Source organism: Coregonus clupeaformis, chromosome 1, assembly GCF_020615455.1.
Source record: "Coregonus clupeaformis isolate EN_2021a chromosome 1, ASM2061545v1, whole genome shotgun sequence".
In the NCBI taxonomy this organism is placed as follows: domain Eukaryota; kingdom Metazoa; phylum Chordata; class Actinopteri; order Salmoniformes; family Salmonidae; genus Coregonus; species Coregonus clupeaformis.
This window is the reverse complement of record NC_059192.1, coordinates 66,093,987-66,166,075: the sequence shown is the minus strand read 5'-3', so window position 1 is coordinate 66,166,075 and position 72,089 is coordinate 66,093,987. Positions and strand designations below refer to the sequence as shown.

The 72,089-nt window shown below is 42.6% G+C and overlaps 2 protein-coding genes across 6 annotated transcripts; both read left to right on the top strand.

Annotated features, from left to right (window-relative positions):
- Positions 1-28,550: 28,550 nt before the first annotated feature.
- On the top strand, positions 28,551-31,992 carry LOC121572125 (zinc finger protein with KRAB and SCAN domains 1). 2 transcript variants are annotated; one of them, XM_041884055.2, is made up of 3 exons: positions 28,551-28,869; positions 30,327-30,517; positions 30,633-31,992. In XM_041884055.2, the coding sequence occupies exons 2-3, from the start codon at positions 30,328-30,330 to the stop codon at positions 31,574-31,576; spliced, it is 1,134 nt and encodes a 377-aa protein (XP_041739989.1). In that variant the 5' UTR covers positions 28,551-28,869; position 30,327; the 3' UTR covers positions 31,577-31,992. The 2 variants fall into 2 exon arrangements, with proteins under 2 accessions (XP_041739989.1, XP_041739995.1); XM_041884061.2 differs by lacking the exon at positions 28,551-28,869 and having other exon boundaries at positions 28,881-30,517.
- Positions 31,993-32,561: 569 nt separating this feature from the next.
- LOC121572141 (sesquipedalian-1) lies at positions 32,562-59,795 on the top strand. Of its 4 annotated transcripts, none has more exons than XM_041884076.2 (4): positions 32,562-32,724; positions 39,461-39,582; positions 58,292-58,598; positions 59,058-59,795. In XM_041884076.2, the coding sequence occupies exons 2-4, from the start codon at positions 39,502-39,504 to the stop codon at positions 59,486-59,488; spliced, it is 819 nt and encodes a 272-aa protein (XP_041740010.1). In that variant the 5' UTR covers positions 32,562-32,724; positions 39,461-39,501; the 3' UTR covers positions 59,489-59,795. The 4 variants fall into 4 exon arrangements, with proteins under 4 accessions (XP_041740010.1, XP_041740025.1, XP_041740003.1 ...); XM_041884069.2 differs by lacking the exon at positions 32,562-32,724 and adding an exon at positions 38,709-38,958; XM_041884084.2 differs by lacking the exon at positions 32,562-32,724 and adding an exon at positions 39,168-39,313.
- The last annotated feature ends 12,294 nt before the right edge of the window (positions 59,796-72,089 follow it).

Below are 72,089 nucleotides of genomic sequence, written 5' to 3'. Positions count from 1 at the left end.
CTGGTTCATCCTTGGGAGCAATTTCCAAACACCTGAAGGTACCGCGTTCATCTGTACAAACAATAGTATGAAAGTATAAACACCATGGGACCACACAGCCGTCATACCGCCTGGTTCATCCTTGGGAGCAATTTCCAAATGCCTGAAGGTACCACGTTCATCTGTACAAACAATAGTACGCAAGTATAAACACCATGGGATCAAGCAGCAAATCGATCCCAGAACAACAGCAAAGGACCTTGTGAAGATGCTGGAGGAAACAGGTACAAAAGTATCTATATCCACAGTAAAACGAGTCCTATATCGACATAACCTGAAAGGCAACTCAGCAAGGAAGAAGCCACTGCTCCAAAACCGCCATAACAAAATGTCAGACTACGGTTTGCAACTGCACATGGGGACAAAGATCATACTTTTTGGAGAAATGTCCTCTGGTCTGATTACACAAAAATAGAACTGTTTGGCCATAATGACCATCGTTATGTTTGGAGGAAAAGGGGGGTGGCTTGCAAGCCGAAGAACACCATCCCAACCGTGAAGCACGGGGGTGGCAGCATCATGCTGTGGGGGTGCTTTGCTGCAGGAGGGACTGGTGCACTTCACAAAATAGATGGCATCATGAGGAAGGAAAATGATGTGGATATATTGAAGCAACATCTCAAGACATCAGTCAGGAAGTTAAAGCTTGGTCGCAAATGGGTCTTCCAAATGGACAATGACTCCAAGCATACTTCCAAAGTTGTGGCAAAATGGCTTAAGGACAACAAAGTCAAGGTATTGGAGTGGCCATCACAAAGCCCTGACCTCAATCCTATAGAAAATGTGTGGTCAGAACTGAAAAAGCATGTGCAAGCAAGGAGGCCTACAAACCTGACTCAGTTACACCAGCTCTGTCAGGAGGAATGGGCCAAAATTCACCCAACCTATTGTGGGAAGCTTGTGGAAGGTTACCCAAAACGTTTGACCCAAGTTAAACAATTGAAAGGCAATGCTACCAAATACTAATTGAGTGTATGTAAACTTCTGACCCACTGGGAATGTGATGAATGAAATAAAAGCTAAAATAAATCATTCTCTCTACTATTATTCTGACATTTCACATTCTTAAAATAAAGTGGTGATCCTAACTGACCTAAGAAAGGGAATGTTTACTAGGATTAAATGTCAGGAATTGTGAAAAACTGAGTTTAAATGTATTTGGCTAAGGCGTATGTAAACTTCCGACTTCAACTGTACATGTTATTCCCAGATTCTGTGTGGTTTTTTAGTAAGGTTAGTTTGAACAGGATGTGTAACCCGACTCCCCCCTCGCATGCTATTGATTTCAACGTGATATCAATATGAGTGATTGACAAACAAGTGTTGCGTTTCTCTTCCGTTTTGACGAACCCCAAATCAAAATGCATCACTCCAAAATGTAGCTGGTTGTCTTCAGCAGGTTGTCCTCCAGTTTCCATGTGGTTTTTGAGTTGTGTTAGTTTCAACAGCGCATACAACCTGATTTCCCCCCTAATCAATGAGTGATTTTGTACTTGTCAAAACAACAGAGTTTTTTGTGCATTTGCAGTTTATAAGGTGCTCGTTAAAAAAAATACAAGTAAAATGATTACTATTGTGGCACATGTATGTGTAGGTACAGTGCCTTGCTAAAGTATTCATCCCCCTTGGCGTTTTTCCAATTTTGTTGCATTACAACCTGTAATTTAAATGGCTTTTTATTTGGATTTCATGTAATGGACATACACAAATTAGTCAAAATTGGTGAAGTGAAAAAACGTGAACTTGTTTAAAAAATAAATAACGGAAAAGTGGTGCGTGCATACAGTGAGGGAAAAAAGTATTTGATCCCCTGCTGATTTTGTATGTTTGCCCACTGACAAAGACATGATCAGTGTATAATTTTAATGGTAGGTTTATTTGAACAGTGAGAGACAGAATAACAACAAAAGGATCCAGAAAAACGCATGTCAAAAATGTTATAAATTGATTTGCATTTTAATGAGGGAAATAAGTATTTGACCCCTCTGCAAAACATGACTTAGTACTTGGTGGCAAAACCCTTGTTGGCAATCACAAAGGTCAGACGTTTCTTGTAGTTGGCCACCAGGTTTGCACACATCTCAGGAGGGATTTTGTCCCACTCCTCTTTGCAGATCTTCTCCAAGTCATTAAGGTTACGAGGCTGACATTTGGCAACTCGAACCTTCAGCTCCCTCCACAGATTTTCTATGGGATTAAGGTCTGGAGACTGGCTAAGCCACTCCAGGACCTTAATGTGCTTCTTCTAGAGCCACTCCTTTGTTTTGTTTTTTGTTTTTTTAATTTATTTTAATTTATTTTATTTTATTTTAGGGGGGATGGATCAGCTTAATATTGCAGATAGATTGTATCTTCTATCAATGTAATTGTCTGCATCACTTCCAATCCCCCATGTTTTATTTTATTTTTTATATATATATTCCCCTTTATTACTTTTCAACCCCACCATCCTTTCCCTACTTGGAGTAAATTAGTGAACAACAACGCCCAGGCCTCTACTTCCGGTCTATACTTACTATCTACACCTTATGGACAGAGTTAATTTTACAATAATTCTATATATATATATATATATATATATTTATTTTTTTTGCTCCTGAACTTCTTCTACTCTCAACCTCTCCGATCATTTTCATGATGTCCATCCGGTTTGCTTCTAAATTCCATATCTTTCTAACTGTGCTCTTTCCCAAAAGCTCCCAACATACAACCTATATACTTATTATGGACACAGTATGCTTACATTATTAGCTATCTTTGTTATTATTTGTTGTTATTTGTTATTAGTCCCATCCTTCAACTCTATTCAATACCTCCCATCTATCTCTTAACACCATCCATATAGGATTTCTATTTGCCATATATATTTCAACCGTACTGTGATGTTTTACAAAAGTTCTGAACCTTTCTATTCTCATTGCTTCTACAGATTGTGAATTAAAAATAAACATTTTTGCTAAAAGTATTATTATATTATTGATTGATTGACTATGACTTTTCAGATCACCCAGTAATGCTATCTGCAAGGTTAGTTCCAGGTAAATATTGCAATCCTTTAGCCATTCCTGGACCTGTGTCCAAAAACAAGCTACAAATGGACAGAACCAAAACAAATGATCTAATGATTCTATCTCTTCACAGCAAAATCTGCAGAGCTGGGAAGATTGTATCCCCCATATAAATAACATTCTATTGGTAGCAAGAATTTTATATAATAATTTAAATTGAAAGATTCTAGGCCACTCCAGGACCTTAATGTGCTTCTTCTTGAGCCACTCCTTTGTTGCCTTGGCCGTGTGTTTTGGGTCATTGTCATGCTGGAATACCCATCCACGACCCATTTTCAATGCCCTGGCTGAGGAAAGGAGGTTCTCTCCCAAGATTTGACGGTACATGGCGCCGTCCATCGTCCCTTTGATGCGGTGAAGTTGTCCTGTCCCCTTAGCAGAAAAACACCCCCAAAGCATAATGTTTCCACCTCCATGTTTGACGGTGGGGATGGTGTTCTTGTGGTCATAGGCAGCATTCCTCCTCCTCCAAACACGGGCGAGTTGAGTTGATGCCAAAGAGCTCGAATTTGGTCTCATCTGACCACAACACTTTCACCCAGTTCTCCTCTGAATCATTCAGATGTTCATTGGCAAACTTCAGACGGGCCTGTATATGTGCTTTCTTGAGCAGGGGGTCCTTGCGGGCGCTGCAGAATTTCATTCCTTCACGGCGTAGTATGTTACCAATTGTTTTCTTGGTGACTATGGTCCCAGCTGCCTTGAGATCATTGACAAGATCCTCCCGTGTAGTTCTGGGCTGATTCCTCACCGTTCTCATGATCATTGCAACTCCACGAGGTGAGATCTTGCATGGAGCCCCAGGCCGAGGGAGATTGACAGGTCTTTTGTGTTTCTTCCATTTGCGAATAATCACACCAACTGTTGTCACCTTCTCACCAAGCTGCTTGGTGATGGTCTTGTAGCCCATTCCAGCCTTGTGTAGGTCTACAATCTTGTCCCTGACATCCTTGGAGAGCTCTTTGGTCTTGGCCATGGTGAAGAGTTTGGAATCTGATTGATTGATTGCTTCTGTGGACAGGTGTCTTTTATACAGGTAACAAGCTGAGATTAGGAGCACTCCCTTTAAGAGTGTGCTCCCCTTTCTCAGCTCGTTACCTGTATAAAAGACACCTGGGAGCCAGAAATCTTTCTGATTGAGAGGGGGTCAAATACTTATTTCCCTCATTAAAATGCAAATCAATTTATAACATTTTTGACATGCGTTTTTCTGGATTTTTTTGTTGTTATTCTGTCTCTCACTGTTCAAATACACCTACCATTAAAATTATAGACTGATCATTTCTTTGTCAGTGGGCAAACGTACAAAATCAGCAGGGGATCAAATACTTTTTTCCCTCACTGTATGTATTCACCCCCTTTGCTATGAAGCCCCTAAATAATATCTGGTGCAACCAATTACCTTCAGAAGTCACATAATTGGTTAAATAAAGTCCACCTGTATGCAATCTAAGTGTCACATGATCTCAGTATATATACACCTGTTCTGAAAGGCCCCATAGTCTGCAACACCACTAAGCAAGGGGCACCACCAAGCAAGCGGCACCATGAAGATCAAGGAGCTCTCCAAACAGGTCAGGGATGAAGTTGTGGAGAAGTACAGATCAGGGTTGGGTTATAAAAAAAATCAGAAACTTTGAACATCCCACGGAGCACCATTAAATCCATTATTAAAAAATGGAAAGAATATGGCACCACAACAAACCTGCCAAGAGAGTGCTGCCCACCATAACTCACTGACCAGGCAAGGAGGGCATTAATTAGAGAGGCAACAAATATAACCCTGAAGGAGCTGCAAAGCTCCACAGTGGAGATTAGAGTATCTGTCCATAGGACCACTTTAAGCCCTACACTACACAGAGCTGGGCTTTACGGAAGAGTGGCCAGAAAAAAGCCATTGCTTAAAGACAAAAATAAGCAAACACGTTTGGTGTTCGCCAAAAGGCATGTGGGAGACTCCCCAAACATATGGAAGAAGGTACTCTGGTCAGATGAGACTAAAATTGAGCTTTTTGGCCATCGAGGAAAACGCTATATCTGGCGCAAACCCAACACCTCTCATCACCCCGAGAACACCAAGCATGGTGGTGGCAGCATCATGAGCAGCAACTGAGTGTAGGGCGGCAGGTAGCTTAGTGGGTAAGAGCGTTGTGCCAGTAACCGAAAGGTCGCTGGTTCTAATCCCCGAGCTGACTAGGTGAAAAATCTGTCGATGTGCCCTTAAGCAAGGCACTTAACCCTAATTGCTCATGTAAGTCGCTCGGGATAAGAGCGTCTGCTAAATGACAAAAAAATGTTTTTAAAAAATGCTGTGGGGATGTTTGTCATTGGCAGGGACTGGGAAACTCTCTTCAACAATATAACAACACATGCTCCACTGTTTCAGCGACCGTACACTCCAGACACAAACCATTCACATGCTTGCCAACCAGATGTAGTGACGAGTTCAATGTACAATGTCCTAAGCGCAATCGAGCAAACACCACCTCTTCCTTCCTAATCTGACCTTTGAATCTTGGTCCACCGAGCTTTCTTTGGAGGGCATATAAATGCCGGCCCTTGGGCTCAGAGTCCCATCTCTTCTGCCACACATCTATCAAAATGGCTCTGATCTTACATTTGGCCTCACCAAGTCTACAATTTCATCCCCTTCCACACGTGAATGTGCTGGGACCCAGCAGAATCTTAGGAATACACACATTCTCTCAATTCTCCATAATAATATTAATACCTCCAATAGTAGGTCACTCCTATTAGATTTACCAGATGATAAACTATTCAATACAGACAGAGAATCTGAGCATACCTCACCTCTACCCAGTGGAACATTAATATCAACTGTCGTGGAAATTCTTACACAGGGTCAGTCGAAGTCAATCTTAAATGAATCATTGTTTATTGTCATCGCGCTGGAGAGGTTCCAACCAACTCAATGCACCATAGTACACATGTCAATCAGGAGCTCCCAGCAGTTGTCTAAATATACGGCTATACACAGACAAGTTATATTTGCAAGATTTAGCATAATAAATTCATCATTACCATTTTGTTTCATTCATGTGACCGACCAAAACTTGTTCATAGCATGTGACAGACCAATACCTCACAAGGCTTCTTCTCTCTAAGCTGAGACCTTGAAACTGAGATATTTTTCATTCTCAAAACAAGGTCTGTGTGTACTGCCAAATTGCAGATAGTGATAAGTGAGGATTTGTCCGATCAGTCATTTGCATGAACACAGAAATGGTTTATTAGAACAGCACATGAATAGAACATAGAAATGTATAGAATAGAAAAGCACCAACATTAACATTTCCATCACACAATTATATCTAGTTTCAAAGCTCTTTTGGCTAACTGGTCTACAATTTCATCCCCTTCCACACGTGAATGTGCTGGGACCCAGCAGAATCTTAGTAATACACACATTCTCTCAATTCTCCATAATAACATTAATACCTCCAATAGTAGGTCACTCCTATTAGATTTACCAGATGATAAACTATTCAATACAGACAGAGAATCTGAGCATACTATAATTCTAACAGGTTGTACGTCCTCCACCCACTGGAGGGCAACTACTATCGCCAACAGTTCAACTGAATATACTGACAGTTCATCTGTTAGTCTTCTACATATCTGCACATCAAATTCAGGAATGTAAACGCCTGCTCCTGTGCGCCCACTATCTGGGTCCTTGGATCCATCTGTGAAAAGCGGTAAAAAAGCATAAAAACTTCTACCAATGTAACTGTCAACCAGTTTCCCTATATCACTGACTTCTGACCAATCTTTCCTTTCCTTTACCAAGGTTAGATCAACAACAGGATCTGGGAGTAATCATGGAGGAACATTCCCTATCACCACAGAAGGGCCAACCTCCAACTCCCTCAATCCACTCTCATCAGCAAGCTTTCCAACTGTCCAACCAAACCCACTACCTTGTCTACTAGTATATTCCCAACAGTCATCTAGAACAGTAGCAGTGGGATGCTCAACCTCACAGCCTTTCAACATAACCCAATAAGCTAATGACTATACACCCATAATCAATTGTCGTCCTGATCAGAGCTCTATAAATATCCATCAACGATTGTCTGTCAGTATCCCATTCATAACCAGAGACCGAGCGCATAAGATTCACCACCTTCTTACACTTTGTTTCAACATTTATGACATGATCTTTCCATGTATATCGCTCATTGAACCATAGACCCAAATATGTGTACTTAGAAACCCTCCCCATAGGCTGTCCATACAGAAACAACTGTATATTATCAGCAACTTTCTTCTTTGAGAAGAACATACAGTTGAAGTCGGAAGTTTACATACACCATAGCCAAATACATTTAAACTCAGTTTTTCACAATTCCTGACATTTAATCTTGGTAAAAGTTCCCTGTCTTAGGTCAGTTACGATCACCACTTTATTTTAAGAATGTGAAATGTCAGAATAATAGTAGAGATAATTATTTATTTTAGCTTTTATTTCTTTCATCACATTCCCAGTGGGTCAGAAGTTTACATACACTCAATTCGTATTTGGTAGCATTGACATTAAATTGTTTAACTTGGGTCAAACGTTTCGGGTAGCCTTCCACAAGCTTCCCACAATAAGTTGGGTGAATTTTGGCCCATTCCTCCTAACAGAGCTGGTGTAACTGAATCAGGTTTGTTGGCCTCCTTGCTCGCACACGCTTTTTCAGCTCTGCCCACACATTTTCTATAGGATTGAGGTCAGGGCTTTGTGATGGCCACTCCAATACCTTGACTTTGTTGTCCTTAAGCCATTTTGCCACAACTTTGGAAGTATGCTTGGGGTCATTGTCCATTTGGAAGACCCATTTGCAACCAAGCTTTAACTTCCTGACTGATGTCTTGAGATGTTGCTTCAATATATCCACATAATTTTCCTTCCTCATGATGCCATCTATTTTGTGAAGTGAACCAATCCCTCCTGCAGCAAAGCACTCCCACAGCATGATGCTGCCACCCCCGTGCTTCACAGTTGGGATGGTGTTCTTCGGCTTGCAAGCTTTGCCCTTTTTCCTCCAAACATAACAATGGTCATTATGGCCAAACAGTTCTATTTTTGTGTCATCAGACCAGAGGACATTTCTCCAAAAAGTACGATCTTTGTCCCCATGTGCAGTTACAAACCGTAATCTGGCCATTTTCCAAGCTGTTTAAAGGCACAGTCAACTTAGTGTATATAAACCTCTGACCCACTGGAATTGTGATACAGTGAATTATAAGGGAAATAATCTGTCTGTAAACAATTGTTGGAAAAATTACTTGTGTCATGCACAAAGTAGATGTCCTAACCGACTTGCCAAAACTATAGTTTGTTAACAAGAAATGTGTGGAGTGGTTGAAAAACAAGATTTAATGACTACAACCTAAGTGTATGTAAACTTTCGACTTCAACTCTACAACAAGACTTTGCCACTGACAATTGAAAACCCCAGTCAATCGACCATCTTTCAAAATCCACTATAGCTTCTTGAATAGATTTGATCACGAGAGACACTCCTTCCCCTCTTCCAAATAGCTCCATCATGTCACGATCGTCGAACAGAGATGAGGACCAAGGCGCAGCGTTGCAGGCAAACATACTCTTTATTAGAGACACGATCAAAAACAACAAAACGAAACGTGACAGTTCACGGTCTAACACAACAGACTAGAAACAAGATCCCACAAACTCTGTGGGGAAACAGGCTGCTAAAGTATGGTTCTCAATCAGAGACAACAAGCAACAGCTGAATCACGTTGCCTCTGATTGAGAACCACACTGGCCAACATAGAACAACAATACTAGAATGTGAAACCTAGAACAACACACATAGACTTTACACACCCTGGCTCAACATATTAGAGTCCCCAGAGCCAGGGCGTGACAGTACCCCCCCCTAAAGGCGCGGACTCCGACCGCGCCCACCAAATACCACAGGGGAGGGACCGGGTGGGCACTCCGCTTAGGCGGCGGATCCGGCTCGGGCCTGATCCCCGCTCCCCTCCAACCCCCCAAAGTACCCCTGGTCCGGTCCGGCCCCGCTGGCCGGAGCTGGACTGCACACTGGTGGAGCGGATTGCTCTAGCTCCGGCGTGAAGCATCTGACCGGTGCGGACCAGCCACCGGTGGAACAGGCACGGAGCCGTGCCGACTGACGACGCACACCACTGGCTTGGTGTGGGGAGCAGGAGCGGGCCGAGCCGGCTGACTGAAACGCACCACTGACTTGGTGCGGGGAGCAGGAGCGGGCCGGACCGGGCTGACGGGCGCACCACCGACTTGGTGCGGGGAGCAGGAAACGGGCCGTGCCCGGCTGACGAGCGCACCACTGACTTGGTGCGGGGAGCAGGAACGGGCCGAGCTGGGCTGACGAAACGCACCACTGACTTGGTGCGGGGAGCAGGAATGGGCCGGACCGGGCTGGCGACGCGCACCACAGACTTGGTGCGGGGAGCAGGAACAGGCCGGCCAGGGCTGACGAAACGCACCACTGACTTGGTGCGGGGAGCAGGAATGGGCCGGACTGGGCTGGCGACGCGCACCACAGACTTGGTGCGGGGAGCAGGAACAGGCCGGGCCGAGCTGGCGACGCGCACCGTAGACTTAGTGCGAGTGGCAGGAACAGGCCGGACCGTACTGGGAACACACACCACTGGCCCTACGTGGGGATCAGGAACAGGCCGGACCGGACTGGCAACACACGCCAGTACCTCTCGCCGTGCCTCTACATCCTCCTTCCCCCTGGTGACCAGTGACTCCCGTAACCTGGCGGCCTCCTGCTGCCCCGTCGTCCACGGCGTTAGCCCCCCTAAAAATGTATGGGCTTCACTCCTACCCGTAGACCAGGTCTCCATGCTTCTCGCCAGCCTTTCGCCCTTCTGCCTCCACGTCAAGCCCCTCTCTTCCTCACCCGGCTTGACCCAGTCGAGGAGGCGCTGGATATCCGCTAGGGATTTCCCTGGCGATGGCTCCTCGACCCGCTGCTTGGTCCAGTTCAGGTGGGATCTTCTGTCACGATCGTCGAACAGAGATGAGGACCAAGGCGCAGCGTTGCAGGCAAACATACTCTTTATTAGAGACACGATCAAAAACAACAAAACGAAATGTGACAGTTCACGGTCTAACACAACAGACTAGAAACAAGATCCCACAAACTCTGTGGGGAAACAGGCTGCTAAAGTATGGTTCTCAATCAGAGACAACAAGCAACAGCTGAATCACGTTGCCTCTGATTGAGAACCACACTGGCCAACATAGAACAACAATACTAGAATGTGAAACCTAGAACAACACACATAGACTTTACACACCCTGGCTCAACATATTAGAGTCCCCAGAGCCAGGGCGTGACACATCATCAGCATATAGGGAAGTCCCAATACCCCTAGCAACATTCGAAAACACATCATTAATCATAATGTTGAACAAAATAGGACTGATAGCACTGCCTTGAGGAATACCATTGTCAACTCCATAGGCATCAGATAAAATGGATCCTATTTTAACTAGAAAATAGCGATTAAATAAGAACATAGTGTCATAAGCCTTTTCATTGTCAAAAAAGACAGTAGCCATTACTTCTTTCATGACCAGAGTTTTTTCAACTTCAACTAATGCATCCAAAGTAGATCTACCTTTACGGAATCCACTTTGACAGTGGCTCAATAAACCTCTATGTTCCAGGAAATATGACAATCTATTGACTATCATCTTTTCCATCAGTTAGAGGTCAGTGCTATTGGTCTATAAATATCAGCACATGAAGGGTCCTTATCAGGCTTTACAAAAGGTAATATTACTGCACGTTTCCAACCAGAAGGTATAACCCCCTCACTCCAAATTGTATTAAATAATCCCAGGAGAACATGTATGTCCTCATCAGGTAGATGCTTAAACATTACATAGCACAACTGATCATGACCTAGGGCTGTATATCCACAGCCTATTAAGGCTGAACGCATCTCATGTATGGTAAAAACAGCATCCAATGATGGAATCAACAGTATCCCTTTTCTTATACACATTAACGTGAGCATTTAAAATCTCATACATGCGTTGCTTATATACTTCATCCAAAGGAACCCCACTATGTATCCTAGCAAACGTCTTCCCCAACAAGTCAGCTTTTTCTTTATCAGTTACGGACATTTTTTGACCCACAACCAAAACTGGAATTTGGGTGGACTTGCTTCTTCCAGTCATCTTTTTCAACATAGACCAGGGGCGGTGTGTTCAATAGGGCGATATGGGCGACGCACTGCCAAACGGGAAAAGGAAGGGATTTTTTTTCTAATCAATTATATCACGGCAACAGTAGTTATCAGTGTTGTAATCTAGACGTGTCTGGTCTGATCTGCCACTAAATGTCCAATCAGGCTAAAGTCGTGCTTCAAATGGCCACCCCCCCTTTTTGGGCGATTTCAGTCAGGTTGAAAATCGCCCAGAAGTCTGTCATAGACTCCCATGTAAAATCTATTTTTTTCAAATTTCAGAGCTTTCAATACAATCTCTATGGGTGTCTGAGGGCTTGCACTTACGCGCTTCGTCATACGTAACGTAACCATGAACGTAACTAAGAAAAGACCGGGTAGCAGCCTCAATCAATTCACTACTACTGTAAAAATGGCTAGCCTTCAGTGCAACTCGATTGTGTCTTTGAAAGAAGTTCCTTTTTGTCGTCGAACAAATCAAGATAAATTGGCAACGAAACAATTAGGACCTCCCAGACCAAATTTAATAATTCAACAGGTTTCTACTAAAGGCGGAAAGTCCTACACCCGAGGATTTTCCAAAAATTGGTACTAACGAAAAAAGAACATTGCCACTCAACTGGATGAGGGATACAGGCTAGCTGTCCGCCGCCACAACGATGAGGTTAGTGTTGATAATCACAAGTTTACTGGAGAACTGAGACCAAGTAGAGACTTTGGACAGGGTGGATATGGTATAATAAAGGCAGTTTATTCAGAGGTAAAGATATCTGGAATCGCGTGCACGGACCCGTTCGTCAAACTCTTAGGGAGCTATACATTAAGCCCCCATTACTTACCATATCAGATAAGAGAAATTGCTGCAGCTACATATATTTTACATCCTGGCCCTACATAGTTCACTATTTGCATCACTTACCAAAATATTACATGTGGTCATATATGCTTGGAAAGTGGAGATGCCATAGAACGTCAAAAAAGTAAACATTGCTGGAGACACATTGCCGTTTTGGAGAAGACATCGCGTTTGCTAGCGAAGAGATTTGTTGTGGCAAATGAACTTGGGCTGGGAATTGCCAGGAACCTCACGATAAGATATATGCATTGCGAGTCTCATGATTCTATACGTATGCGATTCGATACTGTGATTTTATTGCGCACCATATGTCTGTTGCAGAGGGATCAGAAAGCCATGAGAACGAGTTTTGATCAGTCATGGAAATAAAAGTGCTGAAAACAAATTGGCTCCCAATGTGAAAAGATTGAGAACAAGCTATGAAGGAACAATAATGGTGTTTTGGTGCAGGTACAGCCAACTAGCGCTAAAATATTGCGATATTGTCAATACAGTATATCGTAAAGTATCACTATGTAACTCGATTTCTTTCACCCCAATCCCTCAAATTAACGGTAAATAACTGAATTGTTTGCCCCACATTTAGCTAAGATGATTAGCTAGCCAGCTAAAATGTTTTATTTAGGTAGCAGTCGCATCTACAATAGTTTACTGTCAATAACATGTCTCCAAAAATGACGTGGCGTCTCCAATTGTGTTGACATTTGACAATTGCGATGCGCATCCATGAGTATCCACTTTCTGTAGCTCAGCTGGTAGAGCACGGCGCTTGTAACGCCAAGGTAGTGGGTTCGATCCCCGGGACCACCCATACACAAAAATGTATGCACGCATGACTGTAAGTCGCTTTGGATAAAAGCGTCTGCTAAATGGCATATTATTATTATTATTATTATTATTATTATCTGAAGAGAGCCCCGAAACATTGTGTGCAGACATTTTATGCAATAAATGAAGTAGGTTGAATCTAGTAGTTCTGATCTTCTGATTGGTCCTGATGAGTTGGGCGAGGTCCCCTCCAGGCTACTGTCACTGTTGCATTGGCTCTGAGTCGGGTTCTCTGTCTTCAAATGTTCAGCCTAAGAGAGGGGATTTTTGTGTGTGTGTGTGTGTGTTTAACAGTGATGATGTGTGTGTGTGTGTGTGTGTGTGTGTGTGTGTGTGTGTGTGTTTAACAGTGATGATGTGTGTGTGTGTGTGTTTGTGTGTGTGTGTGTGTGTGTGTCCTCAGAGCAAGAACTCGTGAGTTGGAAGAACTGAGAGGCCTATGGCGTGGGTGTTGTCCTTGGCTGACAAGATAGGACCCTTTTGTCCATTGTTATTGGATAGGAACAGAACTTATAACCAGCTCCTGACCTAAATAGATCTTAGCACAACATTTTACTCAACATATCATATTCCATATTCACTATAACAAATATATTTACTACGACATTAGCAAGAACCGCCACATCCTCAGCCGGCTAATCCAGTGTGTGAAGTTTTGCGGAGTGTTTGAGTTAGCTTTGCGAGGCAAAGATGAAACTGAGGGCTCCACCAACCCTGGTAAGCCAACACTTTTGAGATCAGTCAATAAATGCTTCTGGTATTGACTTATATGCTGCCCCTGTCTTCATGTTGTTGCTGGACATATCTTTTTTAAAATGTGTGTAGGTCACCTAAATCATCAGAAAAATTGCCCCCCCTGAGAATTTTTTCAGGAGCCGCCACTGACATAGACCATACATCCCCCAGCTCAGTACCGCTGCCTATTGTAGAGCAGAACTGTCTCCATGCATTTCTCTTGACAGACTTAATGATCCTACGTACTAAAGCTCTCTTCCTTTGAAATCAACTAGATTCTCAGGAGTCATATTCTTACGCAACACTCTATAAGCCCTATTTCTTTCTCGAATAGCCGCAGTGCACTCTTCAGTCCACCAAGGAACGACCTTCCTTTTCTCACCCACTTCACTCATTGGTACATATCAATTCCCAGCACTCAAAAACAGAGAGGTCACAGAGGCAGCACATACGACCTCTCTAAAGACAACTGTCCAACAGACTTTAAGCAATGATCACCAAACTTTTCCCAGTCTGCTTTATGAAAGCACCATCTTCTGAATGGTACCCTATCTGGAATAGTAACATCAAAGTTCATTGTACACGAAATCGGGAAATCACTTCCAACAGTAAAATCATTCATTACATTATATTCACACATACAGTACCAGTCAAAAGTTTGGACACACCTACTCATTCCAGGGTTTTTCTTAATTTTTACTATTTTCTACATTGTAGAATAATAGTGAAGACATCAAAACTATTAAATAACACATATCGAATCATGCAGTAACCAAAAAAGTGTTCCAACAAATCAAAATATATTTTATATTTGAGATTCTTCAAAGTAGCCACCCTTTGCCTTGATGACACCTTTGCACACTCTTGGAATTCTCTCAACCAGCTTCATGAGGTAGTCACCTGGAATGCATTTCAATTAACAGGTGTGCATTGTTAAAAGTTAATTTGTGGGATTTCTTTCCTTCTTAATGCGTTTGAGCCAATCAGTTGTGTTGTGACAAGGTAGGGGTGGTATACAGAAGATAGCTCTATTTGGTAAAAGACCAAGTCCATATTATGGCAAGAACAGCTCAAATAAGCAAAGAGAAATGACAGTCCATCATTACTTTAAGACATGAAGGTCAGTCAATACGGAAAATTTCAAGAACTTTGAAAGTTTCTTCAAGTGCAGTCGCAAAAACCATCAAGCGCTATGATGAAACTGGCTCTCATGAGGACCGCCACAGGAAAGGAAGACCCAGAGTTACCGCTGCTGTAGAGGATAAGTTCACCAGAGTTACCAGCCTCAGAAATTGCAGCCCAAATAAATGCTTCACAGATTTCAAGTAACAGACACATCTCAACATCAACTGTTCAGAGGAGACTGCATGAATCAGGGCTTCATGGTCGAATTGCTGCAAAGAAACCACTACTAAAGGACACCAATAAGAAGAAGAGACTTGCTTGGGCCAAGAAACATGAGCAATGGACATTAGACCGGTGGAAATCTGTCCTTTGGTCTGATTGGTCCAAATTTGAGATTTTGTGAGACGCAAAGTAGGTGAACAGATTATCTCCGAATGTGTGGTTCCCACCGTGAAGCATGGAGGTGGTGTGATGGTGTGGCGGTGCTTTGCTGGTGACACTGTCTGTGATTTATTTAGAATTCAAGGCACACTTAACCAGCATGGCTACCACAGCATTCTGCAGCGATACGCCATCCCATCTGGTTTGCACTTAGTGGGACTATCATTTGTTTTTCAACAGGACAATGACCCAACACACCTCCAGGCTGTGTAAGGACTATCTGACCAAGAAGGAGAGTGATGGAGTGCTGCATCAGATGACCTGGCCTCCACAATCACCCGACCTCAACCCAATTGAGATGGTTTGGGATGAGTTGGACCGCAGAGTGAAGGAAAAGCAGCCAACAAGTGCTCAGCATATATGGGAACTCCTTCAAGACTGTTGGAAAAGCATTCCAGGTGAAGCTGGTTGATAGAATGCCAAGAGTGTGCAAAGCTGTCATCAAGGCAAAGGGTGGCTACTTTGAAGAATCTAAAATCTGAAATATATTTTGATTTGTTTAAAACTTTTTTGGTTACTACATGATTCCATATGTGTTATTTCATAGTTTTGATGTCTTCACTATTCTTCTACAATGTAGAAAATAGTAAAAATAAAGAAAAACACTTAAATGAGTAGGTGTGTCTAAACTTTTGACTGGTACTGTAGATGCAATAGAGTTAGAAGCCATTGTGAGGTCCAGGCAGGATGTAACCCCTCTAACAACATCAACTCTTGTACCACATCCATCGTTAAGACATACTAATGCTCTTGTTTCCGTCATATCTTCCACAATAGTACCATTAGTATCTGTATGTGTGCTTCCCCATAAACTGTTATGTGTATTAAAGTCGCTGCACCATATCTCTCTAGAACCCAATTCTCCTGATATTTCATCAAGCATTGAAACAGATAGTTGACAACAAAGGTTGTAAAAATTGTATAATTAAAATTACTACCTGCACTGTAGATTTCCACCATCACACATTCATATTCAGATGGAACAGCTACAGTTGAAGTCGGATGTTCACATACACTTAGGTTGGAGTCATTAGAACTTGTTTTTCAACCACTTCACAAATTTCTTGTTAACAAACTATAGTTTTGGCAAGTCGGTTAGGACATCTACTTTGTGCATGACACGTAATTTTTCCAACAATTGTTTACAGACACATTATTTCACTTATAATTCACTGTATCACAATTCCAGTGGGTCAGAAGTTTACATACACTAAGTTGACTGTGCCTTTAAACAGCTTGGAAAATTCCAGAAAATGATGTCATGGCTTTAGAAGCTTCTGATATCCACAGTAAAACGAGGCCTAGAAATCGACATAACCTGAAATGCCGCTCAGCAAGGAAGAAGCCACTGCTCCAAAACCGCCATAAAAAGCAAGACTACGGTTTGCAACTGCACATGGGGACAAAGATTGTACTTTTTTGAGAAATGTCCTCTGGTCTGATGAAACAAAAATAGAACTGTTTGGCCATAATGACCATCGTTATGTTTGGAGGAAAAATGGGGTTGCTTGCAAGCCGAAGAACACCATCCCTACTGTGAAGAACGGGGGTGGCAGCATCATGCTGTGGGAGTGCTTTGCTGCAGGAGGGACTGGTGCACTTCACAAAATAGATGGCATTATGAGGAAGGAAAATTATGTGGATATATTGAAGCAACATCTCAAGACATCAGTCAGGAATTTAAAGCTTGGTCGCAAATGGGTCTTTCAAATGGACAATGACCCCAAGCATACTTCCAAAGTTGTGGCAAAATGGCTTAAGGACAACAAAGTCAAGGTATTGGAGTGGCCATCACAAAGCCCTGACCTCAATCCTATAGAACATTTGTGGGCAGAACGGAAAAAGCGTGTGCGAGCAAGGAGGCCTACAAACCTGTCTCAGTTACACCAGCTCTGTCAGGAGGAATGGGCCAAAATTCACCCAACTTATTGTGGGAAGCTTGTGGAAGGCTACCCGAAATGTTTGACCCAAGTTAACTTCTGACTCTCTGGAAATGTGATCAAAGAAATAAAAGCTGAACTAAATCATTCTCTCTACTATTATTCTGACATTTCACATTCTTAAAATAAAGTGGTGATCCTAACTGACCTAAGACAGGGAATTTTTACTAGGATTAAATGTCAGGAATTGTGAAAAACTGAGTTGAAATGTATTTGGCTAAGGTGTATGTAAACTTCCGACTTTAACTGTATATTATGATATACAAGACCTTCCCTTATGAATGTAGCACACCCACCACCCTGTCCAGTTGATTTATCAGATCTGATTGAACAAAAACCAAGAATAATAAAATAAAGATGTGGTCTAAACCATGTTTCTTGAACATATATCACATCAGGTTTTGAACTCTAAATCTATTACATATTTCTTAAACTCCTGACCGTTAGCAATAAGGCTTCTGGCATTCCACTGAAGGATAACAAAAACCATAACTCTAATTATCATCATACTGAGTCATTCCATCATTAGTATTATTAGGAGTCAACATATCAACAATCATGGCGACAGTAACATCTTTTACTCCTAAAGACTCTGTTGCTGCTTCCACAATGATTTTCAACTTGGCAGTTCTTCTTTCCACAAACGCAGTCAGGTTGATAACCTTTCCAATGAAGGCTATAAAGTCAATCTGATTAACTATTAAGGTGTCCTTTGTAACAACACATTTGTGAGAGAAAGATTTCTGAACAGGTCTCATGTCCGTGTCTGGACCAACATAAGCAACATTTCCTACAGTAGGTCCACTTATTCCAGGGGCAATCCTATTATCGCCATCATTCTGCCTAATAGTTCCACTAAACTGCATTGCAGCCTCTGCATAAGAGACATTATGAGTGATTTTATATCTTTGGGCCTCTCTAGCCTCTTTCTGCACCTGGCATCCACCAAATGCTGCACTGTGTTCCCCCCAACAATTACAACATTTAACCTTGACATTGTTCCCACATTCACCATAATCATGTTCCCCTCCACACATGGCACATTTTCTTTCCTTGGCACAGAGTCACTGCATGTCCCATTCTTTGGCATTTAAAACACCTTAATGGAGGTGGGACAAACTCTCTAACAGTGAAAGCCAGGAAGCCCATCTGTACTTTCTTAGCTACAACCTTCTCAAACATTAATACTACTGACAGGCTTCCACTTCTCTGCCCCTCTTTCTTACTGAACAGCCTTTTGGCTTCAACCACTATGCCCCCCTCTACATTTTATTTTATATAATCTATGGACATAGATAGTGGAACCCCAGAAATGACCCCCCTCAGCCTAGCCGAAGTTCCAGGGACATGACTTGTAATTTTCTTCCCATTGAGAGTTTTCATTTTCAGAATCTTTCCTTGCTGAACATGGGCAGCACATAATATTAACAGTCTACCATTACCAATGAACCGGGCTAATGTGACTTCCCCTATCTCTTTCTTAACGGCATTGGTTAATCGAATAGGGTGTAAATGAGACCCCATGGTCACATCAAACACGTTACCAGCTTTCCACTCCGACACATCATTACTTTTGTTTTTCACTACCTTCACCCTCTTCACGTTCTCAACACTAGAAGTGCCACTGCTCTCAGCAGCGATAATAGCAGGGCCATTCTTTTTCCTTTTCCTTTTTACTGCATCCAGGTCCATGACTTTCATCATCCCCACCCATACCATCAGAACTATCATCCATGTCGACCACAGTCCAGCACAGCTGTTGTTAAAACCGCCTACCACAATATAGAACAATGGATTCTATTTTGCATCCTTATTTGAAGTCAAACTTCGCGCATCCCACCACACATAGTTCTCGCATTCACACACAGTGAAGGATAAAACAGTTAGAATAATAATGTACAAAAATTGAACTCTTGAACTCTTGGATACCATTTTTATGTCTCTGTTTCCAGTTTGAAGGAAGTTAGATGTAGTTTCACAAGTCTAGCATACTAGCAGTAGCAGATCCCTATAGAATTCCAGTCATTGCGCTAATGCTAGTTAGCAATTGCGCCAATGCTAGTTAGCAAGTTCCTTCAAACTACACGCAGAGACATGGTATCCACGAGTTCATCTGACTCTGGGGATGTAGATTAAAGGCCTCATTGCCAAAATCCTGAAGTATCTCTTTAAGCCATGGAGACTTGAAGACATTCTCCAGAACTTTGGCGACTACTAAGTATATTTTTTTTACTTCCCACTTTGGGCTGGATGTGTCAATGTGTAGTTCATACATGCATAATTGGATGTTGATTCTGTTAGGATCAATTTTAGCCCAAGGGCTAGTCTTCCAAGACTCCTTAAGAAATGTAAAAACATACAGAAATGAGAAAAACAACAGAAGCAATGTAAAAGCACAAAAGCACAAACAAAGATCCACATTCCTATTAACTATACATATTACGAGTTTAGCACTAATTTGTTTTGGGTTATCCAATTTGAAATACTTTTCATGTCAGCTTCAAGAGCATCTTTCAGCTCCCCTACAGAATATCCGGTATTGTCAGCAAACATGGTTGCCATAACATTGGAGAGCTGAAAGATGCTCTTGAAGCTGACATGAAAAGTATTTCAAATTGGATAACCCAAAACAAGTACATAAGAGGTCCTAGGCAGCTGCCTTGTGGGACAACACAGTATACAGAATGAGGTTCAGAATAGGCACCATTTATGAATGTAAACTGCTTTCATTTGACAAGATAGGACTGTAACATTCTTAATGAGGTGTTATCAAATCCATAGTGACACAATTTCATCAACAGTATATCATGATCAACAAGGTCAACAGCAGCACTAAAATCAAGAAGCAGCACACCCACAAGTTAACCTTGGTCAAGTGACCTGAGCAATGTATCTGTTAAATCAACCAGAGCTGTTGCAGTGCAGTGATCCTTACGGTATGCATGCTGGTAGGCTGTGATCATTTTATTTTGTTCTATATACTCCCATAAATTGTTACTGACAATTGCTTCCAAAATCTTACTAAATGATGACAGTAGGGTAATTGGTCTACTGTTTGATACCATAAAAGGTTATTTTTTGTATTTTGGAATTGGACACAATTCTGCATGCTTCCATTCATTAGGAAACTTTCCTTGGAGTAATGAGAGGTAAAAAATATGCTTAATTGGAGCTGCAATATTAGGGTGTTGCTAGTCGAAGCAGTTTGTTGAGATCAATGAGATACTTATGGTAATGTGAAACTGCAGGCTTTTGATGCCATGAATTGGTCAATAGAATAAACAATGTCCTTTTCGTTGACAAGATGACTCATTCTGCCTGAGACTGTTCACATTATTTTCTAAATAATCTGCAAAATGATTAGCAATGTCAGTAGGTTTCGAGTTTATTTCCCCATTTACTTCCACACTAGATGGATCTAATGTGCTGGATGTGCCCAGGAGGCCTTTTACAGTATTCCAAACAGATTTGGGATTGTTTTTGCAATTAGTGAAAACTGTTTTTGTTAAAAATAAGCTTTTTTCTGACGATTCAGTTTCACAGCATAGTTCCACAGTTTCCTGTTCACCATTATATCAGATTCAAGTTTTGAGTTAATAGCATGAATCTTTGCCTCGCTGAGTAAAAACCTCACGTTGCTCATTGTCTCCATGGGGATGGGCTGGCCTTCATTGTTTTTTATTATTATCTGGGCATGGAGATCAACCGTCCTTGTAAACAGTTGTGCGAAACATTCTACTGTATGATCTATGTTGTCTTCAAGGTACACTAATTCCCAACGCAAACTAATCCTGAAAATGTTCACAGTTACATTTCTTATAGTTCCGTTTTACCACAATTATGGGCGGCTTTTTTGAGACCTTTGTTTTCTTAGTTATTGTAGTAATACTATGATCGGTCCAGCCCAAAGGTTTCTGTATTACTGCAAAATATTACATTTACATTTTAGTCATTTAGCAGACGCTCTTATCCAGAGCGACTTACAGTTTAGTGAGTGCATATTTTTCAAATATCAAATCAGAAACCTATTTCTGGATGATCTTGGGGTGATATTAACCATTTGCGTTAGATTTACACTGTCAGTGAATCTGGCAAGTCTGGATTTGTTGTCATCATTCTTGTCCTTCCAATTAATATTAAAATATCCAAGAATGCACTATATAACTCTTTGTTTTCATCAGTTGCATGATCAATTCTGTCACATATATCATCCAGGTAAGATATATTTTAACATGGTGGCCTGTACACACGCCCACCAATATTGGTGGTTGAAATGGTAAATGAACCTGTAGCCATAGTATTTCTATTACATTTTTGCCTAAGTCATCCCTCAGTTTAAACGTTAAGTGACTCTGTATATATATTGCTACTCCACCACCTCGTCTGTTCCTGTCCTTTATAATAATAGTATAACCACTGATGCTGACCTGTCCATCAGTAATAGAATGGTCCAGATAGGTTTCTGTGATTGCTAGAACATGCACATTGTTTTTATGCACCAAGTCATAGACTTCATGGATCTTATTAGGGAGGCTACACACTCTAAAAATTAGGGGTTCAACAAGGGTTCTTCTAAGATCCTCAAAGTTCTTCAAAGAACCCCATAGGAGGTGGGGTTCATCGAGGAACCTCCTTAGTTGGTGAGGGTTCTTGCAGAAACCTAACTGCCCAACTGAAACATTTGGATTTGAATTTGAAATGACAGCATGTGCAGGCACTTAACTGAAAAATGTAAAGATCTACATTTTTAAGGTAAGTTTTGTCCTAAATTGATCTAAATTGATACTGTTTCATGATGATACCATCTATCTTTTCATATTTGTGCAAATCTTTCTAAAACAGAAAATGGACACAATTCAATGGCTATCAACAAAGGTACCCCAAAAGGTTCTTCAAAAGGTTCTTTGAGGATCCATTAAAAGGGGTTCTTCAAATAACTTATAGGGGTTCCCCCACAATTTCAATTTGAAGAACCCTTAAAGGATACTCCAGGAACCTTTTCTTTTTAGAGTGCACACGTTTATATGGGCGATATGTAGTCCTTTTTTGATAATTGCAAATCAACAGAATGAGAAATTATTGTAGAGGTAGTCATTGTGTTTTTAGTGGAACGCTGGATTCAGGAGTCATGGTAAACAGGGACTGAACTAAAAAGCCAGGGGGTCATTTTTGTGTCTCTGAACAGCTGCCCATTTATGTACAGTTTGTCCACAACCATTGCAGCTCGGTCACTCCGGCCCCTGTGTTCTCACATGACAGGATAGAGTACATTGCGTCTCTGGTTTATGTCGTGGGGAAAGTGGTCATTCATCCCATAGTTAGTTCCTTTTAATTCTCTGCCCCTGCTTTTGTCCATTTCCTTCTGTTTGAAATGTTTAAAGCGTGCAATAATTGCGCGAGGTCTGCCTCTGAAGTGTTTCCCCATTCTATGCACCCTGGAGAAGGTGATTTTCTCCACCACATCGGAAGGAAGTTTCAGCTTTTCAGTCATAAATTCCTTCACACTATCATCTGGTTAGATATTGTCTGTCTCAGGAATCCCCAACAATATTCCCAGAGATTGTACATCAAGCAGTGACTTCTTCAGTGTTCTATTCTTCCGATGAATTGCCTCAACTGCATTCTGAATGTTATGTACAGTACCTTTCAAAGATTCGTTCTCCTTCTTCAGTTTGTCCATTTCCTTTTGGCTGAACTCCAAACTGGGTGTCAGTTCTGCGATGCTCTGTTGGGTTGTCTCTACCATTTCCAGTTTCGCCAGCTTTTTGTCGTCCACGGCCTCCATGCTGGAAGACTCCTTTGCCAGTGGTGTCGGACGAAGAAGGCCGGGGTTGTGACTTTTTGCGCGGTGGGCATATGACGGAGATTGCGCGGATGCTGCCTTTGACATGTTTCATGTCCAACAGGGCATGGTAGTTGCGGTCTATAAAGCTTTCTAGCTCCTGCATTAACTCTGGCACATTCAGTTTTTGCTTAAAACGTTCACTACTACACAGTGTATCCTTGTGGATGGAAATATATGCTCATAAATAAATCTATATTACTTAGATTGAGCAAACAAGTGTATTCCGGGATTCATCCAATGGCATTGAGGAGTATACCACCTCAGTCACCGGCTTCATCAATAACTGCATCGACGACGTTGTCCCCACAGTGACCGTACGTACATATCCCAACCAGAAGCCATGGATTACAGGCAACATCCGTACCTAGCTATGGAAATGTCTGCTCTACCCAAAATTACAACCAAATAATTGCAGCATTACCGCAAAAATGGAAGAGGAAAGTGGAAGGGGGAAAAGTAAGGAACTTGTCTGTCGGCCTTGCATTAAAGAACATAATTGGTTAAAGAAAACTGTGATAAATAAAAAAGTATACCAGTTTCATTTAAGGACCAAAGGATTGACAGCCGTCCCATATAGATTGCAAAATAGTTGGGAAGAGATTTTTGACGTACCGATCCCATGGCATAGTGTTTATGAACTGATTCAAAACTCTGAATTTTTATAATTTAAATTATTATATAAAATTCTTGCTACCAATAGAATGTTATTTATATGGGGGATACAATCTTCCCAGCTCTGCATATTTTGCTGCGAAGAGACAGAATCATTAGATCTACTGTCCATTTGTAGCTTGTTTTTGGACACAGGCACAGGAATGGCTAAAGGATTGCAATATTTACCTGGAGCTAACCCTGCAGATAGCATTACTGGGTGATCTGAAAAGTCATAGTCAATCGATCAATAATATAATAATACTTTTAGCAAAAAAAAAGATTTTCAATTTACAATCTGTAGAAACAATGAGAATAGAAAAGTTCAGAACTTTTGTAAAACATCACAGTACAGTTGAAAAAGATATGGCAAATAGAAATCCAATATGGATGGTGTTAAGAGATAGATGGGTGGTGTTGAATGGAGTTGAATGATGGGACTAATAACAACTAACAACAACTAATAACAACAAGATAACTATTAATGTAAACATACTGTGTCCATAATAAGTATTTAGGTTATAGGTTGAGAGCTTTTGTGAAAGAGCACAGTTAGAAAGATATGGCATATAGAAGCAAACCGGATGGACATCATGAAAATGATCGGAGAGGTTGAGGGTAGAGGAAGTTCAGGAGTAAAAACAAACAAAATAGAATTATTGTAAAATTGACTGTGTCCATAAAATGTATATAGTATGTATAAGCTGGAAGTAGAGGCCTAAGCATTGTTGTTCACTAGTTTACGCCAATTAGGGAAGGGGTGGTGGGGTTGGAAAGTAATAAAGGGAATAATATTTTTTTAAAGGATATGTATGTGTATGTACAGTTGAAGTTGGAAGTTTAAATACACTTAGGTTGGAGTCATTAAAACTTGTTTTTCAACCACTCCACAAATTTCTTGTTAACAAACTATAGTCTTGGCAAGTCGGTTAGGACATCTACTTTGTGCATGACACAAGTAATTTTTCCAACAATTGTTTACAGATAGATTATTTCACTTATAATTCACTGTATTACAATTCCAGTGGGTCAGAAGTTTACATACACTAATTTGACTGTGCCTTTAAACAGCTTGGAAAATTCCAGAAAATGATGTCATGGCTTTAGAAGCTTTTGATAGGCTAATTGACATAATTGGAGTCAATTGGAGGTATACCTGTGGATGTATTTCAAGGCCTACCTTCAAACTCAGTGCCTCTTTGCTTGACATCATGGGAAAATCAAAAGAAATCAGCCAAGACCTCAGAAAAAAATTTTGTAGATCTCCACGAGTCTGGTTCATCCTTCCGAGCAATTTCCAAACGCCTGAAGGTACCACGTTCATCTGTACAAACAATAGTACGCAAGTATAAACACCATGGGACCACGCAGCCGTCATACCGCTCAGAAAGGAGATGTGTTCTGTCTCCTAGAGATGAACGTACTTTGGTGCGAAAAGTGCAAATCAATCCCAGAACAACAGCAAAGGACCTTGCGAAGATGCTGGAGGAAACAGGTACAAAAGTATCTATATCCACAGAAAAACAAGTCCTATATTGACATAACCTGAAAGGCCGCTCAGCAAGGAAGAAGCCACTGCTCCAAAACCGCCATAAAAAAGCCAGACTACGGTTTGCAACTGTACAGGGGGACAAAGATCGTACTTTTTGGAGAAATGTCCTCTGGTCTGATGAAACAAAAATAGAACTGTTTGGCCATAATGACCATTGTTATGTTTAGAGGAAAAAGGGGAAAGCTTGCAAGCCGAAGAACACCATCCCAACCGTGAAGCACTGGGTGGCAGCATCATGCTGTGGGGGTGCTTTGCTGCAGGAGGGACTGGTGCACGTCACAAAATAGATGGCATCATGAGGAAGGGAAATTATGTAGATATATTGAAGCAACATCTCAAGACATCAGTCAGGAAGTTAAAGCTTGGTCGCAAATGGGTCTTCCAAATGGACAATGACCCCAAGCATACTTCCAAAGTTGTGGCAAAATGGCTTAAGGATAACAAAGTCAAGGTATTGGAGTGGCCATCACAACACCCTGACCTCAATCCTATAGAAAATGTGTGGGCAGAACTGAAAAGGCGTGTGCGAGCAAGGAGGCCTACAAACCTGACTCAGTTACACCAGCTCTACCACTTATTGTATGAAGCTTGTGGAAGGCTACCTTAAACGTTTGACCGAAGTTAAACAATTTAAAGGCAATGCTACCATTGTATGTAAACTTCTGACCCACTGGGAATGTGATGAAAGAAATAAAAGCAGAAATAAATCATTCTCTCTACTATTATTCTGACATTTCACATTCTTAAAATAAAGTGGTGATCCTAACTGACCTAAGATAGAGAATTTTTACTAGGATTAAAAGTCAGGAATTGTGAAAAACTGAGTTGAAATGTATTTGGCTAAGGTGTATGTAAACTTCCGACTTCAACTGTATGTACAGTGGGGGAAAAGTATTTAGTCAGCCATCAATTGTGCAAGTTCTCCCACTTAAAAAGATGAGAGAGGCCTGTAATTTTCATCATAGGTACACGTCAACTATGACAGACAAATTGAGAAGAAAAAAATCCAGAAAATCACATTGTAGGATTTTTAATTTATTTATTTGCAAATTATGGTGGAAAATAAGTATTTGGTCACCTACAAACAAGCAAGATTTCTGGCTCTCACAGACCTGTAACTTCTTCTTTAAGAGGCTCCTCTGTCCTCCACTCGTTACCTGTATTAATGGCACCTGTTTTAACTTGTTATCAGTATAAAAGACACCTGTCCACAACCTCAAACAGTCACACTCCAAACTCCACTATGGCCAAGACCAAAGAGCTGTCAAAGGACACCAGAAACAAAATTGTAGACCTGCACCAGGCTGGGAAGACTGAATCTGCAATAGGTAAGCAGCTTGGTTTGAAGAAATCAACTGTGGGAGCAATTATTAGGAAATGGAAGACATACAAGACCACTGATAATCTCCCCTCGATCTGGGGCTCCACGCAAGATCTCACCCCGTGGGGTCAAAATGATCACAAGAACGGTGAGCAAAAATCCCAGAACCACACGGGGGACCTAGTGAATGACCTGCAGAGAGCTGGGACCAAAGTAACAAAGCCTACCATCAGTAACACACTATGCCGCCAGGGACTCAAATCCTGCAGTGCCAGACGTGTCCCCCTGCTTAAGCCAGTACATGTCCAGGCCCGTCTGAAGTTTGCTAGAGTGCATTTGGATGATCCAGAAGAGGATTGGGAGAATGTCATATGGTCAGATGAAACCAAAATATAACTTTTTGGTAAAAACTCAACTCGTCGTGTTTGGAGGACAAAGAATGCTGAGTTGCATCCAAAGAACACCATACCTACTGTGAAGCATGGGGGTGGAAACATCATGCTTTGGGGCTGTTTTTCTGCAAAGGGACCAGGACGACTGCACCGTATTGAGGAGAGGATGGATGGGGCCATGTTTCGCGAGATCTTGGCCAACAACCTAAATCCCTCAGTAAGAGCATTGAAGATGGGTCGTGGCTGGGTCTTCCAGCATGACAACGACCCAAAACACACAGCCAGGGCAACTAAGGAGTGGCTCCGTAAGAAGCATCTCAAGGTCCTGGAGTGGCCTAGCCAGTCTCCAGACCTGAACCCAATAGAAAATCTTTGAAAGTCTGCATTGCCCAGCGACATCCCCGAAACCTGAAGGATCTGGAGAAGGTCTGTATGGAGGAGTGGGCCAAAATCCCTGCTGCAGTGTGTGCAAACCTGGTCAAGACCTACAGGAAACGTATGATCTCTGTAATTGCAAACAAAGGTTTCTGTACCAAATATTAAGTTCTGCTTTTCTGATGTATCAAATACTTATGTCATGCAATAAAATGCAAATGAATTACTTAAAAATCATACAATGTGATTTTCTGGATTTTTAGATTCCGTCTCTCACAGTTGAAGTGTACCTATGATAAAAATTACAGACCCCTACATGGTTTGTAAGTAGGAAAACCTGCAAAATCGGCAGTGTATCAAATACTTGTTCTCCCCACTGTATAAGTTATCCCGTACAAGCTTTTGTGCCGAATACATTACGTTGTTACAGGTGTCAAGCTTATGGGCATGTGGCAGCAGTGTGTAGGAGGGAGGTTCCTAGGTGTGAGAAGTGTGCAGATGGGCATGAGAGAAAATAATGTGTAGCATTGGGGAAAGTAGTGGTATGTGTTAATTGTAGGGGTGCCCATGGGGCTGGGGATCAGAACTGTCCGGTGCGAGAGAGGCAGGTTGAGGTTTCCAGGGTTAGAGTAGTGCAGAAGTTGTCGTATGCTGAGGCAGTGAAGAGAGTAGAGGAAGATGGGTCAAGGGGGAGGGATCCTGAGAGGAGTGGTGTGAGTTGTAGAGCTGTACCAGTACAGAAGGATAGGCCAACAAGTGGTATGTTTCAGTAAGATTGGATTTTTAGCATTTATAGCAATGGTTATCAACTGTACTGCAGGGATGGAACGTAAGTCACAGAAAAATTAGGTGGTGGTGGCGGCAGCTGCAGAGAGGTATTTGGGTGTGCGAGACTTTATGTCAGAAAAGTTACAGGGTGTGTTAAGTGGTGGTGTCCCATCCTTTCAGGCTGTTGGCCTGAGGTAGGACTAAATAGATTTAAATAGTGGAGTGGGTTTTTGTGAGTAGGTAGGGTATTTTTATTTTTATTTATTTTTTAACAAAGTAAAAGGGAGTTTACTCCAGTCTAGTAGGTGGCGGTAATGCAACATTTATTGGATGCCAACCGCCGTTAAACCTCATCGAAGAATATCCGTGACCTGGAAGTACGTTTTTCTTGCCTGCTTCATAGCGGGCGTCATATCTAGAGGCTGCTTCGTGTTTTTGTTTTCTATCAAAACATGAATCTTAATTCAATGAGTTAACCTGTATTCATAAGAGGATTATTTCGTTTACAATGTACATTTTATTTTCATTACTTTAAAAAGTTGTAAGCCAAAGCTTGAACACGTTTTTTATTGAGACTGTCGTGTGATTGTGCTAACTAACGCGTTAGCTGGCTAGCCCATTTCCCATACAAACTTGCCTGTTGTTTTGGACACCTAGTCGGCGGATAACAGTGTCAACAAAGAGAGGGATAAACGACCCCAAAAAAGGTATCTATTGTTTGACTTTTTTTGTTTAAACTTGAGTGTCATACACAAAGTGTATCCCACCCACTGACTGGGATCCCACCACTAGTGTGTTGTCACGATACCAGAATTTCTTTCGATACCAGGTTTAGTAGCACGATACTCGATACATCATGATACTCGATACCAAAACGATACCACGGCAAAAAAAACGTATTAGCCATAGCCAAAATCACAGAATGGCACTTGATCCAAACAGATAAACTCAGCTTGGACATTTTGAGTTAATTATCATTACATTTAAATTTGATGTCAACATTTTTCAGATTCAGCCATGTATGCATTAATGAACAAATTGTACAATCATACAATTAATTTGACTTTGTATTTACCAATCTAACTACATAACGGTATTAATGTCTTTGAATGGCAATTCTCTATTGATAAACATGGTAAATCAAGATGGCCTAGGCAGCCTATTCACAATACAGGTGAATGCATATTCAATCAGTAAGTGCATACATTGAGTTATTGTGCTTGTTTTCACTGATTTCATGTGGCTACAGATGACAATCTGGTTCCCATCCATTTGGGACTTATTTTATTGTACTGATCAACATTTGCAATCTCTTCTTTATAAAATCCAGTAATGAAGTCATTCATGACGAGGCATATGCCCACACAGGAGTGTTTTGAGGGAGACGTGACAGATGGTTGGAAAGTATCTTTGGATGTGATGCAGAGAAGATTAAGTGAATTAATAACGCTTTTGGTGACGATCGGCTTTGAAATCAGCATATTTTGTGTTATGGTTTGCATATCACAAACAAAGTACTAGGGTCGTGAATTGATTGATGTTAGCTTCAGCTGTAAGCTAGCAAGGAAAGTTTGCCTACAATTAAAACTGGAAGCTACCAGTATCTTCTTGCATTGTAAAAGGTTTCTAGCCTGTATGGACATTGTTTTGCGAAGAGTTTCAACATTTCTACATGCCGTGTTGCATTATTCAAGCTTGTTATCTTCTGTGCAGCATGAGTGGGGAGCTAGCAATGAGTAAATGGAGCAGGCAAGAGGCATGAAAGGTGCGCTCACGCCATAAGGGGACATCGGCTGCGCTGATACAGACTTCATCCTCTCAATCAGTATACGATGTGAGACACATTTGACAGAAGTACAGAAAGTAACAAATTCTAGTACCAAACCATTTTTCATGTTCTAGTATCGAAGTTTCGGTATACCGTGCAACACCACTACAGAGTTACAACCAAAGAGGGTGATCAACCAATGAGCATTCTCATTGGTTGAGCATTCTGTTCTAAGTGGATAATCTGCTCAATATGTCATTCAATAACAGTCAATCCCTCCTATCAATATCTAGTGGCAAGTGAATTGACACTGCACTGTTTGCTTATTATGAAATGAAGGTAATGCAATAGTTTTTGGTCCAGACCAGCAGACACCTCTGTTTATGTTCCTTTCAGGATGTCCAAAATTGAGCGTCTGAATGCCCGTGTGGCGAAGCTGCTGACGGTGGCAGTGCATGAGGTTCTGGAGGTGGTGAAAGAGACTGTATCAGAGTACCAGGAGAAAACAGCCAGAACTCAAAGAGAGAATGAGAGTCTGAGGAGAAGACTGCAGGAAATGCAGGACAAGATGAAGAGAGAGAACACAGGTGAGTCGTGATAGTGTCTCAATGGTGGCGGGTGGCTGGCCAACATAATCAAATCAATAACATGCCATTTTCTGCTGCTTGCTCAAGTTCACCCTTTCACCGTTTTGTTTTGCAGCTGCTAAACTTGCAACATTTCTTGCGACTGGTGGCTGTGGAAGAGCGGCCATCGAGAAACCGTCAGAGCAGGGTTGGAGCCCTAGTCTGAGACAGGACAGCCCAGAGCCCACACAGGTAGACGAGAAACCAGCACTCACCTTCGAACAGACTGTGAGACTAAGGCAGGAGGAGGAGGGGTACAATGCACTGGAGCTGGATCAAACAGCAGACTATGAGACAGAGTGTAACTTTACCCTAACCTTACCCGGGCATCATGAGAGGGTGGCACAGCAATCAGATGAAGCTGTTTCGGTCCACGTGCCTCAGGGTCTGAAAAAGGACTCACATTCAGACTTGAATAGCGCTTCTCAGGGAAACACCCAGCTTGGCATCAATCTGACTGTTATCAAGACGGAACCCGAGCCCACCGAGTGCTCAGCACCTGAACCGCTGACTATCCCGGAGACCTTTGATTGTGTCGATTTAAGCTGCAATTCCACGCGCTACGACCCAACAACGAGTGCTCACAAGTCTCATGTGAGCACAGGACCATATAATGAACTCGTATTCGTCCACTCGAGTCACAACAGCGTCGGGAGGAGGTTTGGGTTCGGGAAAAACAGCAGGGACGGGAGGAAACACCACAGGCAACACTTCAGGAGGGACGAGCCTCACAGCTGCTTCGTGTGCGGCAAGACGTTCAGCCGGGTGGGGAACCTGCGTATCCACCAGCGCTGTCACACGGGCGAGAAACCCTACTGCTGCCTTCAGTGCGGCCGGTGTTTCAGTCAGGCCGGGGACCTCAAAAAGCACAAGAGGGTCCACACAGGGGAGAAGCCGTACTATTGCGGCCAGTGCGGCAAGAGCTTCAGCCGCGGGGAAAACCTAAAGAGGCATCAGAAGATCCACATCGGAGAGACCTTACACCTGCAGCAGGCGTGGAGAGATCAACAGTCGAACTAGGCGTTCAAAGCAATCTTTTGAGAAAATACTATATGAATGCACATGCAGTGCTTGGTACTGAAATTAACATCAGATCTGCAGTGCTAAAAAAGAAAAGTGATTGGGTCATACTCGTGGGTGGATTGGCTGGTTTATTCAGGTTATCGATTTTGTCAATGGGTAACATTTATTTAGACCATTAGTGGATGGCATACGTTTGATCCACTGGAGTGTTCATTATTCAATAGGCAAACCTCTTATCACTCACTGGCTTTTGGATAAGAGTGCCGTGTGAGCAACAAAATAACGTTTTGTACACTGAAACATTATTTTTCTCCCTTGTACACATACAGGAAAAGGCTTGGATGTTGTGTGACAAATATTTTGCATTACAACATTGTGTTCATGGTGATTAAAGAGAGAAGTGAGTAAACTGAGTTCTTGGGTCAGGACTCTCTTTCTACCTGTCAGAACATAGAAATAGAATGAATTGAACATGCTTGCAAGCTCCAATGCAGGGGTAGGCAACCCCGGTCCTGGAGTGGCACAGGCACGTAATGTGTTTGATTTAACCAACCTGGAAGACCAGAGGGGTATACCGAAGATTATGGATATACTGACGAGATATGTCTCTCCGCCCAAACAATAGACGTCGTCGTTCATAAACAGCATGGCGGGCTGTCTAGCTCCTGCCTATCCTTTCTTTGGATTGGTGGATACATCTCATTATTGTAATATTTATTTGAATATTCGATGAGGGTTGTTGACTTCAACTGCCGGTATTCAATGGAGAGAGATGCTATGCTACTAGCCTCGTGACATGAATATGCATAATAACAAATGTAAGCATTATGAAACTTCTATTTGATCAAATAAACTTCACTTAGCAAAAAAGCCATTCATTTTTGGGGACCAAATTAGACACTCATTGACCCCCATACAAAAACTTGCTTGGTGGGCGAAACAATGAAACAACCCCACCTGCTGGAGGGAGACAGATTTTCAGCCGAGTTGGGCCTCTCTCTTCCTCTTCCGGTATATTACGAAGGAAGCTGGATCTATTCAGGATTTTCTAAAGCTAGCCAGGGGTGTAATCATTACGCTGATTCTGTTGCAGAAAGTTTTGCAAACGGAAAACTCAAACAATACTTTCTATTGGACAAATTCTGGTAGGTCCTGCCCCTTTTTGTTTGGTTCTTTAAACGCTAGATGGTTTCTGTAATGAATACACTCCCAGTTTTAGTTAACGTCACTTTCCAACACAGGCTGCAAATTCAGACAGTGTTCTTTACCAGGAGGAAGGTGGGGGTAGAGGTATGCTTGAGGTTATATGGGAGAAACTTGGAGAGGGTGGGGGTCCTTCAGGTTCCTTGGGGTATACTTTGACACTGACCTGGGAAGAACACATTGAGAGAGTGGTGGGGAAAGTGTAAGAAGGTGTTAAATGTGATGCACTGTCTGACGGGGAAGGAATGGGGGCTAGGCATTCCTCATTGAGGACCATGTACAGTTGTGGTCAAACGTTTTGAGAATGATACAAATATTAATTTTCACAAAGTCTGCTGCCTCAGTTTTTATGATGGCAATTTGCATATACTCCAGAATGTTATGAAGAGTGATCAGATGAATTGCAATTAATTGCAAAGTCCCTCTTTGCCATGAAAATGAACTTAATCCCCAAAAAACATTTCCACTGCATTTCAGCCCTGCCACAAAAGGACCAGCTGACATCATGTCAGTGATTTTCTCATTAACACAGGTGAGAGTGTTGACGAGGACAAGGTTGGAGTTCACTCTGTCATGCTGATTGAGTTAGAATAACAGACTGGAAGCTTTAAAAGGAGGGTGGTGCTTAACCATGGTTACCTGCAAGGAAACACGTGCTGTCATCATTGCTTTGCACAAAAAGGGCTTCACAGGCAAGGATATTGGTGCTAGTAAGATTGCACCTAAATGAACCATTTATCAGATCATCAAGAACTTCAAGGAGAGAGGTTCAATTGTTCTGAAGAAGGCTTCAGGGCGTGCAAGAAAGTCCAGCAAGCGCCAGCACCGTCACCTAAAGTTGATTCAGCTGCGGGATCGGGGCACCACCAATGCAGAGCTTGCTCAGGAATGGCAGCAGACAGGTGTGAGTGCATCTGCATGCACAGTGAGGAGAATACTTTTGGAGGATGGCCTGGTGTCAAGAAGGGCAGCAAAGAAGCCACTTCTCTCCAGGAAAAACATCAGGGGACAGACTGATATTCTGCAAAAGGTACAGGGATTGGACTGCTGAGGACTGGGGTAAAGTCATTTTCTCTGATGAATCCCCTTTCCGATTGTTTGGGGCATCTGGACAAAAGCTTGTCCGGAGAAGACAAGGTGAGCGCTACCATCAGTCCTGTGTCATGCCAACAGTAAAGCATCCTGAGACCATTCATGTGTGGGGTTGCTTCTCAGCCAAGGGAGTGGGCTCACTCACAATTTTGCCTAAGAACACAGCCATGAATAAAGAATGGTACCAACACATCCTCCGAGAGCAACTTCTCCCAACCATCCAAGAACAGTTTGGTGACGAACAATGCCTTTTCCAGCATGATGGAGCACCTTGCCATAAGGCAAAAAGTGAAACTAAGTGGCTCGGGGAACAAAACATTGACATTTTGGGTCCATGGCCAGGAAGCTCCCCAGACCTTAATCCCATTGAGAACTTGTGGTCGATCCTCAAGAGGCGGGTGGACAAACAAAAACCCACAAATTCTGACAAACTCCAAGCATTGATTATGCAAGAATGGGCTGCCATCAGTCAGGATGTGGCCAAGAAGTTAATTGACAGCATGCCAGGGCGGATTGCAGAGGTCTTGAAAAAGAAGGGTGAACACTGCAAATATTGACTCTTTGCATAAACTTAATGTAATTGTCAATAAAAGCCTTTGACACTTATGGAATGCTTGTAATTATACTTCAGTATACCATAGTAACATCTGACAAAAATATCTAAAAACACTGAAGCAGCAAACTTTGTGAAGACCAATACTTGTGTCATTCTCAAAACTTTTGACCACGACTATGTTGCAATGATCCGATCTGTAATAGACGATGGCAGTAGTGACTCCTAATTTGCAATGGCATATCCCCCATCTCCACCTGTAATGCAGCCGGGCTGCCCGGACCTCATTGGAAAGGCAAGATGTCATACAGGGGCAAGGACTCAGAATATGTAGTGGGGCGTTTCGGACGTCCCCAGTGGCTGCATTACAGGTGGAGATGGGGGATATGCCATTGCAAATTAGGAGACGGCAGCTGGCAATTAATTATTGGGTCAACCTACAGGGACATGGGGTGCCTCATCCTGCGAAAGGGATTTTACAGGCATGCTGGGAACATGAGCGAAGACAGAACACAAGCTTTGGGTTGGTGGGTGGGTAATACCCAGGCAAAGGAGATGGGACTGTATGGAAGGGAGTTTAGTCCAACGGTAGCTATTCCTGTAAATCCACAATGGCTACTCACGCCTCCAGTTGTTGATCTAGAAGTGTTGCAGAGACTACAGAAAGGTAGGGGGAGTGTTGATCCATCTGATTTGTTTAAGAGACGTCTGGATACTGTGTATCAGGATTTTGTGGCCATTTACAACAGATGGTTCAAAAGATCCAAGGACAGGACGTATTGGGTCAGCATTTGTAGTTCAGGAATGTGGGGTGGAAGTCAGGAAATGTATTACAGATAATCTGGCTCTATATACGGCGGCGCTGATGGCCATACTGTTGGCCTTGCAGTGGGTGGAGGAAGTTAAGCCAGACAGAGTAGTTAATTGCTCTGATTCATGTGCAGTGTTAATGAGTCTCCAGTCCTTTAGCTAATGTAGCAGACAAGACCTGCTTTATGATGTGCTACAAACCCATGGCAGGATTAAACAGATTGGTATACAGATAAAATGTACTTGGGTCCCAGCCCATGTGGGGGTGGAGGGGAATGAGGCACTTGATGTACTGGCTAAACAAGCACTTAGTTGTGGAGATGTTGATGTTGTAGTTTCAATGAGCAAGGCAGAGGGGAAAGCCTGATATGGACAGTAATGGTGCAGAGATGGCAGGAGCAGTGGAATAGAGATACTAAGGGCAGGCATTAATTTCAAGTACAGAGGAAAGTCGGGGAGGGGAGGCTGGCAGGAAGGAACAGAAGAGAGGAGGCTATTTTTACAAGATTAAGGGTGGGACACAGCCAGTTGAATAAGACCTTAAATGTGATAGGAAAGCATCCAACAGGAAAGTGATTATTGCCAGGAAACAGAGACCATTGAGCATGTATTGCTACAGTGTGGGCAGTATCAGAGGGAAAGCGAGAGGATGAGATCTAGTATGAGGGAGAAGGGGATACAGGAAATTGGTTTAAAGAGTATATTGAGTAGAACGTCATTAGATATAGTCTCAAATATTTTGTTATCTTTTTAAGAGCAACGGGGCTGGCAGGTAGGATTTAGTTTCTCCCTGTCTCTGGTCCTCACTCCAGTACAGTAGGTGGCGGTAATGCACCGTAACGTTGGATGCCAACCGTCGATAAACCCCACTGAAGAACAATAACCCCTGGCTACATCCATACTACGACCGTGGATATTCATCTTCTGCCTGCCGCTAACTCTAGGTTTAGAACTGCGCGTGCATGTCGCACGGCCTAGTCGAACTCTTCATTGAGACAATGCTGAAACATCAATCCACGGGCGAGCCACATTTTCATTTATGCCGAAATCAAAATGAAAGAAATGTGATCTTGCAAATTCAGCAGGCTATGGCGTGAAAATCCTTTTAGAAGTGCCGTCTTTATTTTATTACTTATCGTTAATGCCGGTTTTGGTGTGCGTATCAATGCACGAGTACGTATTCCCCCCACTCATATCGATATTTGTATAAAGTGATACAAAAGGTTTTACTGTGTGTGAAGATTCAAATGCATTCTGTCATTATTAAATGTGATATGGGTATTAACATTACTATTTAACACAAACATTGGATTATAATAATTAATCCGTCATTTTCCTCAAATGAAGGGGATGATGACGCAACCTTTCAGGATAAATGGCGTTCGCCTGACCTGGAGCAGGTTAGTATAGGGCTCAGGTGTGTTGAATTTAGTCAATCACTGAACTGATCAATTAGCTCAGTTGGATAGTTGGGACAAAACAGGAACAGGGTTGCCTACCCCTGCTCTAATGGATACTAGTCATGTGGAAGGTTAGGATCTACCAGAATACATGTCATAACAAAGCTTCTGACCCTGCTTATCTTCGTGTTCATCTCAGAATGTCATGCTCTAACGCTGTAATCATCATAATGATAGGCCTACCTCATGTTACAAAATAGCGCTAATCTTACATCAGTGTGGAATTGTGCAACTTGTAGGCTGTGTTTACACAGGCAGCCCAATTCTGTTATTTTGCTCAATTAGACCAATTAGTTTAAAAAAAGATCAGAATTGGGCAGCCTGTGTAAAGTGTTTGGTGGTCAGTCACTACTCAGACAATGAAATGGACACATGATCAAAGGGGGGAAAGCATGTGCCTTTATTTAATTACAAACCCATGAGGATAGTACATGGCATTTAACACTGTATGGAATGTATTCCCATGACTGTTTCCGCAATCTACATTAACATAAGCAGTTTAATCTAAGTAAGTTCCATTATGTGTGAAGTTGAGGCAATTGCAACACATTCAGAAACTGTCACAAATAATTTACTTAATTGTACAGTAAAAAGAAGAAAAAGATAAACACATAGTTGGATTTCATAGGCTACAACAAGATTGTATGGGGGTTGATGAGATTGGCATAAACCAACAGAGAAGACAATGGGGTATACATCCCCATGACAAAGGAGTGCCTTATGAACATGACCTCAGATCTAGTGTGACCTGACATTGTGAATACAGTTCATTCAATCCAATGCTGGCTTCAGTGGTGAAAAAGTACCCAATTGTCATACTTGAGTAAAAGTAAAGATGCCTTAAAAGAAAATGACTCAAGTAAAAGTGAGTCACCCAGTAAAATACTAATTGAGTAAAAGTATCTGGTTTTAAAATGTACTTCTATACGGTGGTGGAAAAAGTACTCAATTGTCATACTTGAGTAAAAGTAATACATAAAATTCCTTATATTAAGCAAACCAGATCGCAAAATTTATTTTTTTACGGACAGAGATGGGCACGTCAAAAGTACATATTATCTTTAGGAATGTAGTGGAGTAAAAGTTGTAAAAAAATGTATAGTAAAGTACAGATACCCCCAAAAACGACTTAAGTAGTACTACAAAGTATTTTTACACCACAGGTCCTCACTACATATTCGTCGCAAACCCACTGGCTCCAGGCCATCTATAAATCACTGCTAGGCAAATCCCCGCCTTATCTTAGCTCATTGGTCACCATAGCAACACCCACCCGTAGTATGCGCTCCAGCAGGTACATCTCACTGGTCATCCCCAAAGCCAACACCTCCTTTGGCCGCCATTCCTTCCAGTTCTCTGCTGCCAATGACTGGAACGAATTGCAAAAATCTCTGAAGCTGGAGACTCTTATCTCCCTCACTAACTTTAAGCATCAGTTGTCAGAGCACCTTACCGATCACTGCACCTGTACACAGCCCATCTGAAATTAGCCCACCCAACTATCTCATCCCCATATTGTTATTTATTTTGCTAATTTGCACCCCAGTATCTCTATTTACACATCATCTCTTGCACATCTATCATTCCAGTGTTAATACTAATTGTAATTATTTTGCACTATAGCCTATTTATTGCCTTACCTCTATAGCTCAGCTGGTAGAGCACGGCGCTTGTAACGCCAGGGTAGTGGATTCGATCCCCAGGACCACCCATACACAAAAATGTATGCACCCATGACCATAAGTCGCTTTGGATAAAAGCGTCTACTAAGTGGCATATTATTATTATTATTATAACTTGCTACATTCGCACACACTGTATATATATTTTCTGTTGTATTTTTGACTTTATGTTTTGTTTTACCCCATATGTAACTCTGTGTTGTTGTTTTTATCGCACTGCTTTGCTTTATCTTGGCCAGGTCGCAGTTGTAAATGAGAACTTGTTCTCAACTGGCTTACCTGGTTAAATAAAGGTGAAATAATAATAATAAAAAAATAAGCATACCGTTGAGGGGCGCGGGCCCATGTTACCTATGAGGTGCTGACGTGGACGAGGTGCTCAGTTGAGTGCTCACCTTAGTTACCAGGAAGTGTTTGACAACAGGATAGTTTGTCAGAATTGACTTTTCGTAGCAGGTTAGGAGAATTAGGTTACCGTTAAGAAAAGGGTTAGCTCAAATGCAACGTTTTGTTTGTACATAAACTGTATCGAAGCTAGCCAATACCTGGTGAGACCTTTACACGTTATTCTGCAGAGAGGTGAGTAAACAACCCCATTTACTCTATGCTCTTTTACTAGGCATACTCATTTGAGTTCCTCTCGTTGAAGTAGCCTACGACTTCTTAGCCCAATAATATTACAAAACTTCAATTTGCCTTTATTTTATCTTACAAATGCGGAAGCAGATATGTTAAAGGCATTTCTCAAGTTGAACGCTACAGTAGCCTATGCGTTTTTATTTTACTGATCCCCATAGATGCAACAAAGGATTACAATTGTATATAATACTTACCGATTGTGAACGGTAGCTAAGCCCTCGAGCGAATGAATTTGCGCATATTGAATAAACCTAATATTCGTAAAGATGCGTAATTTCACCATCACAGCAATGAAGTATGCGAACTTTATGACTAACTCAAAGTTCAAACGAATATGGCGATAAAGCATTTGACAGAAACATTTGAATTATTTTTTGGCCAAGTAAAGTCCGCAGTGCAGTAATGTGGTGGGTGCCCTACTAACTTCCTTGTTTTTATGTAGCCCAACTCCAGCTACTCCTGCGGTAAAAGCATGGTGTTGAGATGAAGATTACTGAGAAGATCCTCACTCATTTTCAGTCGTGCAACTCACCCGTCGACAAAGAAGGATACCTGTATAAAAAGGTAACCCGAGAACGCACCTTCCACATGTCTTACAGACTAACTTGAATTTTCTATAATTTCAGCTCTCACAATCCTTTGCTTGTCATCCTTGCCTTTTAAATGCAGATTGACTCAGTTAGGTGAATCAAGGTCAGGTGCCCAGTGGAATGAGTTTGCACGGGTTTAAAAGTGATTGCATTCATTTTGAAACCTGCTGTCTCCTGGGAGTGAGCCTGGTGCCCATTCAAAGCCAATGGTGAAGTCCTGGCAAAACAAAGTGACCTACATGTAACTGCCAAAATAAAGGAAACACCAACATGACTTAATAGGGCATTGGGCCACCACGAGCCAGAAAATCATCAATGCACCTTGGCATAGATTCCACAAGTTTCTGGAACTCAATTGGAGGGATGCGACACCACTCTTCCACAATAAATTCCATAATTTGGTGTTTTGTTGATGGTGGTGGAAACCACGTTTCAGGCGCCACTCCAGAATCTCCCATAAGTGTTCAATTGGGTTGAGATCTGGTGACAGAGATGACCATAGCATATGGTTTACATCGTTTTCATGCTCATCAAACCATTCAGTGACCACTCATGCCCTGTGGATAGGGGCATTTTCATCCTATGGGAGCATAGCCATGGTAGCCAAAAGAGTGTCCTGCCCTGCATTTCTATACATGACCCTAAGCATGATGACATTTTAGGGCAGGTGTGCTCAGAGAGGGGAAACAATGGCATTTGATAGGACATCAGGAGAAGATGAGGGCACAAACTGATTAAGAAAGGATGGCGGAGGCGGATCTGGAATATTAATCGGATAGCGGTGGAAGTAAGGAAGAATGGACCTCTGTCCAAAGAATGGGAAAAGAAGCAAAGTTAGGATGGGAAAGAAGACTCCTAATGTTGAGAATACCTCATATCTGTTGGGAGTCCGGTTTCTGGGAGAATTGGGGACTGAATTGTCAAATCCGTTGGAAGTATCTAAGATGGTAGAGAGAGGTGTGGAGTTGGTGGGGGTCACGAGGAGTGGGCTGTTCTTGATTTTTTGTGTTTCTGCTGAACTGAGGAAGCGTGTTTTGGGTATCAGGCAAATTGATGGCCATGCTGTATCGTGCTTTGAGCTAAGGAGAAGAGTAACTGTCAAGGGAGTAATTGCTGGAGTCTCGGAGGAAGTGGGCATCGAGGAGCTGATGAGTGGTTGATGCACAGAGGATGAATCGTTGGATCAATGGCAAGAAAGAGAAGAGCTTGTCTATTCTTGTTTTTTGATGTGGAGTCCGTCCCGAGTGAAGCTGGGGTATGTGCACTTTTCTGTAAGAGCTTTTATTTCCAGGCAGTTGCAGTGTAAACAGTGTAGAATGTTTGGAAATGTAGAGAGTGTCTGCAGGCAGAGGAATCCAAGAAGTTGTGGAAAAGAAGGTCATGGTGAATGTTATGAAGAAGCTGTGAAGTGTTGCAACTGTGGTGGAAAGCATGTAGCTACATCTTTGGAGTGCCTGACGAGGTCGAAAAAGAATGAAGTTGCCAAAGTCAGGGCCGTCCAGAGCATTTCATATGCAGAGGCTGTCAAAAGGGTGGAGGGAGCGAAAGGTACTCCTAAGGACTACATGGTGGTGGGTAGGCCTTCAATGCAGGCTGCAGAGTTGGCTTCCCACCAGCAGGATCCAAGGATGTTACGTGTAAAGAAGGTGGATTTAGATTTTTTTATGGTAATAGTGATCAATGGCACGGCTAAAGTGGAGGGAAAGTCCAAGAAGATTGACATTATTGTGGATGTGGCAGAGCGGTTCCTGGGACTAAAATATTTCTCAGGGAAGGAGTTACATGAGATGCTGTCACAAGCAGTGATACCAGAGAGGAAGAGGCGAAGCGAGAGGGATAACTGTGCCCAAAATCTGTCTTCTCCAGCAGGGGGCTTTTTATCGCTCACCAAGCAAGGAGTTTTTGTGTAGAGGTCAGAGTGTCTAATTATATATACGTGTGGCTTGTTGATCGAATAGAAGTTTCGTAATGATTAGGTTGTTAAGTGGGTACTGATATAAGTCGGACACGTGACATCCCGGCAACCTTGAGAAAAACTACTTTATATTGGAGTTGTGCTTGGTTGTCACTAGTTAACACAGGCACAGTCATAAACCCCGCCTATTTCTACAATTTATCTTCTTAAAATGTGTTATGCCTAACCCTAACCTTAAATTAAAACCAAAGCACATTTTTGTTTTCAAAAATCTTACACAATATAGCAAATGTGGACTTTGTGGCTGTGGTAACTAGTGGAAGCCGTTATGCCTGTTGTTCACACGCGTATCTGCCCTCTCATTGGCTAGAATGGTCCCACCTGATCTCGCCTCCTCCCGACTGCCTTCCATTTAGATTTTTTTTTTTTTTCATTGTTAGAGTGGCCACTAGAGTATATCTGGTCAATATAATGGATAATCTGTGGTGATACCCTCTCAGGCCCCAATTAACCTCTATGGGATCGGTGTCCTGTATACGGGACAGTTGAGCTAACATGCGCTAATGTGATTAGCATGACTGTTGTAAGTAACAGCAAACTTTCCAGGACATGTCTTATATGGGCAGAAAGCTTAAATTGTTGTTAATCTAACTGCACTGCCCAATTTACAGTAGCTATTCAGTGAAAAAATGCCATACTATTGTTTGAGGAGAGTGCACAACAACAAAAAACGTATCACTGCAACTGGTTTGATACATTCGCCTCTGAAGGTAAATAATGTACTTACATTCAGTAATCTTGTTCTGATTTGTCATCCTAAGGGTCCCAGAGATAAAATGTAGCATAGTTTTGTTTGATAAAATCCATTTTTATTTTCAAATGTAGGAACTGGGTTCTACAGTTTGAACCCCTGCTGTCTCTGGCTCCACACCCATCCCGCCCGGCCATTTAGATGTGTGAAAGTTATTTATGACATTCCTGGGAGTGTGTAAACTTACATTTTGTATTACCATATTATTTTTGTATGTTCTCTATAGTTATGTATTTGAAAATGTATCAAGTGACCAATTCGGCACATTTGGGCAGACTTGATACAAAATAGTCCAGTGTTGCAATGCTTCACTGGATCAATCTGAAACTTTGCACACACACTGCTGCCATCTAGTGGCCAAAATCTAAATTGCGCCTAAACTGCAATATTTAATTGTGGCCTTTCTCTTTTACATTTACATCATTTAGCAGACGCTCTTATCCAGATTGACTTGCAAATTGGTGCATTCAACTTATGATAGCCAGTGGGACAACCACCTTTTTGTTTATTTTTTTATGGGGGGTGGGGGAAGAAGGATTACTTTATACTATTCCAGGTATTCCTTAAAGAGGTAGGGTTTCAAGTGTCTCTGGAAGGTGGTCAGTGACTCCGCTGTCCTGGCGTCGTGGGGGAGCTTGTTCCACCATTGGGGTGCCAGAGCAGCGAATAGCTTTGACTGGGCTGAGCGGGAACTGTGCTTCCGTAGAGGTAGGGGAGCTAGCAGGCCAGAGGTGGATGAACATAGTGCCCTCGTTTGGGTGTAGGGTCTGATCCTGAAGGTAAGGAGGTGCCGTTCCCCTCACAACTCCATAGGCAAGCACCATGGTCTTGTAGTAGATGCGAGCCTCAACTGGAAGCCAGTGGAGTGTGCGGAGGAGCGGGGTGACATGAGAGAACTTGGGAAGGTTGAACACCAGACGGGCTGCAGCGTTCTGGATAAGTTATAGGGGTTTAATGGCACAGGCAGGGAGCCCAGCCAACAGCGAGTTGCGGTAATCCAGACGGGAGATGACAAGTGCCTGGATTAGGACCTGTGCCGCTTTCTGTGTAAGGTAGGGTCGTACTCTGCGAATGTTGTAGAGCATGAACCTGCAGGATCGGGTCACCGCTTTGATGTTAGCGGAGAACGACTCTTGCATTTCAAAGATCTAAGGTGTTATATTCTCCTACATTAATTTCACATTTCCACAAACCTCAAAGTGTTTCCTTTCAAATGGTATCAAGAATATGCATATCCTTGCTTCAGGTCCTGAGCTACAGGCAGTTAGATTTGGGTATGTCATTTTAGGCGAAAATTGAAAAAAAGGGTCCGATCCTTAAGAGGTTAAACTCCACCGAGGAAGAAGATGGGATGTTAATTGCTTAATTAACACAGGTACCACACCTGTGTTGAAGCACCTGGTTTCAATATACTTTGTATACCTCATTTACTCAAGTGTTTCCATTATTTTGGCAGTTAGCTGTATGTCAAGCACATGGAGTAAGGATTTAGGATTCTGAGATTTCACATGCAAAGGTGTAGTTTTCTCTTGATAAAAGGCACATGTGATCTATCTGCCTTCCCAAGGAAAAATAGTTAGAAAGTTTGAACATCTATTTTATGAAAAATACATTGTGTGTTTTTGAACGATGAACCATGCTACCTTGCTGACAATGGAGCCATACATGCAAACATAAGCAACCATTTACATTTAAACAGTTTCTCCGGCTCAAAATACGTATCAGACAGGCGCATTACTTGCGGGTTGGGAGGTGAACTTGACTCCACCAATAATATACCATGATGGATTGGAAATTATTTCATAACAAACTCTTAATTCTGTGAGCTAACTTGTAACAAAGTACAGTCACGTTTAACATGGTAAATTCATAAGTACGAATATTAATTATATAGAAAATGATATTTTTCAAATGGTATAAAGTTTATATTGCGAAGTGAGGAGTTGGATTAATTCTCAAAATGAGTGATAATTGGTAGCGGTTATTTTGGGCTCGACTTTGAGTTCAAAGACAACTTAGTTTTATAAAATTTGAAACATCTGGTTTGTAGTAGGCTACAGAATTAGAGAAGGGCTGTTTCTCTGAACCTCAGGCAGTAGGCTCAAGCAAGCATGTTTCTCTCCCCAGTCGGAGGTAGCCTGTCTGTCTCACAGACTCTGACCACCAGCAGCAATCTATGCTCTTTATTTATGTTTAGAAAACAAATTTGAAGGCTACATTTTTTTGGGGAAAGCACTCATCATATTTATGCAACCTAATAATCACCCTAAAGTCGTCAACATGCTTCGGTTGGGCTGGCGGCTAGCCGAACTGAATGAGTGTGCCCGTAAAACCATGGTTCCTAAACTGTGGGGCGCGAGAGGGGTTCTTTTTTAAAGGAACTCAGTCTAGAAATTTAAAAATTAGGTAGTGCATCATTAGTTCCTCTTGTCATGTTAGTCATTGCATACCTTAGAGAACTATTTATAACTTGTCAGAAATGTCCAGATCAACTAGCCCATGTCAGCTACCGTTTTTTATATTTAGATTGTTTAGCCCATAGGTAGATATTGTTGTAAATTTTTTTAGTCACTCAAATATCACATGAATACACATTAGACATGGCAAAATGTATAGAATTGCAAGAAAAGTGTTTTTAAAACAGCAAAATGTTCTTTGCACCCCATGACAAAATGTGTAGAATTGCATGAAATGAACTTTAAACCTGCAAAATTCTCTCCACCAACGAGGGGTGTGAACAGTTTGTGTCATGAACAGTGCTTGTGCCCATAGAAATAGACGTGGCACGCGCAGGCGAGGGGGGCCAAAAAGTTTGGGAACCCCTGCCTTAAAGACATTCGCTTGAAAAATGAGAAAAAAGTGACAATAGTACCGTTTGTCCATCATGAGATGCCGTAACCCAAAATAGTCAGAATTAATCTATGATAACTCAAGAAATCTGTCATTCATTTTGACGTTTTTGTCAGAGATCTTAGTCGTGCAATTTTACATCTAAGATGTTTGGTGTAGTATTTCTCAAGTGAAAAAAATTGCATGAAAATGGTTAGTCTCTCGTAGAATGACAACACACACTTAATTGAAGAATCCCACTGTTGACCAATCACAGACGAAGCGGCGTAGACTTTGGCTACTGACTTCGGCTCGCTTCGAGGGGAAAAAAATATTGTGTGCGTGAATAGTTTCTACAGATTGTAAATTAAAGATACATGTTTTTGCTAAGATTATTATAATATTATTGATCGATTGACTGTGACTTTTCAAATCCCCCAGCAGTGCTATTTGCAGAGTTAACTCCAGGTAAATTTTGCAATTATTCAGCCTTTCCTGAACCTGTGACCAAAAACAAGCTACATATGAACAGTACCAAAACAAATTATCTAATGAGTCTCTTAGCAGCAACATTTGCAGAGCTGGGATGGTTGTATCCCCCATACTGTGTGTATGTATATATATATATATATATATATATATATATATATATAATCATTCTATTGGTTGCAAGAATTTTGTATAATAATTAAAATTTTAAAAACTCAAAAGTTTTGAATCCACTGTTGTTTTGTGTATCAGTTCATAAACCATGTGCCATGGAATTGGTACATCGAAAATCTCTTTCCAACTATTTAGCAATCTGTATGGCACAGCTGTACATGTTTTGGTCCTTAAATTAAACTGGTATACTTTTTTATTGATAACAGTTTTGTTTAACCAATTTTGGTCTTTAATGCAGGGCCAGCAGACAAATTCCTTACTTTCTCCCCCTTCTACTTGCCTCTTCCATTTTTGTGGTAATGCTGCAATTAGTTGGTTGTATTTTTGGATAGAGCAGACATTTCCATATATTTTCGTTAACTGCATGTGTGAGAACTCCACCAGTCCTATTTATGAAATAATTTACAAAGATTATACTGTTTCCATATACACTATATATACAAAAGTATGTGGACACCCCTTCAAATTAGTGGATTCGGCTATTTCAGCCACACCCGTTGCTGACAGGTGTATAAAATCGAGCACACAGCAATGTAATCTCCATAGACCGTCCGATGTATACGGGTAAGATAGTCTAGCTAGCTACATTTTCAGATATTACACGTTTCTAATTTTGTCAGAAAGTCGTTTCATTTCAAGTTAAAGTGTACTGTTAGCTAGCTAGCTAACATTAGCTGGCTGGCTCGCTAGCTAATGTTACGTGTATGATCTGTGTAGTAATATTATTCGTATCTCAGAGCCATTTGCATTGCTAGTTCTCGCCTAATGTTAGCTAGCTAACAATTAATCTGGTTGGTTAGTTACCTGCAGATTCATGCAGGGTAGTAACGTTATGAGTTGGGATTATGATTCATTGTTTAGCTAGCTAGCTACATGTCTAAATAAAATAATCCACTATGCAAGTAACCATTTCAATAGAATGTTCATGATGTCACTGTGACAACTGTCGATAGATGTAGCTGGTAAATTCGCTCTGGCTATGTACTCCGATTTCAGAGCACTCTCGTCTGAGTGTGTCAGAGCGTAGAATAACTGACGAATTTACAAACACTCAGCACCTGTAGAATATGGCCGGTGTCAGTAAACGTTGGCAAAAAAGCGTAATTAAATTGTTGCAAATAGCACAGTTGCAGTCACCAACGCTATGGATAATATAACAGCCTAACCAGCTCTGCTAGGGCGAGTAAAATGGTCAGAGTGAGCTGTTCTCTCATTTGTGTCTGGAAGTAGCTAGCAAGCTAGCCAACGCTAGCCTGTTAGCTTGGGTGCTTGACTGCTGTTGTTAGTTCCGAATGCTCCTATCAACCCTACTCCTCGGCCAGAGCCTCCAGTGTGCACTCTGAACGCTTCGAGAGCGAAACGCTCTGAATTTATGAACGCCCAGAGCACACTCTGGCACTCCAGATTAAATTGACGAACACACCCGTAGTATAAACCAGCCTTTTAGTCTTGAAATCTTTGGTTGTTTAATACATGGCCTCACATGTGAATCCTTAAAGAGATGGGTGGGGCTAAAGCTTAAGAGGGCATGAACGATGCTGAATGGGTGTAGACAAAGAAGAGCTCTCCAGTAGGTGTAGCAAAACATTCAAGGGCCATTTTCTCAAAAGTGAGGTTACAAGTTGATAAACTTTCAAAGCAGAACTACTTTCCCATTGTTCCTCAATTGCAGTGTATGATAGTACATTTTCTAGCTCTGAGTCTCTACTTTTATCCAATGTAAAAAACACAATTTCAAATGTTGCTACATAAGACCGAATCGAGCCGGCCGGTCTCAAATGGAAGTAGTTTGGAACCACCAAGAGTCTTCCTAGAGCTGGCCGCCCTGCCAAACTGAGCGATCAGGGGACAAGGGCCTTGGTCATGGTGGAGACCAAGAACCCAATGGTGACACTGACAGTTCCAGAGTTCCTTTTTCTAGAAGGACAACCATCTCTGCAGCACTCCACCAATCGGGCCTTTATGGTTGAGTGGCCAGACGGAAGCCACACCTCAGTAAAATGCACATGACAGTCCTGAGTTTGCCGAAGGGCACATAGAGGACTCCCAGACCATGAGAAACAAGATTCTCTGGTCTGATGAAACCAAGATTGAATTATTTGGCATGAATGCCAAGCTCCACATCTGAAGGAATCCTGGCACCATCCCTACGGTGAAGCATGGTGGTGGGGATGTTTTTCAGCGGCAGGGACTGGTAGACTAGTCAGGACCGAGGGAAAGATGAACGGAGCAAAGTACAGAGATCCTTGATGAAATCTCTGGAGAGTCCTGAAAATAGCTGTGCAGCGACGCTCCCCATCCAACCTGACAGAGCTTGAGAGGATCTAAAGAGAAGAATGGGAGAAACTCCCCAAATAAAGGCGTGCCAAGCTTGTAGCGTCATACCCAAGAAGACTCGAGGCTGTAATCACTGCCCAAGGTGCTTCAAGAAAGTACTGAGTAAAGGGTCTGAATACTTGGTTAAATGTGATTTCATTTAGTTTTAGTTTTTTTTTTATTAGCTAAAATGTCTAAAAACCTGTTTTTGCTTTGTCATTGTGGTGTATTGTGTGTAGATTGATGAGGGAAAAAAATCATATTTCATAAATTTTAGAATAAGGATGTAACGTAACAAAATATTGAATAATTCAAGGGGTCTGAAAACTTCCCGACTGCACTGTAGAAGTACAAACAACAAAGCAAAAATGAAACACAAATAAACAGAAACAACACCAACAGCACAACCACCACACTTGATACATACCATAACATGCCCTTACCTGTCCACGAACACACACAAATACACAGTAGCTTCCCCTTTCAATACACATACACTGAGTGTACAAAACACCCTAATATTGAGTTGCACCCCCTTTTGCCATCAGAACAACCTCAATTCGTTGGGGCATGGACTCTTTAAGGAGTCAAGCGTTCCACAGGAATGCTGTCCCATGTTGAATGCTTCTCACAGTAAAGTTGGCTGGATGTCCTTTGGGTGGTGGACCATTCTTGATACACACAGGAAACTGTTGAGCGTGAAAAACCCTTCAGTGTTGCAGTTCTTGACACACTCAAACCGGTGCACCTGGCACCTACTACCATACCCCGTTCAAAGGCACTTACATATTTTGTCTTGCCATGTACCCTCTGACTGGCACACACACAATCCATGTCTCAATTGTCTCAAGGCTTAAAAATCCATCTTTAACCTGTCTCCTCCCCTTCATCTACACTGATTTTAAAGTGGATTGAACAAGTGACATCAATAAGGGATCATAGCTTTCACCTGGTCAGTCTATGTCATGGAAAGAGCATGTGTACATGCAGTGTCTTTCGAAAGTATTCAGACCCCCTGGATTTCCCCACATTCCACTGTGCTACAAAGTGGGACCAAAATGGATCCAATTGATTCAATTGTACTTTTTTTGTCAACAACCTACACACAATACTCTGCAATGTTGAAGTGTAAGAAAAACTATTTTTCTTTTCAAGATAAACAAAAATTAATAACTAAAATATAGTCGTTGCATAAGCACTCAGCCCTTTGTTTATGCTAGAATAAATTAGTTCAGGAGTTAAATTTGTCTTAACAAATCACATAAGTTAATAGGGGTTGACATGATTTTTGAATAACTAACCCTTCCTCTATCCTGCATACATACAACATCTGTAAGGTCCCTCAGTCAAGTATTACATTTCAAGAACAGATTCAACTACAAAGACCAGGGAGCTTTCCGAAAGCCTCAAAACGAAGGGGAGAGATTGGTAACAATAACAAATCAGACATTGAATGTCTCTTTAAGCATGGTCAAGTTAATAATTATGCTGTGGATTATGTATTAAACCACCCAGACACATCAAAGATACAGCCGTCCTTCTGAACTGAGCTGCAGGACAGGAATTCAACTGCTCAGGGCTGTTACCATGAGGTAATTTGTGATTTAAAACAGCTACAGAGTTCAGTGGCTGTGATGGGAGAAAACAGACATCCCCCAAAACAAACAAAACCGACTGCACAACTGGTAAATAGTCGCTTGTAGATATGTCAGTCAGTCAGGTAGCTAGCTGCCGGAAGAGACTTCTGTTTCAGTAACGTTGAAGGGCTCTGGCTAGTATTACTTAGCCAGCTAGAAGGATGAAGTAAGAAGCTAACATTAAACGACACTTACCTCAGCAGGAGCAAAACATAGGCTACTAAGTTCTCATAAAACTTTGCTTTATAGAGAGTAGGCTACTGAGACCGACAGTGATGTGGTGCTCAGTGGTGAGGCTGAGGCAGGCTGCAATGCATGCAAGAGGAGACCAAGACAGAGAGCAAGAGGAAGCAAACAGAGAGAGAGGTTAGTACAGTGTTTCCCAAACTTGGGGCCGGGCCCCATGTGTGGTCCCCTGAGAAAATCTGTACTAATCTTATCAAACAAGTTAGGAACTTAAAAAAAGATCTGTTTTAATATGAACATCTTGACATTGCCTATCATCCCTGTAGGCCTACATTAAAATGCAATCAAAATGCAAACAATACAGTTAGAAAAATGTGATATGTTTTTTCCAGGACCCATTCACCCTGACCCCCAAAGCAGCAATCACATGTATTTGACTGACTAGTCAAATTGCTTTCTGTGCAAAGTCGATTGTGGCAATGGTTCGATTCTCGCATGAGTCCCCCCCCACTTTTGAAATGTAGATTTACAGTGAGGGAAAAAAGTATTTGATCCCCTGCTGATTTTGTACGTTTGCCCACTGACAAAGACATGATCAGTCTATAATTTTAATGGTAGGTTTATTTGAACAGTGAGAGACAGAATAACAACAACAAAAAAATCCATCAAAAATGTTATAAATTGATTTTCATTTTAATGAGGGACATTTTTTGACCCCTCTGCAAAACATGACTTAGTACTTGGTGGCAAAACCCTTGTTGGCAATCACAGAGGTCAGACGTTTCTTGTAGTTGGCCACCAGGTTTGCACACATCTCAGGAGGGATTTTTTCCGACTCTTCTTCTCCAAGGCATTAAGGTTTAGAGGCTGACGTTTGGCAACTCAAACCTTCTGCTCCCTCCACAGATTTTCTATGGGATTAAGGTCTGCAGACTGGCTAGGCCACTCCAGGACCTTAATGTGCTGCTCCTTGAACCACTCCTTTGTTGCCTTGGCTGTGTGTTTTGCGTCATTGTCATGCTGGAATACCCATCCACGACCCATTTTCAATGCCCTGGCTGAGGGAAGGAGGTTCTCACCCAAGATTTGACGGTACATGGCCCCGTCCATCGTCCCTTTTGATGCAGTGAAGTTGTCCTGTCCCCTTAGCAGAAAAACACCCCCAAAGCATAATGTTTCCACCTCCATGTTTGACGGTGGGGATGGTGTTCTTGGGGTCATAGGCATCATTCCTCCTCCTCCAAACACGGCGAGTTGAGTTGATTCCAAAGAGCTCGATTTTGGTCTCATCTGACCACAACACTTTCACCCAGTTCTCCTCTGAATCATTCAGATGTTCATTGGCAAACTTCAGACAGGCCTGTATATGTACTGACTATGGTCCCAGCTGCCTTGAGATCATTGACAAGATCCTCCCGTGTAGTTATGGGCTGATTCCTCACCGTTCTCATGATCATTGCAACTCCACGAGGTGAGATCTTGCATGGAGCCCCGGGCCGAGGCAGATTTACAGTTATTTTGTGTTTCTTCCATTTGCGAATAATCGCACCAACTGTTGTCACCTTCTCACCAAGCTGCTTGTAGCCCATTTCAGCCTTGTGTAGGTCTACAATCTTGTCCCTGACATCCTTGGAGAGCTCTTTGGTCTTGACCATGGTGGAGAGTTTGGAATCTGATTGATTGATTGCTTCTGTGGACAGGTGTCTTTTATACAGGTAACAAACTGAGATTAGGAGTACTCCCTTTAAGAGTGTGCTCCTAATCTCAGCTCGTTACCTGTATAAAAGACACCTGGGAGCCAGAAATCTTTCTGATTGAGAGGGGGTCAAATACTTATTTCCCTCATTTAAAATGCAAATTAATTTATAACATTCATGACATGCGTTTTTCTTGATTTTTTTGTTGTTATTCTCTCTCTCACTGTTCAAATAAACCTACCATTAAAATTATAGACTGATCATTTCTTTGTCAGCGGGCAAACGTACAAAATCAGCAGGGGATCAAATACTTTTTTCCCTCACTGTACATGTATTCTGTTAGTGTGTTGGAAAGGGATGTAGCCTACAGCTTGAAAATGAAGATTAAGAATGAATTTAATAAGGAGCTACCTCTTTCAGCCTTGTATACAAACACACTGCTATTGCCTAATAATCATATTTCATAGCCTAAATTACAAGGACGTGTACACCTAAATGTAGACCTACAATGTTTTATATGCATTTTTATTATTGTCTGCTTTGTCACATACAGTGAGCTCCAAAAGTATTGGGACAGTGACACAATAATGAGTGAGAAAGTTAGACGCACAAATATCATACTCCCCCCAAAATGCTAACCTCCCGTTATTGTAATGGTGAGAGGTTAGCATTTGTGCATCTAACTTTCTCACTAATCATTATTCACGATTCATTCAGGATTATCTGTAAACATGGTAGCATCCACATTAATGTAGAAGTGTTCAGAAACAAATTATATTCTTATTTAAAATAAAAGTGACTCCAAAATGACACAATACATTATTTACCATTCTTTTCTATTGGGCACAAAATAATCTGAAACACAACCAAAACAAACAGAAAATGAATTTTAAAAATGTGTAGAGTCACAAGCTTGATGTAGTCATTGCGTGCTATGAATATGGGACCAAATACATAACTTTTTGCTACTTTAATACACATATAAATGAATTTGTCTCAATACTTTTGTTCCCCTAAAATTGGACTACAGTATGTACAAAAAGTGCTGTAATTTCTAAACTGTTCACCCGATATGGATGAAAATACCCTCAGATTAAGGCTGACAGTCTGCACTGTATCATTTCAAATCCAAAGTGCTTGAGTACAGAGCCAAAACAAATGTGTCACTGTCCCAATACTTTTGGAGCTCACTGTATATATCTGACTCTATGAGGATGAGGATTACAAAGTGTACAGTTGGATTATAGGTTGCACTCTTATCATCCTAACTCTCTGATTAGCATTTTCTGTAGGCTACTATAGGAATTCTAATCAACATAGCTATAGCCTACATTCATTCAAATCAAATCAAATCTTATTTGTCACATGCGCTGAATACCATGAAATGCTTACTTACAAGCCCTTAACCAACAATGCAGTTCAAGAAATAGAGTAAAGAAAATATTTACTAAATAAACTAAAGTGAAAAATTAAATAAAAAGTAACACAATAAAATAACGAGGCTATATACAGGGGGTACCGGTACCGAGTCAATGTGTGGGGGTACAGGTTAGTCAAGGTAATTTGTACATGTAGGTAGGGGTAAAGTGACTATGCATAGATAATAAACAGCGAGTAGCAGCAGTGTAAAAACAAAGGGGGGAGGGGTCAATGTAAATAGTCTGGGTGGCCATTTGATTAATTGTTCAGCAGTATTATGGCTTGGGGTAGAAGCTGTTAAGGAGCCTTTTGGTCCTAGACTTGGCACTCCGGTACCACTTGCCGTGCAGTAGCAGAGAGAACAGTCTATGACTTGAGTGACTGGAGTCTTTGACAATTTTTTGGGCCTCTGACACTGCCTAATATATAGGTCCTTAATGGCAGGAAGCTTGTGATGTACTGGGCCGTACGCACTGACCTCTGTAGCGCCTTAAGGTCGGATGCCGAGAAGTTGCCATACCAGGCGGTGATGCAACCGGTCAGGATGATCTCGATGGTGCAGCTGTATAACTTTTGAGGATCTGGGGACCCATGCCAAATCTTTTCAGGTTCCTGAGGGGGACAAGGTGTTGTCGTGCTCTCTTCACGACTGTCTTGGTGTGTTTGGACCATGATAGTTTGTTGGTGATGTGGACTCCAAGGAACTTGAATGGGGGCGTGTTCGGCCCTCCTTTTCCTGTAGTCCACGATCAGCTCCTTTGTCTTGCTCACGTTGAGGGAGAGGTTGTTGTCCTGGCACCACACTGCCAGGTCTCTGACCTCGTCCCTTAACGCTGTCTCATCGTTGTCGGTGATTAGGCCTACCACTGTTGTGTCGTCAGCAAACCTTATGATGATGTTGGAGTCGTGCTTGGCCACGCAGTTGTGGGTGAACAGGGAGTACAGGAGGGGACTAAGCACGCACCCCTAAGGGGCCCTGTGTTTAGGATCAGCGTGGCAGATGTGTTGTTGCCTACCCTTAACACCTGGGTGCGGTCCGTCAGGAAATCCAGGATCCAGTTGCAGAAGGAGGTGCTTAGTGATGAGCTTTTTTGGGCACTATGGTGTTGAACGCTGAGCTGTAGTCAATGAATAGCATTCTTACCTAGGTGTCCCTCTTGTCCATGTGGGAAAGGGCAGTGTGGAGTGCAATAGAGATTGCATCATCTGTGGATCTGTTGCGGCGGTATGCAAATTGGAGTGGGTCTAGGGTTTCTGGGATAATGGTGTTGATGTGAGCCATGACCAGCCTTTCAAAGCACTTCATGGCTACAGACGTGAGTGCTACTGGTCGGTAGTCATTTAGATAGGTTATCTTAGTGTTCTTGGGCACAGGGATTATGGTGGTCTGCTTGAAACATGTTGGTATTACAGACTCAGTCAGGGACATGTTGAAAATGTCAGTGAAGACACTTGCCAGTTGGTCATCGCATGCTCGGAGTACGCGTCCTGGTAATCCGTCTGGCCCTGCGGCCTTGTGAATGTTGACCTGCTTAAAAGTCTTACTCACATCGGCTACGGAGAGCGTGCTCACATAGTCATCCGGAACAGCTGATGCTCTCATGTATGCTTCAGTGTTGCTTGCCTCGAAGCGAACATAGAAGTGATTCAGCTCGTCTGGTAGGTTCGTGTCACTGTGCAGCTCGCAGCTGTGCTTCCCTTTTGTAGTCTGTAATAGTTTGCAAGCCCTGCCACATCCGACGAGTGTCGGAGCCGGTGTAGTACGATTCAATCTTAGTCCTGTATTGACTCTTTGCCTGTTTGATGGTTCGTTGGCAGGCATAGCGGGATTTCATATAAGCGTCCGTGTTAGAGTCTCGCTCCTTGAAAGCGGCAGCTCTACCCTTTAGCTCAGTGCGGATGTTTCCTGTAATCCATGGCTTCTGGTGGGGCATGTACGTACAGTCACTGTGGGGATGATGTCATCAATGCTCTTATTGATGAAGCCAGTGACTGATATGGTGTACTCCTCAATGCCATTGGATGAATCCTGGAAAATATTCCAGTCTGTGCTAGAAAAACAGTCCTGTAGCGTAGGATCCGCGTCATCTGACCACTTCCATATTGAGCGAGTCATTGGTACTTTCTGTTTTAGTTTTTGCTTGTAAGCAGGAATCAGGAGGATATAAATATGGTCAGATTTGCCAAATGGAGGGCGAGGGAGAGCTTTGTATGCGTCTCTGTGTGTGGAGTAAAGGTGGTCTAGAGTTTTTTTCCCCTCTGGTTGCACATGTGACATGCTGGTTGAAATGAGGTAAAAACTGATTTAAGTTTTCCTGCATTAAAGTCCTTGGCCACTAGGAGCGCCGCTTCTGGATGAACATTTTCTTGTTTGCTTATGGCCTTATACAGCTTGTTGAGTGCGATCTTAGTGCCAGCATTGGTTTGTGGTGGTAAATAGACGGCGACAGAAAATATAGATGAAAGTCTCGAGCAATACCTCGTCATCACACACCAGCTGTTATTGACAAATAGACACACACCCCCACCCCTCGTCTTACCAGACATAGCTGTTTTGTCCTGCCGATTCACGGGAAACTCAGCTAACTGTATATTATCCGTGTCGTCGTTAATCCACGACTCGTGAAATATGATATATTACAGTTTTTATTGTCCCGTTGGTAGGATAGTCTCGATCGGAGATCATCCAGTTTATTCTCCAGTGATTGCACGTTGGCCAATAGAACGGATGGTAGAGGTGGGTTACCCACTCGCTGACAAATTCTCATAAGGCACCCCGATCTCCGCCCCCTGTGTTTCCAACTTTTCTTCACGCGATTGACTGGGATTTGGGCCTGGTCTCCGTGAAGCAGTATATCCTTCGCGTCGGACTCATTAAATAATTTTTTTGTCCAGTTCGAGGTGAGTAATCGCTGTTCTGATATCCAGAAGCTCTTTTCGGTCACAAGAGACGGTAGCAGCAACATTATGTACAAAATAAGTTACAACAATGCGAAAAAATACACAAAATTGCACTGTTGGTTAGGAGCCCGTAAAACGGCAGCCATCCCCTCCGGCACCATTATTATTATTCACATCAGATAGTCTCTTCTTTATGCTGTAACCTACTAATGCATATAGGACTTGATATGGTGCACCTCAATTCATGATGAACCCCATTAACCACCTTGGTCGTATTCCATATGTAGCCTCGGATTCCAAGTCAGTGAGGTGAAAGCCTGGTGGAGCCTACCCATAGAGTGTTTTACGCCCTCTCCTGACGAGAAGACATTCGTGTAGGCTATCATTAGTAGGCTATAACCTTTTGTGGCTATGCACTATTATGATCAATCCAATTTGTCACATGCATTTTGAATCGAGCATCAAAGGACCGTCAGTGAACAGTTTTTTCCTCAACAAAAAAGCTTGATGCGAGGGTGGCTCAAACCCATGGGTAAAGTGCACTATTGATTTCAAGTCAATCGCTTTAGCAGTGTGTGCCACCTAGAATCAAGGGTGATAATGTGTAGCTCAGTTGGTAGAGCATGGCGCTTGCAACGCCAGGGTTGTGGGTTCGATTCCCACGGGGGACCAGTGTGAAAATGTATGCACTCACTAACTGTAAGTCGCTCTGGATAAGAGCGTCTGCTAAATGACTAAAAATGTAAATGTAAATAATGGTAGCCAACATGACTGCTATTTGACAAATTCATAAGGCTCTTTGTTAATTTTTTCATGGTGTACGATAAACTTACATGTTGTAAGGACCTCTTATCTATTTTCCATAAAAGCACATGGATGGGTGTGAAACAGATAAACAAAAATGTGGGACTTTGTCATATATGCGAAAATGTGAAAAAGTGTTGTCTAACGTTAATAGTAGCTAGTCAAGGATGCATCAATGCGATATTGGCACTTGACATTTTGTTACAGACCTACAGAAGAAAAGTACGCCGTGAATTTGTAGGTTTAAAATATCCCTCTAGTGGCCATGGTTGGTGGCCATGGTTGACCTAATTGAATTGCCATTGGTTGGTGGATATAAAGTCTAAAATCTTTTGATAGGCTATTGAATAATTTGTTACAGGATATAATCACTGGAACCTGGTCAGATTAGCATAGGGCTAACATGTGCCATGTTATCTGATGGGACCAGCTACAGTTTAGCTTTTAGTCACGTGCAAGTAAATCCGCCAGCTGACGCCTTTAGGGTTATTAGGTTGCATAAAAATGAGTGGTTTCCCCCCACAATTCTTGCCTTCAAATTAGTTTTCTAAACATAAATAAAAGGATAGGTTGCTGCTGCTGGTCAAAATCTCAATTGAATCCATTTTATATTCAGGCTGTAATACAAAATCTCAATTTAATCATTTTAAAATTCAGGCTTGTAACTCAACAAAATGTGGAAAAAGTAAAGCGGTGTAAATACTTTTCTGAAGGCACTGAATGTGTGTCTTTCAGAAGGGTTGGGATAAAGCAGAAGTACAATTTTGACGGGCTGTAGCTCGGTGCTCGGTTTAGCCTAATCGAAACCCCCTCAGTGACAATTGAGCAATAAACTGCCCAGGCGCACGTGTTTGACTATGTAGGCTGAGTTTGGAACGGGAAGGGTTCCAAAAGGGAAGAGTGCCTATCGAGGCCTGCACCTAAAGTAAACTAGTTTTTTTATTTTTTTATTATACATTACTAATGCCAGATATGTAAAATGTTCTCTCCAAAGCACATTCATTTGTGCTAGATTTAAGGAAAATAATATTTTATGTACATGCTTTATGTACATGCTGAATGACTCAACTACAATAACTATTTGCATACGCCCTGGCTGATACTGACATCAGACCTGTTGAACTGTGAACAACAGATTGTTGGGTACTCCTGAGTGGCGCAGTGGTCTAAGGCACTGCATCGCAGTGCTAACTGTGCCACTAGAGATCCTGGTTCGAATCCAGGCTCTGTCGCAGCCGGCCGCGACCGGGAGACTCATGGGCGACGCACAATTGGCCCAGCGTCGTCCAGGGTAGGGGAGGGAATGGCCGGCAGGGATGTAGCTCAGTTGATAGAGCATGGCGTTTGCAACGCCAGGGTTGTGGGTTCGATTCCCACGGGGGGCCAGTATAAAAAAATATGTATTCACTAACTGTAAGTCGCTCTGGATAAGAGCGTCTGCTAAATGACTAAAATGTAATGTAAAAATGTTTTGACTAAACATCCCATTGTACCATGACACACAGGGTGAGAGAAACACTTCCTATCAGAAGCGCTGGTTCATGTTGAAGGCAAACCTGCTCTTCTACAAGGACCGGCCCAACCACCACGACCTGCTTGGCGTCATTGTTTTGGAGGGCTGCTCGGTGCAGCTGTGCGAGTCCGAGGAGCAGTTTGCCTTTTCGCTGGTGTGGAGCGGTGAACCGGGCCTGCGCACCTACAAGCTCGCCGCTGAGGACCAGCCCAGCCAGGAGAGCTGGATCAGGGCCCTGCTGTCAGCCAACCACGGCTACCTGGCCGCGCTGGTCATGGATCTGGAGAAACAGTACAAAGGTGAATGGGTGCAGGGTTTTGTTCCATCCCAGCACTAGGCAAGCTAGATAATTGGGAGTAGATGCATCAACAGGGTGTTTGCCTGGTCATGAGAGTAGCTGGAGACAAGTGGTCAAGCTTGGTTGTTGAGAGCTAGTAGGTGTGCAGGGTTTTGTTCAAGCCCAGAATTAAATAACCGGATTCAACTAATCATCAAGTCCTCAATTTAGTTGAAACAAGTGTTTTTTAGTGCTTGGCTGGAATAAAACCCTGCACGTCCTAAATATCTCCATGATCAGGATTGGTGACCGCATTGAAATGTACTTATGGGTTAGTGGTTCCCGCTACTTATACACATGATGGTTTTACATACGCAAAGCACCTTCAATGTTCATCTGTGTTCATAGAAATGGTGTTTAGTGAAAAGGCCTTGCATGTCCTAGCACCTTTTTTCTTAGTCGCTTCTTCCTCCTTCCACAGAGGCCATGAAAGTATTTCCTGGTGACCCATCCCAGCAGTCTACACTGGCTGGCCCAAACACAGAGAGGCCAACTCCGTCACTGATTTGGCTGAACTCTGGGACCGCGACCCTTTCACAGTACCCAGGGCCAGGTGTGGAAGCCGGGCATAGCTTTCGCACATATCAAATGCTACAAGCCCCTCCCATTTCCTCTAAACCAACCAATAAGAGGTCTCCGAAACTCTGGCCCAAGAGAAATGCAAATGTTGTGCCTATTAATGTCCCAGCCCCGCCCCAAGGGGAGTGGTCAGTGACTGGGTCGGGACCCAAGGTGGAATTTAGCAAACTGCATGAGGACTTTGGCAAGGAGGTGAAGGAGCTGATTGCTGATTGGTTGAGAAGGGGACAGGAAGATGTCATTCAGGAAGAGGACTTAATTGATTTTGGTTGATTCAGCATGGGATGTCACTATAAGCATGTAAACAGTCCATACCAAAGGAGTCCGTACCAAATGCAATAATGGATGCCTACATGAATGAATATTTGTGAATGTAAGAAAATATGATTATTTTAAAATAAACGTTTTTTAGATAGTGTTCCTCCTCTTCCCCAATCATTTGAATTAATATCTATGATTTAAATGGCAATCAGCTATGTTGTCATTTATCAACAGTTGTTTTCCCCACTAGAGCCAATAAGCTACAAGATAATTACATGTAATACCATAATGATACAGCTATTACATTCAATAAATAATACATGCAATTGATTTGTGAGTTGTCTTCTTCACATTGGTTGAAATTCACAGAAGCCAGCATGATGCCACAAATAGTCTAGTTTAGTCAACACAGCAACTCAACCCACATAAATTATGCAGAGGATATGAAACGCTGTTAGAAGCAACCTAAAAATGAATACAGTATGGGAAATTCATTCATCTGGTGCCACAGATAACTGAGCACTCCAACCCCCCATTTGGGTGTCCACAGATGTTCATCCTTGGTGACATTAAATAACTTTTCGCTGACACTGAGCCCCACGGGACTCGTCTGAAGTCAGTACCACTGATGTGCCAATCGTCTGAACAGTTTGGGCTACAAACTAATATGACCCCATCATCGAAAGCGCTCATAAACACGTAGGCTACAGTACCAGTCCAAAGTTTGGACACACCTACTCATTCAATGATTTTTCTTTATTTATAGTATTTTTCTACATTGTAGTAGCCAAAAAAGTGTTAAACAAATCAAAATATATTTTATATTTCAGATTCTTCAAAGTAACCACCCTTTGCTTTGATGAGAGCTTTGCACACTCTCTCAACCAGCTTCACCTGGAATGCTTTTCCAACAGTCTTGAAGGAGTTCCAACATATGCTGAGCACTTGTTGGCTGCTTTTCCTTAACTCATCCCAAACCATCTCAATTGGGTTGAGGTCGAGTGATTGTGGAGGCCAGGTCATCTGATGCAGCACTCCATCACTCTCCTTCTTGGTCAAATAGCCCTTACACAGCCTGGAGGTGTGTTGGGTTATTGTCCTGTTGAAAAACAAATGATAGTCCCACTAAGCGCAAAACAGATGGGATGGTGTATCGCTGCAGAATGCTGTGGTAGCCATGCTGGTTAAGTGTGCCTTGAATTCTAAATTAATCACCGACAGTGTCACCAGCAAAGCACCATCACACCTCCTCCTCCATGCTTCACAGTGGGAACCACACATGCGGAGGTAATCCGTTCACCTACTCTGCGTCTTAAAGACACGGCAGTTGGAACCAAAAATCTCAACTTTGGACTCATCAGACCAAAGGATAGATTTCCACCGGTCTAATGTCCATCGCTCGTGTTTCTTGGCCCAAGCAAGTCTCTTCTTCTTATTGGTGTCCTTTAGTAGTGGTTTCTTTGCAGCAATTCGACCATGAAGGCCTGATTCACGCGGTCTCCTCTGAACAGTTGATGTTGATGTGTCTGTTACTTGAACTCTGTGAAGCATTTATTTGGGCTGCAATTTCTGAGGCTGGTAACTCTAATGAACTTATCCTCTGCATCAGAGTTAACTCTGGGTCTTCCTTTCCTGTGGCGGTCCTCATGAGAGCCAGTTTCATCATAGCACGTGACAGTTTTTGCGACTACCCTTGAAGAAACTTTCAAAGTTCTTGAAATGTTCCGAATTGGTTGACCTTCATGTCTTAAAGTAATGATGGACTTCTCTTTGCTTATTTGAGCTGTTCTTGCCATAATATTGACTTGGTCTTTTACCAAATAGGGCTATCTTCTGTATACCACCCCTACCTTGTCACAACACAACTGATTGGCTCAAACGCATTAAGAAAGAAAGAAATTCCACAAATTAACTTTTAATAAGGCACACCTGTTAATTGAAATGCATTCCAGGTGACTACCTCATGAAGCTGGTTGAGAGAATGCCAAGAGTGCGTAAAGCTGTCATCAAGGCAAAAGATGGCTACTTTGAAGAATCTCAAATATAAAATATATTTTGATTTGTTTAACACTTTTTTGTTTACTACATGATTCCATATGTGTTATTTAATAGTTGTGATGTCTTCACTATTATTCTACAATGTAGAAAATATAAAAAAAAAAAAAAAAAAAAAAAAACTTGAATGAGTAGGTGTGTCCAAACTTTTGACTGGTACTGTACATGTTGGTTGTTTTGCTCTACAATGCCCACAAGCTTCACAAGACTCGTCTGAAGGTAGTAACCCGGTACCGGTTTAAAAATGAATGAAAGTACTTTAGTGCCACTCAAAAAAGGGGTTAAATATGGGTAAAAAAAAGTATAATATCCAGGGCCCGTATCCACAAAGCATCTCAGAAAAGGTCCTAGGAATCTTGTTAAAAGCTGTTTGAAGACTAACAAAAATCTCTGCTCAGTAGGTTTTAGGATTATGTTAAGACACTGCCCAGACAAACTCTGAGCCAGGAGTAAAATCAACTCATAAAAGTTTAGGAGGTCAGAGACCTGGCTGTGTATACCAGGACAACAACCTCTCCCTCAATGTGAGCAAGACAAAGGAGCTGATCGTGGACTACAGGAAAAGGAGGGCCGAACACGTCCCCATTCACATCGAAGGGGCTGTAGTGGAGCGGGTCGAGAGTTTCAAGTTACTTTGTGTCCACATCACCAACAAACTATCATGGTCCCACACCAAGACAGTTGTGAAGAGGGCACGACAACACATTTTACCCCCTCAGGAGACTGAAAAGGTTTGGCATGGGTCCCCAGATCCTAAAAAAGTTATACAGCTGCACCATCGAGAGCATCCTGACCAGTTGCATCACCGCCTGGTATGGCAACTGATTGGCATGCGTACGGCCCAGTACATCACTTCCTGCCATCCATGACCTATATACTAGGCGGTGTCAGAGGAAGGCCCAAAAAATTGTCAAAGACTACAGTCACCCAAGTCATAGACTGTTCTCTCTGCTACCGCACAGCAAGCGGTACCAGAGCGCCATGTCTAGGTCCAAAAGGCTCCTTAACAGCTTCTACCCCCAAGCTATAAGACTGCTGAACAATTAATAAAATTTGATTTGATTTTGATTCGATTTATCTTAGCTGGTATGAGGTACCACAAAGGAAAGATTATGACGCTCGTTGACTTAGTTTCAAATAATGGGGAATAACCAACCACAGTGAATGTGACTGTACAACAAATGTTGCAATGGTAAAACGTTTGATACCATTTTTGCCTGACACGATCACTTTGCCTACTCTTAATTATTGCCTAATATGTTGGCATGCATAACCTTTTTTTTTATCAAATTCTGATGGTTGTTAAAAGAGGAATTTTGAGAATATTACTGTTATATCAACACACTCATCGTCACTCCCGTTAAGGAACTCTAAATCGCTTTGGCACAGTAGGCATCAAGCCCCTTGCCGATAATGTTGCACACAACGTTGCATCCAATGTTTGAATGGTCTATCATTTTCATCGAACACAAAGTTAACATAAGCCCAATTTAGGCATCTTTTTTTAACAATGTGACGTTTCACTCCAAAGGAATAACTTGAAATAACATGATGTAGGTAATTAAGTAATTGAAAGAAAAATTTGTTTATTTATTAGCCTAGTGGTTATAAGTATTTAGGCATATCGTGTTAAATAGGCCTCCTGTGAAAGCATTGTCAAAAGCACAAGAGATACTGTTGCATGTAGGTCTCTAGATTTATTTATAGATTGATATAATAGAAAAATCAAAACATAATTTTAAAAACTCCAAAGCAATTGCATGTGGTGCAGGAACCACTGACTCGCTGATTTTTTTTATATTATCAAGACACCTGCTAACTCTTAACTGGTTAGGACAGCTCATGAGGTCTCTGTCAACTAGGTAGGACACTAATGACTTAAGAGACTTCATGCATAGCTTTTATTTTTACCCATAAGAGTAGGAGTAAAATGTATTCTATTCTCAGTACTTACGACCAATTTTCTACTCCGAGACGCTTTGTGGATGCGGGCCCTGGGCTTTCTTATATATCTCAGATACTTTTGGTCATGTAGTGTATGTGGACATCTGCTTGTCGAACATCTCATTCCAAAATCATGGCCATTAATATGGAGTTGGTCCCCCCTTTGCTGCTAGAATAGCCTCCACTCAATTGTCCAAACAGATCCGCAAGGTAGATGGATGACTTTGAATATGTTATTGGACCATAAACAGATATGGCTCATTAACCTTTACGGACCAAATAATGATGATCCACACTTCTTTGACAAAATATATATAATAAATTATCAACCCTGCAAGATTATAATACTGTTTTAAATAGCTCAATGGACCGTAAAGGAAATCACACTACAAACTATCACCCTCATGCTCTTAAGGAAATTGTGAATGTCATGGATACATTAGAACTAGTAGATATATGGAGGCTTAAATATCCTGACCTAGTGAGATATACATGGCGGAGACTCAATCAAGCTAGTCATCTTGACTTCTTTCTTATGTCATGCTCATTGGCGCCAAAAGTTTAAAAAGTGTTGATGGGGGACAGAATGCAGTCGGACCATCATATAATTGGCATATACATTACTCTTACTGAATTTCCACGTGGGCGAGGATATTGGAAATGTAATCAAAGCCTATTGGATGATAACAGATTTTTTCCGACATAACATAGGTACAGCAAATCCCCTTATTGAATGGGACACTTTTAAATGTGCCTTTTAGAGGCCATGCAATTCAGTACTCATCTCGAAAACAAAAGCAATTTAGGTCAAAAGAGGCCATACTAACAAAGGAAATAGAAGGTCTAACAGAACAGATAGATAGCGATACAAACTGTAACATAGAGGCTCAGAATAAATTAGAGGAAAAACAAAAACAAATGGAGAAACTTATTCAAGAAAGATCAAGTGTATTATATTATAAAAATAAAGCAAACTGGATGGAATATGGGGAAAAATGCACCAAATAATTTTTTTATCTTCAACATAGAAATGCTACCAAAAACAATTTACTGAAACTGGTTACAAATGACGGCATCACCCATGATTCACCAAATTATATTTTAAAGGAGGAAGCAAAGTACTTTAAGCATGTGTTTTCGTTTCAGTCGCCTCCATCTCTTCTAACTGAAGCTAATTGTAGGGATTTATTTTCTATTGATAATGTAAAATTAACAGTGGTACAGAAAGTCTCATGTGAAGGTAAAATTACAGAGAAGGAACTTCTGGATGCAATTAAATACTTTAAGTCCGGGAAAACTCCAGGTTTGGATGGCATACCAGTCGAGGTATATCAAACCTTTTTTGATATACTCAGAGGGCCGTTATTAGCACGTTTTAACCACTCCTTTGTAAATGGTAGATTATCAGACACTCAAGAAGAAGGTCTGATTTCATTATTACTGAAACAGGATACAGGTGGGAAATATAAAGATCCAGTCCATAGAAAATAATTGGAGGCCCCTTACACTTCAGTGTTGTGATGCAAAATTCTAGAAAAAATGTATAGCGCATAGAATTAAAAAGGTATTGTCGGACATTATTAATTCTAATCAGACAGGTTTTTTACATGGACGATACATTGGAGATAATATAAGGCAAGTACTGGAAATAATAGAACACTATGAAAAATCTGGGAAACCAGGCCTGCTATTCATAGCAGACTTTGAAAAGGCATTTGATAAAGTATGACTGGAGTTCATATATAAATGCCTGGAGCATTTCATTTTTGGAGAATCGCTTATAAAATGGGTTAAAATCATGTATAGTAACCCTAGGTGTAAAATAGTAAATAATGGCTATTTCTCTGAAATCTTTAAACTGTCAAGAGGAGTGAAACAAGGTTGTCCACTATCGGCATATCTATTTATTATGGCCATCGAAATGTTAGCTATTAAAATCAGATCCAACAATAATATCAAGGGATTAGAAATCCAGGGCTTAAAAATAAAGGTGTCATTGTAAACTGATGATTCATGTTTTCTTTTAAATACACAACTTGAATCCCTCCACAGCCTCATAGAGGATCTAGATACATTTTCTAACCTCTCTGGATTACAACAGAATTATGATAAATGTACTATATTACGTATTGGATCACTAAAAAATAAAAATTTTACATTACCATGTAGTTAACCAATAAAATGGTCTGATGGTGAAGTGCATATACTCGGAATACATATCCCAAATAAAATAAATGATCTCACTCCAATACATTTTAATAGAAAGTTAACAAAAATAGATAAGATCTTGCTACCATGGAAAGGTAAATACCTGTCTATTTGTGGAAAAATCACCCTGATTTACTCTTTAGTACTATCCCAGTTTACCTATTTGCTTATGGTCTTGCCTACGCCTAGCGAACAGTTTTTTTTATTATATGAGAAAATAATATTCCATTTGATTTGGAACGGCAAGCCAGACAAAATTAAATGGGCCTATTTATATAGTGAATATGAATTCAGAGGACAGAAATTATTAAATATTAAAGCATTAGACCTATCACTAAAAGCTTCGGTCATACAAAAGTTATACTTTAATCCGAACTGGTTCTCTTGCAAATTAGTAAGATTGTCTCACCCAAGTTCAAGAATGGCCTTTTTCCCTTTATTCAGATTACAACCTCTCACTTTCAGTTATTTGAAAAGGAAATCATCTCCCAAATATCACTATTTCTAAAACAAGCCATAGAAAGTTGGTTGCAATTTAAATTTAAATCTCCAGAAACGACAGAACAAATAATGCAACAAATATTGTGTACTAATTGATTAAAAAAAAAAGGAGTCCGACTCTCGCTCCCGAGGGCTTACGATGGGACCGCGGCCGGGTGCCAGGGTTTCCTTCTCCAGGTGGAGCTGTACCTGGCCACCGTGCACCCGGCGCCCTCGGGACATGAGAGCGTGTCCGCCCTGATCTCCTGCCTGTCCGGGAGGGCGTTGGCATGGGCCAACGCGGAGTGGAGGAGGATCGACGCGGACACTATAACCTACGACGAGTTCTCCCGCCGCTTCAGGGCGGTGTTTGACCATCCCCGGAGGGGAAGCGGCGGGGAGCGTCTGGTCTTCCTCCGGCAGGGGAGGAGGAGTGCCCAGGAGTTCGCTCTCGAATTTCGTACTCTAGCGGCGGATGCAGGGTGGAATGATCGGGCTCTCGTCGATCACTACAGATGTAGTCTACGAGAGGACGTCCGTCGGGGAGCTGGCCTGTAGGGACACCAGCCTCACGTTCGACCAGTTGGTCGACATGTCCATCAGGCTGGATAACCTGCTAGCTACCCGCGGGACGTCCCCGAGGGGGGTCCGTCCATTTCACCCTCCAGCGCCTCCGAGCCGTGCCCCCATGGAGCTCGGGGCGCTGGCGCTAGAGAGAGGAGGGGTCGGCTTACTAGGGGGTCCATCCCCTGCACCAACTGTGGTCGGGGAGGACACACCGCGGCTAGGTGCTGGGGATGGCCTCCTAAGGGAGAGGACGACAGGTCCCGCACTGGGGATTCCTTCCAGGTGAGTAGGCGCCCCACTCACCCAGAGCTCTCTGCTACACATTTCTGTATGCCTGTGAGTTTTCCACAGGTAGCACCTCATTCCCAGCATAAGGCGCTGGTAGATTCAGGCGCGGCTGGGAATTTTATTGATAAGAAGTTTTGTTTAGCTTTAGGGATTCCCCTTCTTCCTGTTGATGTCCCTTTCCCCGTTCATGCCCTAGATAGCCGTCCGTTGGGGGCGGGCTTGATCAGGGAGGTCACTGCGCCACTTAGGATGTGTGCGCAGGGGGGTCATCAGGAGATGATTCAGCTATTTCTGATTGCCTCTCCTGCGTATCTGGAGGTGCTGGGCCTGCCCTGGTTGAGTACCCATAACCCATCTATTTCGTGGCAGGAGAGGGCTCTGATGGAGTGGTCTGCCCAGTGTGTGGGTAGATGTTTAGGCGTTTCCGTAGGGGCTACCTCGGTGGAGAGTCCAAACCAGGTGCCCGCATTGCACGTTCCCCCTGAGTATGGGGATTTGGCTATTGCGTTTAGTAAGTCGAGGGCGACGCAGTTGCCGCCCCATAGGCAGGGAGATTGTGCGATAGACCTCCAGGCAGGAGCTGCGCTCCCGCGGAGTCATGTGTATCCTCTGTCTCAGGAGGAGAAGAAAGCTATGGAGACTTACATAGACGAATCTCTGAGACAAGGATACATACGGCCTTCCACTTCCCCTGCGTCCTCGAGTTTCTTTTTGTGAAGAAGAAGGATGGTGGTTTGCGCCCGTGCATCGATTACCGTGGTCTCAATCAGATCACGGTGAAGTATAGTTATCCACTCCCGCTGATTGCGACCATGACTGAGTCCTTGCATGGGGCGCGTTTCTTCACGTAAATTAGATCTCAGGAGCGCGTACAACTTGGTGCGCATCAGGGAGGGCGATGAATGGAAGACAGCCTTTAGTACCACCTCGGGCCATTACGAGTATCTTGTCATGCCATACGGGTTGATGAACGCTCCGTCAGTTTTCCAATCATTCGTGGATGAGATCTTCAGGGACATGCAGGGGCAGGGGGTCGTTGTGTACATTGATGACATTCTCGTGTACTCGCCTACCCGTGTCGAGCATGTGGCCCTGGTGCGCAGAGTGTTGCGGAGGCTGGTGGAGCACGACCTGTATGTTAAGGCAGAGAAGTGTCTGTTTTTCCAGGAGTCGGTTTCCTTTTTGGGGTATCAGTTGTCTGCGTCAGGGGTGAAGATGGAGGTAGACCGTGTGTCGGCCGTGCGTAATTGGCAAACACCAACCACTGTGAAGGAGGTGCAGCAGTTTTTGGGGTTTGTGAATTACTACCGGAGGTTTATCCGGGGTTTTGGACAGGTGGCAGCTCCCATCACGTCTCTCTTGAAGGGGGGTCCGGTGCGTCTGCAGTGGTCGGCCGAGGCGGACAGGGCGTTTGGGAGGCTGAAGGACCTGTTTACCTCGGCTCCGGTGCTAGCGCATCCGGATCCCTCTTTACCATTTCAGGTAGAGGTGGACGCGTCTGAGGCCGGTATAGGAGCCGTGCTTTCACAACGGTCAGGCGCGCCACCTAAACTCCGCCCCTGTGCTTTTTATTCAAAAAAGCTCAGTCCGGCGGAGCGAAACTATGACGTAGGGGACAGGGAGCTGTTAGCCGTGGTACAGGCCCTAAAGGTGTGGAGGCACTGGCTTGAGGGGGCTCAACACCCTTTCCTCATTTTGACGGACCACCGTAACCTGGAGTACATCCGGGCAGCGAGGAGGCTAAACCCTCGGCAGGCTAGATGGAGTATGTTTTTGACCCGGTTTACGTTTAAGATCACGTACATCCCTGGGTCCCAGAACGGTAAGGCAGATGCGCTGTCTCGGCGGTATGACACGGAGGAGAGGTCCGTGGAGCCCACTCCCATACTGCCGGAGTCGTGTCTGGTGGCACCGGTAGTGTGGGAGGTCGATGCTGAGCTCGAGCGGGCGTTACGCACCGACCCTAGTCCGCCACAGTGCCCGGAGGGTCGGAAGTACGTTCCGCTCGAGGTTCGGGATCGATTGATCTATTGGGCTCACACGTCACCCTCCTCTGGACATCCGGGTATCGGCCGGACAGTGCACTGTCTTAGTGCCAAGTACTGGTGGCTCACGTTGGCAAGGGATGTGAGGGTTTATGTTTCCTCCTGCTCGGTGTGCGCCCAGTGTAAGGCGCCTAGACATCTGCCTAGGGGTAAGTTACTACCCCCTGCCCGTGCCACAACGACCATGGTCCCACCTCTCGGTGGATTTCCTTACTGACCTTCCTCCGTCACAGGGGAATACCACTATACTGGTCGTTGTGGACCGGTTTTCTAAGGCCTGTCGTTTGCTCCCCATGCCGGGCCTTCCTACCGCCCTGCAAACTGCCGAAGCCTTATTCACCCATGTGTTCCGGCACTACGGGGTACCCAAGGATATTGTGTCTGATCGAGGTCCCCAATTTACCTCCAGAGTCTGGAGGGCCTTTATGGAGCGGTTGGGGGTCTCGGTGAGCCTCACCTCGGGTTACCACCCGGAGAGTAATGGGCAGGTGGAACGTGTAAACCAGGATGTGGGTAGGTTTCTAAGAACATACTGCCAGGACCGGCCGGAGGAGTGGGCAGAGTACGTTCCTGGGCCGAAATGGCCCAGAATTCCCTACGCCATTCCTCCACTAACCTAACCCCTTTCCAATGTGTGTTAGGTTACCAGCCGGTTCTGGCACCCTGGCAGCAGAGCCAGATCGAGGCTCCTGCGGTGGATGAGTGGGCGAGGCGTTCGGAGGAGACATGGAACGCTGCACACGTCCACCTGCAGCGGGCCCTCCGACGTCATAAGGCGAGCGCCGATCTCCACCGCAGTGAGGGACCGTGTACGCACCTGGTGATCGAGTCTGGCTCTCTACCAGAAACCTGCCCCTCCGCCTGCCCTGTCGGAAACTGGGTCGGCGGTTTGTAGGGCCATTTAAAGTCCTGGGAAGGTTGAACGAGGTGTGTTATAAATTACAGCTACCTGTTGAATATAAAAGTATTAACCCCTCGTTCCATGTGTCCCTTCTCAGGCCGGTGGTAGCTGGCCCACTCCAGGAAAGTGAGATCAGGGAGACTCCTCCGCCCCCCATTGGACATCGAGGGGGCACCGGCGTACTCCGTGAGGTCCATCTTGGATTCGAGACGTCGGATGGGGGGTCTCCAGTATCTAGTGGAGTGGGAGGGGTACGGTCCGGAGGAGCGGTGCTGGGTGCCGAGGAGAGACATTTTGGACCCGTCTCTCCTGACGGAATTCCATCGTGGGCACCCGACGCACCCTGCTCCGCGTCCTCCGGGTCGTCCCCGAGGCCGGAGTCGGCGCACGTCTGGAGCCGCGCGTCAAGGGGGGGGTACTGTCACGGTTTCGGCCGAGGCTGCCTCTCTTCCTTGTTCGGGCAGGCTTCGGCGTTCGTTGTCTCCGGAATACTAGCTGCCACCGTTGTATGTTTCATGTTCGTTTGCTTTTGTCTGATTGTTTTCACACCTGTTATCATTTAGTGTCATTAGTGTCCTATTTAGTTCTCGTTGTGTTTGTCAGGTGTTGTGTGTTATTGTTTCGTGTACTGTCGTATTTGCTGGTCGTTTGACTATTTCGCTCGGGTTGAGCTTACTACTCCACTGCGCTGGAGCCGTATTTACGCACCTGTTTTCGTGCGCCTTTATTTTGGTCGCCTACGTGCGTCGTTCCGCCTTCGGGCGAGTTTTCCTGTTTGCCTTATTGGTAATTTTGACTAAAGTCTTTTGGATTATTGACTTCGGTGTCCTTGCGCTTGATTCCACCCATACACCCACCTACAGCCAACCTTGACACATAACATAATTGGTTAAAGAAAATTGTGATAAATAAAAAAGTATACCAGTTTCATATGAGGACCAAAGGATTGACAGCCGTCCCATATAGATTGCAAAATAGTTGGGAAGAGATTTTTGACGTACCGATTCCATGGCACATGGTTTATGAACTGATATACAAAACGTAGCCGGATTCCAAACTTAGAATTTTTCAATTTAAATTATTATACAAAATTCTTGCTACCAATATAATGTTATTTATATCGGGGATACAATCTTCCCAGCTCTGCAGATTTTGCTGTGAAGAGACAGAATCATGAGATAATTTGTTTTGGTACTGTCCATTTGTAGCTTGTTTTTGGACACAGGTCCAGGAATGGCTGAATGATTGCAATATTTACCTGGAGCTAACCCTGCAAATAGCACTACTGGGTGATCTGAAAAGTTATAGTCAATTGATCAATAATATAATAATTCCTTTAGCAAAAAAAATATTTTCAATTTACAATCTGTAGAAACAATGAGAATAGAAGGGTTCAAAACTTTTGTGAAACATCACAGTACAGTTGAAAAATAAATGGCAAATAGAAATCCAAATGGATGGTGTTAAGAGAAAGATGGGAGGTGTTGAATGGAGCTGAAGGATGGGACTAATAACAACAAGATAACTAATGTAAAGCATACTGTGTCCATAATAAGGATATAGGTTATAGGTTGAGAGCTTTTGTGAAAGAGCACAGTTAGAAAGATATACAGTGAGGGGAAAAAAGTATTTGATCCCCTGCTGATTTTGTACGTTTGCCCACTGGCAAACACATGATCAGTCTATAATTTTAATGGTAAGTTTATTTGAACAGTGAGAGACAGAATAACAACAACAAAAAATCCAGAAAAACGCATGTCAAAAATGTTATAAATTGATTTGCATTATAATGAGGGAAATAAGTATTTGACCCCTCTGCACAACATGACTTAGTACTTGGTGGCAAAACCCTTGTTGGAAATCACAGAGGTCAGACGTTTCTTGCAGTTGGCCACCAGGTTTGCACACATCTCAAGAGGGATTTTGTTCCACTCCTCTTTGCAGATCTTCTCCAAGTCATTAAGGTTTCGAGGCTGACGTTTGGCAACTCGAACCTTCAGCTCCCTCCACAGATTTACTACGGGATTAAGGTCTGGAGACTGGCTAGGCCACTCCAGGACCTTAATGTGCTTCTTCTTGAGCCACTCCTTTGTTGCCTTGGCCGTGTGTTTTGGGTCATTGTCAT

What these genes read in the sequence shown, in the direction of transcription:
- LOC121572125 (XM_041884055.2), top strand. Translation starts at nt 30,328, where the DNA reads ATGTCCAAAATTGAGCGTCTGAATGCCCGTGTGGCGAAGCTGCTGACG. An exon ending in GATGAAGAGAGAGAACACAG is followed by an intron (nt 30,518 to 30,632) that starts GTGAGTCGTGAT and finishes TTTGTTTTGCAG; the next exon opens with CTGCTAAACTTGCAACATTT.
- LOC121572141 (XM_041884076.2), top strand. Translation starts at nt 39,502, where the DNA reads ATGAAGATTACTGAGAAGATCCTCACTCATTTTCAGTCGTGCAACTCA. An exon ending in AAGGATACCTGTATAAAAAG is followed by an intron (nt 39,583 to 58,291) that starts GTAACCCGAGAA and finishes CATGACACACAG; the next exon opens with GGTGAGAGAAACACTTCCTA. An exon ending in TCTGGAGAAACAGTACAAAG is followed by an intron (nt 58,599 to 59,057) that starts GTGAATGGGTGC and finishes CTCCTTCCACAG; the next exon opens with AGGCCATGAAAGTATTTCCT.